Consider the following 62295-nt stretch of genomic DNA (forward strand, 5'->3'; position numbering starts at 1 on the left):
ATGTCATCGACGCTCTTTACAGTAAAGACAGTAGTCACTGTAAGTGATAGGACGCTGGTCTCGGTTGGACCGCCGCGTCCGGTCAGGGGATGTGTGAAGATGCTGGCGTCGGTCCACGACTGGATGCTGGAGGGTTGTGTCCGGTCCTACTGATGTGGTAGGGCACAGAGGAGATGTCGAGTGACTGGACGCTGTGTGAGTCCAATCGGGCATGACCGGACGCGTCCGATCATGAAAATCGTTTCTGGATGCTTATTGGAAACGACTGGACGCTAAGGTCCAGCGTCCGGTCACTTTGCAGCAGCGTGTCCGGTCATCACTTGACCATTGGGAATGGGTGCTCAGTATTTGAAGAGAGGGGACACATGGCATGCATCGCATGACCGGACGCTGGGGTCCTGCGTCCTATCGATATGACTGGAGCGTCCGATCACCCTGTGTTGTGCCCAGTGAAGGGGTACAATGGCTCTATTTTGTGGGGGCTTCTATTTAAGCCCCATGACTAGCTCAAGCTTACTCTCTTGGCCATTTGCATTGACATAGCAACCTTGTGAGCTTAGCCAAAGCCCTCCCACTCATCTCTATCATAGATTCATCATCTTTATGAGATTGGGATTGAATCCAAGTGCATTGCTTGAGTGTTTGCATCTAGAGGCACTTGGTGTTCGTGTTTCGCTGCGGGATTCACTTGTTACTCTTGGTGGTTGCCACCACCTAGATGGCTTGGAGCAGTGAGGATCATTGAGTGGAGGTTGGTGATTGTCTCCGTCTTCGATCATGGTGATTGTGAGGGGTTCTTGACCTTTCCCCAGCAGAGAGCCAAAAGGTACTCTAGTGGATTGATTGTGGCTTATGTGATCCTCATCTTGTGTTGGTTGTGCGGCACCCTATTGAGGGTTTGGCGTGTGATGCCAATTAGCACGTGAACCTCTAAGTGAGTGAATCACCACAACGAGAAGTAGCTTGTCGGCAAGCAAGTGAACCTCGGTAAAAAATCATTGTGTTGATCATTTGATTCTGAGGTGATTGGTCTCCATTGATATTGATTCTTGTGATTGATTGGTTCACTCCTCGACACGGCGGTATAACTATCTTGCTCTCTCTCTTTACATTACCGCAAGCTAGTTATCAAGCTCTTTAGTGTAGCTAGTTGTGAGAGCTTGTTAGTTTGGTTAGTGTGGCTCTTTAGTTAGTCTTTGAGAGCACACTAACTTAGTGTAGTGCCATAGTTGTTGTGTGGTTAGAGACAATAGAAACTAAAATTATGGTAGGTGGCTTGCATTTTTAGTAGGCTAGCGCAACACTTGCTTCGCCTCATAATTGTCTAACCGTTTTGTTAAGTGTTGTTGTAGATTTTTTTAATAGGCTATTCACCCCCTCTAGCCATTAGGACCTTTCATTAGGCCACACTGTCGGTGCAACCACATCCTTCATGGCAGCCATCATCTATGGCTACCTTGCCACGGTGCTCGTCCTGCCCTACATCCTGCCGCTCCCTCCACCGATGCTCCGTGCGGCATCTGCCACCCACAAACGCGGCCCTGCTAGCACTATCTATCACCATGGCCACCTAAAAGGTCCTAATGGCTAGAGGGGGAGGGTGAATAGCCTATTAAAAATTTCTACAACAACACTTAGCAAACCGGTTAGACAATTATGAGGCAAAGCAAGTGTTGCGCTAGCCTACTAAAATTGCAAGCCACCTGCCACAATTCTAGTTTATATAGTTTCTATCCACACAATAGCTATGTCACTACACTAAGTTAGTGCGCTCTCAAATGCTAACTAAAGAGCCACACTAACCAAACTAACAAGCTCTCACAACTAGCTACACTAAAGAGCTTGATAACTAGTTTGCTGTAATGTAAAGAGAGTGATTAAGGTGGTTATACCGTCGTGTCGAGGAAGGAGCCAATCAATCACAAGAATGAATACCAATGAAGACCAATCACCTCAGAATCAAATGATGACACAATGATTTTTTACCGAGGTTCACTTGCTTACCGACAAGCTAGTCCTCGTTGTGGCGATTCACTCACTTGGAGGTTCACGTGCTAATTGGCATCACACGCCAAACCCTCAACAGGGTGCTGCACAACCAACACAAGATGAGCATCACACAAGCCACGAGCAATTCACTAGAGTACCTTTTGGCTCTCCACCGAGGAAAGGTTAAGAACCCCTCACAATCACCACGATCGGAGCCAAAGACTGAAAGGATCAAGATGCCCAAGAGGGGGAGGGTGAATTGGGCTAATTCTAAATTCTCTTGCAATAATCAAATCCTACGGATAGCCCAATTAACCCCTTGTGCCTAGAAAAGTGTTTAAATCAAACTAATGCACAACAACCTCGCAACCTATGTTCCAAACTTACTCTAGCAAGCAATTCTATGGATGTAAAACAAGTATTGAATTGCTCAACGTAAATACTCAAAGTAAGTGCTCAAAGTAAATAGAGAGAGAAAGGAACGCGGCGATGTTTTGCTGAGGTATTGGAGAGTCGCCACTCCCCACTAGTCCTCATTGGAGCACCCGCGCAAGGGTGTAGCTCTCCCTAGATCTGCGCAAGGATCAAGTGCTCTCTACGGGTTGATTCTTCAACACTCCGTCATGGCGAATCACCCAAAGCCGCTCACAACTTGAGTTGGGTCACCCACAAGCTCCGCCGGGTGAACACCAAACTCCCAATCACCACCAAGCCGTCTAGGTGATAGCGATCACCAAGAGTAACAAGCATGAACTCTCACTTGACCACGCGAAGCCTAATGAGACGATGGATGCACACTTTGCTACTCTTGATTTGCTAGTGAGGCTACTCTCTTGGATTCTCAAATCACAAACACCTCACTAGGACCTTGCTCTTCTTGGCACTCACAAACGTGTTTCTCAGCTGTTGGAATGAGCAAAAGTTACTCCACTCACGAGTGGAGCTTCTATTTATAAGGTAGCCTGAAAAACGAACCGTTATGAGCTTCTGCAGGATGACCGGATGCTCCGATCGTTTTGACCGGATGCTCCGGTCAGTTCAACCCATGAACAGTTTTCAAGTGATGATCGGACACTATTAGGGTCCGGTCAGTACCGACTGGACGTGCCCGGTCGCTCTTGGATGCTTACTGTAAACGACCGGACGCTGGATACTCAGGGTCTAGTCACCACTGACCGGACGCGTCCGGTCACTCTTTCCCAAGTCTGGACCCTTACTAGAGTTGACCAGACGCTAGCCCTCAGCGTCCGGTCACATGACCTTCTAGCGTCCGGTCACACCAGACTTGTTCTTCACGGTCAAATGAACTGACCAGACCCTGTGGCCAGCGTCTGGTCGCACCGGAGCCAGCGTCCGGTCAGTGTTTGACCCTCCATTCACTTCCAACTTTCGAACATATGTGAATGAAGTTTGCTCCAAAGGATCTTAGGCATTCATAGGAGCTACCTAGAGCTAGTTTTAACAAGTGTGCACCACACCTAACTCACTAGACTCAACTTGGTCAAGCTACCCGTTCATACCCCCCTTAATAGTACGGCCAAAGGAAAAACAAAGTCCTAAACTACTCTAAGTGTCTCTCCAACTCCAATTGACACTTAGAACTAGTTATCCTTAACCTTGTCATCCATCCTTTAAAATCCGAAATGATTTCCATCGTAGGGGCATGACAACCTTGATTGCCCAATCGATCTCCATTACCATGACCTAACTTAATTGCCTCTGCAAAACACACGTTAGTTATAGTAATCTTGTATTGACATTAATCACCGAAATCCAACTAGGGGCCTAGATACTTTCAATCTCCCCCTTTTTGGTGATTGATGACAATACCACCTCGAGTATGTTATGGAGTGAGGTTTTTAGACGGGCTTGATTCATATAAGCTTTTGTCAATAAGAACACATGAGTTAGGCAAGCTTATATGATCCAAGCCATCATAATGTACTCAAAGGATATGAATAACGCATGAGTACAAGTAACAAAGCTCATTTGCTTCGAAGTGTAAATGCGGAAGCAAAAGCAAATGAGCATTACACAAGTAATATGACATATAGATAATGCAAAGTAGAAATCACACATGTCAAATATCACAATCACGTAGATAGCACTATCACATATATATAATAGTATGCATAAAAGTAAACTCACGAATGCATAAGTAATAGTGTATCACACAAATAAAACTCCAAATGTATATAATAAGCTAATACTAGATAACTAGCTCCCCCTGAAACTCGCTCCCCCTAAGTCTACATACTCAAACCCTCTCCCCCTTTGGCGTCAAACACCAAAACCTAAGGGTCGGACGGCGGGGCAGTAGTGGACGAGTCGGGCGCTGAAGTACGTGGAGCAATATGAAACTGAGCGCCATCATCATCTGACCCTGAGCTCTAAACTGACTGACCCTCTATGGCAGGAAGTGTCACTGAAGCGGTCTGGGTCTGAGCTGAGGCAGGTGCTGCCTGTGAAGTTGCTAGTATGTCTGTCATAGGATCTGACAAGGCGATAGACGAGGGGAGCCTCTGAGTAGTCATGATAGCTAGAGCAGCTATAGATGGACCGGCATCATGCATATGAGGTGGTGTAGGCATGCCGGTCAACTCACTGAAAGATGCTTCAAGACTCCTGGAGACTGACGTTTCAGGTACGAATAGCGAGGAAGACTGCTCTGGTGAGAAACCCGTGTGATAAGGAGTAAACTGCGGGGCTACACCAGGTGAGGCTAACTACTGGGACACCTGTACAGGAGGTGAAGTAAACTAAGCTAGAGGCTGTCCCTGACTCTGGAGTCCGATGGGCTGTACTACTAGAGTCGTCGAAGTGGTAGGAGGCTGTGTAAGCTGGGGCAAAGTCTGTGGCAGTGGGACCCCAATGGCTGTCACTACATGCTGCATGAATCCCATGAGCTGCTGCTGCCGCTGGAACTTGTCCTAACAAGCCTGAAACTGTGCGAAGTTGGCAGCTGTCTCCTGTGCCTGTCGTGTCTGATCCTGCTACATCCGCTTAAGAATAGCTATGAGAGCGGGGTCTGTCTACGGAGCAGGTGGAGCAGAACTGGAGCTACCAGCCTCTGCATCGTGTCTACGTGGAGGCATCTGAGGTATAGGCTGGTAGTCGTCGTCAGAGCTATCACTATACTCGCTCACCTCCTGCTGTGCCTCTAGCTCCTCCTCCGCAGTGGCTGCAATCCCTCTAATGATCTCATCCTGCTGAGCTGCGGACTCTGGCACGTCGAGACGATGGCTAGGCTATCTGGGTGCCTGAGGAGTGGTGTGTCTGATCCTCTATGATAGGTTGTAAGCTGGGAACTCTATGGTACCACCTGTATACTCATCCATCATGCCAGGGGGCTTATCAGCACTACTCTACGGATGAGGAACGTGATCCAGTGAGCATAGGGAAGCTGCCTATGACCCTTGAACCCCTTAGCTATAGTATCCTCCATCTCTGAAAGAAGGAGGTCCCAGATGTCAAATACTATCCTCTGTATGATGGCATTGAGAAGCCAGAGCTATAGGCGAGTCAGGCCCTCCCTATATCCCAACCTGGGAAGCAGTGTCCTCCTAATGATGGCTTCTAGCACTCTTGCTATAGGAGTCAAGTCACTGGGGTTCCTACTCGACCCCTCACCAAAAGGCTCCTTGAAGCAATGTTGCACTAAATCTGTAGGGGGTACCTGCCTTCCATGAGGATGCCTGGGAGGCTCCTGCTGTCCATAGCAAACCTCATGCATCTTAACAGGCTGCTCCTGTAGCCTCAGTATCTCTCTAGCTCTACCACTCGTCACTCTGTAGTCTTTGCCTTTGAAAGCAAAGTGAATGAATCTATGATGAGGATCGATGTAGAGTGAGGCATAAAACTGACGGACCCAAGATGGTACATATATGCCCGTCCATCCAATCAAATCTGTCAGTCCTGACAAATATGACAAGTATGGCCGAATGCTCTCTCCGGTTGCTGCCACAATAGACTCTATCCGACAGACCCTCTGAGATCTGAACACTACCCCACTGTTAAGATATGCATTGTAGAAATCCTCCTGCAGTGGTGTGTAGAACCCCTCAGCTGCTCTCTCATCCCTCCTCGGAGGAAACCAAACCTCAAACTCAACAAACCGCAGCTGCTGAACCTGCCTGGCTGTAGCGGCCCTCAAGTCGAGGTGAACCACTGGAGGCGGACCCTGTGGTCTAGGTGGAGGACATGATCCCCTCCACTGTGTCAGTGGCCTCGGTGAGACTGGTACACGGGTCCATCCAGAGCGGCGAAGCTAGGGTGCCGGCTCGGTCTCCTGACCCTCCTGAGTCTCCTGGGCTGGCTGAGGCTCTGCTGGTGGGGGCTGCTGCTGTACTGACGGACCCTCCTCAATGGCAACCCATCATCCTGCAAACGTGGCAGTCCCAGCTGGACTACCGTGACAACGCTCAACATCCTCAACCGCAGCTCTGACTGTGGGTGAAACTGGTTGATCTGCAATGACAACTCCGCTGTGGGTACCACCTCTCTTGGCACGCTCTGCGGGCTCTACAACAGCTGCTGCTCTCGCTGTCTCTGCATCGGGGTACTTCCACTTCTTGGATGTCACCTGCTTGGTTGACTTGCCCTTAGATCCGACTGGCTGGCGAGGCGGGGGCCTCCGATCATCATCACCTGGGCCACCACCAACATTCTTGGTGCGAGCCATCTGAACTGACAAGATGGTGAACTATCGCTGATGAAGATCAACTATCAAACTGCCGCTTTCGAGGCTTGGCCTTGATCCTTACTCACGAGCTTGGCTCCGAGTTGACTGCCAACTACCAGACAAAACACAACGGAACTGACTCACTGCACGATAGAATAGATGGATATATAAATAAATACCATATGTCTAATAGATGCGAAACCCTAATAGAGAAAGCAATGTAGATGCGAACTTGAATCGAATGGCTTTCTACCTGATGATCAGCGATCCGAGAAGAAATAATATGTCACGCGGGGGATCTCGGAACCGGCTAGGGTTAGGTCAAATGCCCTGAATGCAATAGGGAATCAGTGCATTGAGAATTTGATCTAGGTCACAATTGTGGAGATCAAGATTGAAAAATAAAACTTGCCTTACCAATCAAGGGGATGGTAGGGCTAGGGCACTTCGGTGTGATGACCGGCAGCCTTGGCAACGGTGGAGCAGCGAGCTTGGGCGCGAGGAGGCTGGAGCACGGTGGTGCTGCAGAGGCGCGGGTGAGCAATGGCGGCTAGGGAGGCTCGGTGGCTGCGATAGACTGGCGTTGGCGCGGTGGCATGCGAGCTGCGGTGGTGCGGCGAGGCAGGGGCACAGAGGCACATGGGAAGCAGGAGCACTACGGCGTGGGCGCGAGGTGGCCGGCGTAGGGTCGCGGTGGCGCTGGCTAGGGCAAAACCGGCGCGACTTGGTGGCGACTCGGCGAGGCTGTGGCAGCGCGGCTTGGCGGCTGCTCGGGCTAGGGCACGACAGGATGAGGGTGAACAAAGGTACATCTTGCGGTTAAATAGTTCCCCACACGTGACAGAAAAGGAATCAGAGAAAGGAGTCTAGAAACCACGCGAGATCTACTGACCGGACGCTCCGGTGGTAGCGACCGGACGCTACCACCCAGTGTCCGGTCGATTCCAGAGAGGTCCAAATCCTCTGGAATCGGGACCAGACGCGTCCGGTGGTCCATGACCGGACACAGGCAGGGTCCGGTCAGTACAACTTGGTCTTCCTCCGATCGACCGGATGCTGAACCCTTCCTGACCGGACGCACAGACGCAGCGTCTGGTCACTCCTTCATCAGCAGTTCACCTCTTGTGAACTGACCGGACGCTGGACAGCAGCATCCGGTGTAGCGTTCGGTGCACCTTTTCTAGCAAACCTTCAACCTTCCTTCGCGCTGCCTGTTCCCAATCAAGTCCCAACTTGAATAAGATCCAAATAAACACTGATTGAGACTGATGTGAGTGACCTCTCTCAAACCCTCATATTTTTCAAAATATTTTGCCTTAGGCTATAATTCTTGTTAAGAAAATAGGCAACAAGAGGGCAATTGGAACAAAACGACAAAACAGCATTCATGCATATGTAATACTTGTAAGTAAATCTAGTTGCTTATCAAGTTTGATCCAAGGTTAAGCTTCTTCACACGCTTTTCGGCGGTTATCTTAACCATGTTAGACAAGCCCTATATGCATTGCCACAAATTAAACATGTTGTATATTACAATGAATGCAAGGGACAACACAAGCTCAATTTTTAGTGAAGTTACTAAAATCAAGTACATTGAGCTCATTCCACAATCTACAAAATGTAGCCTCATCTAGCGGTTTAGTGAAGATATCCGCTAATTGATCTTTGGATCTTACACCTTCTAGTGATATATCATTTTTAGCTATATGATCTCTTAGAAAGTGATGGCGAATATCTATATGCTTGGTGCGAGAGTGTTGAACCAGATTATTTGCAAGTTTTATCGTACTTTCATTATCGCACAAAAGAGGTACTTTCTCTAGAACTACTCCATAGTCTAGTAGAGTTTGTTTCATGTATAATATTTGTGCACAACAAGCACCCGCGGCAATGTATTTCGCTTCGGCGGTGGACAAAGCCACACTATTTTGTTTCTTGGAGGACCAAAACATAAGTGATCTACCAAGCAAATGGCACCCTCCGGATATGCTCTTTCTATCAACTTTGCATCTAGCGTAGTTCGAATCGGAATAGCCAATTAATTCAAATAAAGCTCCTTTGGGATACCAAAGGCCAATGCTTGGTGTGTGCTTAAGATACCTAAGGATTCTTTTTATGGCAATTAAATGTGTTTCCTTAGGACTAGCTTGAAATCTAGCACACATACACACACTAAACATGATGTCGGGCCTAGATGCGGTTAAATATAACAAGCTATCAATCATAGAACGGTAGAGAGTTTGATCAACTAAGTTACCTCCCTCATCTAGGTCGAGATGTCCATTGGTAGGCATTGGGGTCTTGATTGGCTTACATTCATCCATCTTGAATCTCTTGAGAAGATCTTTTGTGTATTTCTCTTGAGAGATGAAGATGCCTTCTTTCATTTGCTTGACTTGAAAACCAAGAAAGAATGTAAGCTCACTAATCATTGACATCTCGAACTCCTTAGACATCAATTCACCAAATTCTTTGCATGAGTCTTCATTTGATGATCCAAAGATGATATCATCAATATATACTTGACAAATGAAGATATGCCCATCAAGCTTCTTGGTGAATAGTGTGGTGTCGACCTTCCTAATGGTGAAGCCCTTCTCAATAAGGAAATCCCGAAGGCGCTCATACCAAGCTCTTGGGGCTTGCTTAAGCCCATATAGTGCCTTGGACAACCTATAAACATGATTAGGATATCTAGGGTCTTCAAACCCGGGAGGTTGATCAACATAGACTAGTTCATTAATAAAGCCATTTAAGAATGCACTTTTCACATCCATTTGATATAGTTTCATTTCATGATGTGATGCATATGCAAGAAGGATACAGATGGCTTCTAATCTTGCAACCGGTGCAAAGGTTTCTCCAAAATCTAAACCTTCAACTTGAGAGAACCCCTTTGCAACTAGTCTTGCCTTGTTCCTCACAACAACACCTTGATCATCTTGCTTGTTGCGGAACACCCACTTTGTTCCAATGACTCTTGTACCTTTTGGTCGCTCTTCAAGATTCCAAACTTCATTGCGAGTGAAGTTGTTCAACTCTTCATGCATGGCATTTATCCAATCCGGATCTTTAAGAGCTTCTTCTACCTTGATAGGCTCATAGCAAGAGACAAAAGAGTGATGAGCAATAAATGAAGTAAGTTTTTGAGATCGAGTCATTACACCCTTTGATGGACTCCCTATGATGAGATCTTGTGGATGATCTTGTAGGAGAGGTGTATTTCTTCTATTGACCTCTTGAGGAGGAGATTGTGGAGCATCAACATCTTGTGCTTGTACCACCATTTGCTCATGGGAGATATGAGTATCTTCATTTTCTACTCTCCCATCTTTTTCACCATCTTGTGGTACACTTGATGAAGAAGGTTGGTTAATGATTTGTACATCATCTTCATCATCTTTTGGCTTGATGTCTCCCACCGGAATATTCTTCATAGCCTCCCTCAATGGTTCATCACCTACATCATCAAGATTCTCATGTGCTCCTTGGGAGCCGTTAGATTCATCAAATTCCACATCATATGTTTCTTCAACCAAGCCGGTGGCATGATTAAATACTCTATATGCTTTGGACTTCAATGAGTAACCAACAAGAAAACCTATATCACAACGCCTTTGAAACTTCCCTAGGTGTTGCCGCTTCTTGTAGATATAGCACTTGCAACCAAACACCCTAAAGAAGGAGACGTCCGGCTTCTTTCCATTAAGCAACTCATACGGTGTCTTGACAAGGAACTTTTGAAGAAATAGGCGGTTGGATGCATAACATGCGATATTGATTGCTTCCGCCCATAGAGCTTCAGGGGTGTTGTACTCATCTAGCATTGTCCTTGCAAGAGTGATCAAAGTCCAGTTCTTCCTCTCAACTACACCATTTTGTTGAGGAGTATAGGTTGCGGAGACTTCATGTTTGATTCCAACTTCATCACAATATGATTCAATGTTTGTGTTGTCAAACTCTTTGCCATTGTCACTTCTTATCTTCTTGAGCTTCACTTCAAATTCATTTTGAGCTCTCTTGGCAAACTTCTTGAAACAAGATGCAACTTTAGATTTGTCATGAAGAAAGAACACCCATGTATACCTTGAATAGTCATCCACAATCACAAGACAATAGAGATTTCCTCCTAAACTCTTGTATGTTGTTGGTCCAAATAAATCCATGTGTATGAGTTCTAGCACTCTTGTGGTTGACATGAAAACTTTGGTTGGATGAGTGTTTGCAACTTGCTTGCCGGCTTGACATGCACTACAAAGCTTGTCCTTCTCAAACTTCACATCCTTCAATCCTCTCACCAAATCATTCTTTATAAGCTTCTTGAGTGAGCTCATCCCAACATGAGCAAGTCTTCTATGCCATAGCTACCTAAGTGTTGTTTTGGTGAATAGACAAGTCTTCAAGTTTGCATCTTCGGAGGTAAAGTCAACTAGATATAAGTTGTTGTATCTAAATCCATTGAATATCACTTGATTGTCATCTACCTTAGATACAACCACCTCCTTCTCGGTGAACAAGCATTGGAAGCCAAGATCACACAATTGTCCAATGGATAGCAAGTTAAAACTCAATGAAGCAACATAGAGCACATTGGAGATGGAATGATCATTTGATATTGCCACTTTGCCCAATCCTTTGACCTTGCCCTTTGAATTATCTCCAAATGTTATTTTCTCTTGTCCATCTACCTCTTCATCTAGTGAGGTGAACATACGAGGATCACCGGTCATATGTTGAGTGCAACCACTATCAATAACCCAATGACTTCCACCGGTCTTATAGTTCACCTACACACAAGAGATTCAAGCTTTAGGGATCCAAACTTGTTGAGGGCCTTTCACCTTCTCAACAAGTGACTTAGTCACCCAAATCTTCTTAGGCCTACTCTTGTTAGGGGGTCCTAAGAACATGACTTTCATCTTTCCACTAGAATCTTTTCTAAGCATGTAGTGAGCATTGAAAGCAAAGGGTCTAGCATGCTTGGGTAAGGGTTGTGGTGGTGGAGTTTGACACTCATGAGCAAAATGGCCTTCTTGTCCACACTCAAAACATCTCTTTGGCTTTGGCTTTGGCTTTGATTATTGGTGTTGAGCTTGAGCCTTCTTCTTCTCTATACTTGCCATATATCCAATGCCACTTCTATCCATCTTCATGACGGTATTCATGAGTAGCTCACTTTGGAGATGCTTGCCTCTAGCAAACTTGCTCAATCCTACCTTGAGATGCTCTTTCTCTATTTTGAGCTTCTTGTTCTCTTCCTTGAGAATATCATTGTTTTTCTCTTCCTTGAGTTTCTTGTTTTCTTCTTTGAGCTTCTCATTCTCAAGGATCAACTCTTTGTCATGATCAAGAGTTTCTAGCACAATGGTGTTGTGACTTTTCATCTCTTCAAGATCTTTCATGAGCTTCTCATTGTCACTCTTGAGCTTGACATACTTATCATAGTCATTGCACTCAACCACTTGCTTGCCTTTGCTACTAGATCCATGCTCAATGCTTTCATCGATTAAATCATCACATGAGGTAGCTATATCAATCTTAACAACATGGTTAGTAGCATCATGTGGCTCATTTGGTAAGAATTCTTGTGCAATAATAAGGGTATCATAATTGATCTTTAGAGTTGTATATTCATCTTTTAGCTTGTTGTGACTAGTGACAAGCTCATTGTGCACCCACTCAAGTTTATCATTTTATCTTTAAGCTCTTTCTTAGAAGATTTGAGCTCCTTGAGTTTGGATGATAGAGAATCATTTGTTTCTTTGAGCTCATCATTAGCCTTTTCTAATGTATCACACTTAGCTAAGAGTGAATCATTTTTAGCATCAAGTTTTTCATTTGTAGCTCTACTCTTTCTAATGATCTTAGTATATTTTCTTAGTATTTTGACAAGATCATCATATGTAGGTGAGTCATCATCATCGCTATCACTATCATTATCGCTAGCATGTTCATCATCACTACTATCATCACTCTTAGTTACCTTGCGTTCACCTTTGGCCATAAGGCATAGGTGTGTAGAGGATGATGGCGATGATGGCGGTGAAGATGCAAGATCAATTGCAATGGCGGCCACCTTTTCATCGTCACTATCATCATCGGATGATCCACTTGATGAATCAATGTCCGTGAGCCAATCACCGACAATATAGGCCTTGCCACTCTTCTTCTTCTTGTAGAACTCCCTCTTTTTGCCATCTCTCTTCTTATAGGGCTTATTCTTTTTCTTTTCATCTTCATCGCTTGAATCATCTTTCTTGCCCTTGTTCTTGAACTTGTCTTTCTTGGGCTTTGTGCATTGATGAGCTAGGTGGCCAAGTTCATCACAATTGTAGCAATCCATCTCAGAGATTGGCTTTCTTCTTAAGCTAGTGAAGAACTTCTTCTTCTTGCCATCACACTTGATGCCACTCTTGTTTAGCCTTTTTAGCATCTTGGTGGTCTTCTTCACCATGAGGGCAAGGCTTTCTTCATCATCTTCATCACTTGAGCTCTCATACTCAAGTCTTGCTTTGCCCTTGTCTTGGCTAGCTTTGAATGCTAAGTCCTTCTCTTTCTTCTTTGTAGAGGATGAGCCATCTTGTGGTGTGATGTGCATATACATCTCATGAGCATTGATCTTTCCCAAGATTTGTGTCGGAGTAGCGGCGGAAAGATCACCTTGATGTAGCACGGTCACAATGTGCCCATATTTGTCAATGGGGAGGACACTCAAGATTTTTCTCACAACGTCGGATGGTGACATTTGAGTAAGTCTAAGCCCATTGACTTCCTATACAAGAACATTTAATCGAGAATACATCTCATTAGCACTTTCTTTGGGAAACATCTCAAAAGAATTTAGCTTTTTAATTACAAGATGATAGCGTTCCTCACGCTCACTCTTGGTTCCCTCATGGAGCGCACAAACGTCCGACCATAGTGCATGAGCGTCTTTGTGGTTCCTTACACGATTGAACACATCTTTGCAAAGGCCTCTAAAGATTGTGTTGCGAGCCTTTGCATTCTATTTTTCATAGTTCACTTCATCGTCTTGAAGTTGTGCGGCATTCTTAGGTGTTGGGAACCCTTGAGATGCGGCTCTAAGTATTCCAACGTCTAGAGCTTCTAAGTACGTTTCCATGCGGATTTTCCAATATGGAAAATCATCTCCCTCAAAGATAGGAGGAGGTCCATCCCTGTGAGACATCTTGCTCTAAGCGATTAAGCTTAAAAATGTGAGCACGAGGCTCTGATACCAATTGAAAGGATCAAGATGCCCAAGAGGGGGGGGGGTGAATTGGGCTAATTCTAAATTCTCTTGCAATAATCAAATCCTACGGATAGCCCAATTAACCCCTTATGCCTAGAAAAGTATTTAAATCAAACTAATGCACAATAACCTCGCAACCTATGTTCCAAACTTACTCTAGCAAGCAATTCTATGGATGTAAAACAAGTATTGAATTGCTCAACGTAAATACTCAAAGTAAGTGCTCAAAGTAAATAGAGAGAGAAAGGAACGCGGCGATGTTTTGCCGAGGTATCAGAGAGTCGCCACTCCCCACTAGTCCTCGTTGGAGCACCCGCGCAAGGGTGTAGCTCCCCCTTGATCCGCGCAAGGATCAAGTGCTCTCTACGGGTTGATTCTTCGACACTTCGTCATGGTGAATCACCCAAAGCCGCTCACAACTTGAGTTGGGTCACCCACAAGCTCCACCGGGTGAACACCAAACTCCCAATCACCACCAAGCCATCTAGGTGATGGCGATCACCAAGAGTAACAAGCACGAACTCTCACTTGACCACGCGAAGTCTAATGAGACGATGGATGCACACTTTGCTACTCTTGATTTGCTAGTGAGGCTACTCTCTTAGATTCTCAAATCACAAACACCTCACTAGGACCTTGCTCTTCTTGGCACTCACAAACGTGTTTCTCAGCTGTTGGAATGAGCAAAAGTTACTCCACTCACGAGTGGAGCTTCTATTTATAAGGCAACCTGAAAAACGAACCGTTATGAGCTTCTGCGGGATGACCGGACGCTCCGATCGTTTTGACCGGACGCTCCGGTCAGTTCAACCTACGAACAGTTTTCAAGTGATGACCGGACGCTGTTAGGGTCCAGTCAGTACCGACCGGACGCGTTCAGTTGCTCTTGGATGCTTACTGTAAACGAGCGGACGCTGGATACTTAGGGTCCGGTCACCACTGACCGGACGCGTTCGGTCACTCTTTCCCAAGTCTGGACCCTTACTGGAGTCGACCGGATGCTAGCCCTCAGCGTTCGGTCACATGACCTTCCAGCGTCCGGTCACACCAGACTTGTTCTTCACGGTCAAATGAACTGACCGAACCCTGCGGCCAGCGTCCGGTCGCACTGGAGCCAATGTCCGGTCAGTGTTTGACCCTCCATTCACTTCCAACTTTCGAACATATGTGAATGAAGTTTGCTCCAAAGAATCTTAGGCATTCATAGGAGCTACCTAGAGCTAGTTTTAACAAGTGTGCACCACACCTAACTCACTAGACTCAACTAGGTCAAGCTACCCGTTCATACCCCCCTTAATAGTATGGCTAAAGGAAAAACAAAGTCCTAAACTACTCGAAGTGTCTCTCTAACTCCAATCGACACTTAGAACTAGTTATCCTTAACCTTGTCATCCATCCTTTAAAAACCAAAACGATTTCCATCGTAGGGGCATGACAACCTCGATTGCCCAATCGATCTCCATTACCATGACCTAACTTAATTGCCTCTGCAAAACACATGTTAGTCATAGTAATCTTGTATTGACATTAATCACCAAAATCCAACTAGGGGCCTAGATGCTTTCAAAGACAATCACCAACCTCCGCTCGACGATCCTCGTTGCTCCAAGCCATCTAGGTGGCGGCAACCACCAAGAGTAACAAGCAGATCCCACAGCGAAACACGATCACCAAGTGCCTCTAGATGCAAACACTCAAGCAATATACTTGGATTCTCTCCTAATCTCACAAAGATGATGAATCTATGATGAAGATGAGTGGGAGGGCTTTGGCTAAGCTCACAAAGTTGCTATGTCAATGCAAAATGGCCAAGAGCGTAAGCTAGAGCTAGCAATGGGGCTTAAATAGAAACCCACATGAAATAGAGTAGTTGTACCCCTTCATTGGGCACTGCTCAGGCCAACTGGATGCTCCGGTTAGATCGACTAGACGCACCCTACTAGTGTCCGGTCAACAGATGGCTACCACATCATCCCTCTCTTCAAATATTGAGTGCCCGATCCCAACGGTCAAGTGATGACCGGACGCAGCATAGTGCCACGACCGGACACAGGACCCTAGTGTCCGATCACTTCCAGTAAGGTTCCAGCTGCGACTGGACGCGTTAGTTTGATCATGACCGGACATAGGACCCCAGCATTTGGTCACTTCTAGTAAGCCTCCACTCACGACCGGACGCGTCCGGTCACTCACTGTCTCCTCTATGCGCTGCTACATCAACATGACCAGACGCACCCAGCTAGCATTTGGTCACGAAGTGACCCAGTGTCCGGTCAAAGACTGACGCCATCGTCTTCACTGCTTCCACTGACCGGACGCTCTGGTCTAGTTGAGACTAGCATCTAGTGCACTCTGTGAAACCCTGTCTTTTCTATACAGGGATTAGGGATGATGCTAGGAGAGCATATCTACAAATGGTTTTTTTGGAATCATACCATTACAATTTTGCAAGTTTGGAGATACACCATTACAATTCGTCTATTTGGAGAAGTGCCATTATAATTCTGTCTCTCCCTCATCCATGCCATTTTATATGTATCCCACATACATAGGCCCACTGTCAGGCACATATAAGTATAGAAAATATGTATGGACGTGAAGCCCTGCCTCCTTCATTAGAACAAACCCGCCTACGATGGCCTACGCGTGAGCTAGAGCGGCGGTGCTTGCCCACAGCTGCTGGCAACCGGATGTGTAGAGCCACAACCTCGTTCCACTAGCAGTCAGGCCACATGGTCGGCGCAACTGTGTCCTTTGTGGCAGCCATCATCTACGGCTACCTCATCATGGTGCTCGTCCTACCCCACATCTGGTTGCAGGACGCAGGACCCTAGTGTTCAGTCACTTCTAGTAAGGCTCCACTCGTGACCGGATGCGTCCGGTCAGCCCGACCGGACTCACCTAGCGTCCGGTCACTCACTGTCTCCTCTATGCACTGCTACATCAGTAGGACCAGATGCAACTAGCCAGCATCCAGTCTCAAAGTGACCCAGCGTCCGGTCAAAGACCGACGCCAGCGTCTTCACTGCTTTCACTGACTGAATGCTTCGGTCCAGTTGAGACCAGCATCCGGTGCACTCTGTGAAACCCTATCCTTTTTGTATAGGGCACCGGTGGTACCGTCGGACTGTCCGCCAGTGAAGTTTCGAAGCCTTGCTCAAATGTGCCAACCACCAAGTGTATCACCTTGTGCATATGTGTTAACATACTTTCATAATCATTTTCAAGGGTGTTAGCACTCCACTGGATCCTAAATGCATATGCAATGAATTAGAGCATCTAGTGGCACTTTGATAACCGCATTTCGATACAAGTTTCACCCCTCTTAATAGTACAGCTATTAAACCTAAATGTGATCACACTCTCTAAGTGTCTCGATCACTATACCAAAAAGGCTCCTACCACTTATACATTTACCTTGACCCTTTTGATTTTCTCTTTCTTCTTTTCTAGTCCAAGCACTTGATCATCACCATGGCATCACCATCATCATGTCATGATCTTCATTTGCTTCACCACTTGAAATGTGCTACCTATCTTATGATCACTTTGATAAACTAGGTTAGCACTTAGGGTTTCATCAATTTACCAAAACCAAACTAGAGCTTTCACCGCCGGGTGCGCGCTCTCCACACCGCTGTCTTCTATTCTAGGCACGTGTGTTCTACCTTTCCAAGCTGTACAACCTCAGCGACATGTTGCTTATCCTGCTCACCATGTGCTACCTCTGGCTCGCCATGCGCTAGTCCCTGATGCCCATCGCGCTCCTAACCAACGCCGTGGCGGCGTCCATCGGTGCGTGCTTCTTCCCAGACTCGCACAACCTCTACGATTGCCATGCTTCTTCCCTATCGCACATGCTCGTACACCTTCACATGCTTGTTGTTGCAGTTTGCAGCAGGCTAGGGCAACGCTATGGTGCCTAAACTTAGTAAGCTAGAAAAACAAAGTGACACTAGAAAATGATGTCTAGTCCAAAGCTTAAGCCACCGGAAGTCTGAAACCACAGAAGCAATGAACGGTGAGATCATTGCACTGGTTGTCGGATGTTTCGCCCACTTACCATGAGTAGCAACCGGCCAATCTCATAAGATACGAACATGTCGATGCAGGCGTACTAGACCTGCTCCACGAACAGGCACCGTGCATCCCACTTGTTCATGGTCATCGACTTAGACTTGTTGATGAGCACGCCCATGACCTCATGGGTGAGCGTCTTTAGCAATGCAGTTTAGAGCTCGGGCTGGTCGAGCGCCTTCGCTATGACAGTCCCAGACTGATGCCCATCACAGTCGTCACCAATGCCGCGGCGGCGTCCATCGGCACAAGCTTCTTCCCGGACTCAGTACGACCTCTACGTAGGTCGCCGTGGGCGTTCGTCGCAAACTCTACCTTGCGCACTCGCCGCCATTCCGCTCACGCATAGGCCACCATGCGCTAGTGCTGCTATTCCACCTTGCACGTAGGCCACTACAAGCGAGCGCCGCTGCTCCCCCTTGCGAGCTAACCGCCGCAGGCGGGATTCTTCTAACGAAAAGAAGCCGGGACATGACATTCATACGTGTTTTTTGTATGTATACATGACTGACAGTGGGTCCATGTACGCTGGAGGTGTAGAAAATGGTATGGATGAGGGAGAGACAGAATTATAATGGCACTTCTCCAAATAAATGAATTGTAATGGTATATCTCTAAACTTGCAAAATTGTAATGGTATGGTTCCAAAATAACCATCTACAAATGGGTCCATATCAACCAGTTTGTGTAAAACTCAACCTAGAGGTTTTATTAAATCATGGTTTGATCAGTTTGATTGGTTAGAGTATAGTGTAGCCAAAGATGCAGCCTATTGCTTTTATTGCTACCTCTTTAAGCCACAAAAAACTAGCAATTTTGGTAATGATGCATTCACCAATGTGGGGTTTAGGAATTGGAAGAAGGGAAATGATTCTTTGTTGAAGCATGCTCAATCAATTGATGGCTATCATAATACTGCAAGAAAGCGAGCAATTGATTTCCAAAATCAAAGGCAAAGTGTAGAGCATGTGTGGATAGTAACAAGTGAGTAGAAGAGGAGGCATATAAAGCTTGTTTACAAATAATGTTAGGCATTGCTAGATTTCTCCTTTTGTGAGCTCTAGCATTTCATGGACATGATGAGTCTAGAACATCAAGAAACAAAGGGAACTTTTTGGAGATGCTTGAGTGGTGTAGAAAGAAGGGTCCTAAGGATACACTTATGACCGGTGAAAATGCTCTAGGTAATAATCAAATGAGTTGTCCAACAGTTCAGAAAGATTTGTGAGTTAAACAATCGATTTTCATCATGGGATTTTCAATGTTGTCCTTGATCAGGTTCTTTGTGAGTTAAACAATCAATTTCCAGAAAGATCAACTCAACTCTTGAGATGTATTGCTTGTCTTGATTCGACAAATGGATTTACCAACTTTGAGATACAGAAATTAGTTGAGCTTGCTAAGATTTATAAAGATGACTTCACTAATTATGAGTGTGTGAAGCTAAGAGGTGACCTTCTCGTATTCATTGATGAAGTTAGAAATGATAAAGATTTCGACACTTGTATTGATCTTGGTAGCCTTGCTGAGAAGATGGTTCAAAGTGATAGACATACACATTTCCCTTTGGTGTATCGTCTCATTGAACTTGTATTGATTTTGCCGATGGCAACATCAATAGTTGAACGAGCCTTCTCCGCTATGAATATTATCAAGACTGAGTGGAGGAATAAAATGAATGATGATTGGATGAATAATAGCATGATATGCTATATTGAGCGGGATTTGTTTGCATCCATTGAAGATGAAATTTTTTTGAAGCGCTTTCAAGGCTTAAGAAATCGGAAGATAAATTTGCCACGCGAGGGCTCGAGGCGCATATTGTTTTAGTACATTTTATTTTATAATGCTATCTTGATTTATGAAGAAGTATGACATTTTAAAAATTATGTAGCATTGAGCGTGGTGGTTCAAGTGGTGTGAATATTCGTGAAGACTGAAGACATCAGACATGGATTTTTTATTATGGAAGGCTGAAAACTCTAGTTTGGTTTTGGTTAATTAATGAAACCCTAAGTGCTAACCTAGTTTATCAAGATGATTATGAGATAGGTAGCACTACTCCAAGTGATGAAGCAATGGCGAAGATCATGACAATGGTGATGATCAAATGCTTGAACTTGGAAAAGAAGAAAGAGAAAAACAAAAGGCTCAAGGCAAAGGTATAAAATGTAGGAGCCATTTTATTTTAGTGATCAAGACACTTAGTGAGTGTGATCACATTTAGGATAGATAGCCATACTATTAAGAGGAGTGAAACTCGTATCGAAATGCGGTTATCAAAGTGCCACTAGATGCTCTAACTCATTGCATATGCATTTAGGATCTAGTGGAATGCTAACACCCTTGAAAACATTTGTGAAAATATGCTAACACATGTGCACAAGGTGATACACTTGGTGGTTAGCACATTTGAGCAAGGGTGAAGAAGACAGAGGAGATGCCAGCGTTGATCAAGTGTCCGGACGCTGGATCTGAATGCACCGGACGTTGACTGCCTACGTCCGGTCGCGCTGACTTGGCAGTACAGTAGCTAGGGTATACCACCGGACGCTGGGTTGTGTTCGGTCGAGGTGGACCGAACGTGTCCGGTCGAGGAAAAATTGATTTGGACCCTTACTGTACTCGACAGGACACTGAGGCTCCAGCGTCTGGTCAGTTTAGCTGGCGCGTCCGGTCAGCACTTAGCCGTTGTGATCTGACGGTTTAGTTTTAACTCAGAGTGACACATGGCATAAATTAGTGGACCAGACACTAAGTCCAGGGTCCGGTCAGTATGACCGGAGCGTCCAGTCAGAGCGCGTTTTGCCCAGTGAAGGGGTATAACGGCTCTATTCCATGGGGCTTCTATTTAAGCCCCATGGCCGGTTGTAGCTCTAACTTTTGCACATTTTTCATTGACATAGCAACCGTGTGAGCTTAACCAAAGCCCTCCCACTTATCTTCATCATTGATTTATCATCTTTGTGAGATTGGGAGAGAATCCAAGTGCATTGCTTGAGTGATTGTATCTAGAGGCACTTGGTATTCGTGTTACGCTGCAGATTTCGCTTGTTACTCTTGGTGGTTGCCACCACCTAGATGGCTCGATGCAGCGGTGGAGGATTGACACGAGGTGGTGATTGTTCGTGGTCGCCTTCGATGATTGTAAGGGGAGTTGTACCTTCCCCAGCGGAGTGCCAAAAGGTAACTCTAGTAAATTGCTCATGTCATTGAGTTACCTCACTTGTGGGTTGGTTCTTGCGGTGTCCTATCGTGTGGATGAGGTTTGTGAAACACCTCTTAGCCGCCGAACCACCAAGTGTTGGTCGACACAATGGGGACTAGCGTGTTGGCAAGCACGTGAACCTCAGGAGAAAAATCGGTTGTCTCTTGTCATTTGCATTCTCCCGGTGATTGGCTTAATCTTCATCTTGTGATTGGTTCATCCCCTACACGGCGGTATAATCACCCTACTCACCTATTTACATTCTTACAAACTAGTTGATACAAGCTTTTTAGTGTAATTAGAATTGAGAGCTTGCTTTATTATTTACATTCATCTAGTTGAGCTCTTTAGAGTAGCGAGTTTGAGAGCTCTTAGTGAGTAGTTACATAGCAAGTTTGGGTGCCTAAGTAATCATTGCAACTAGAATTGTTGGATAGGTGGCTTGCAACCCTTGTAGAGCTAGAGCAAGTTTGCATTACGCTATTTGTCATACTAATCAAATTGCTTTAGTTGATTTGTAGATTTTTAAATAGGCTATTCACCCCCCTCTAGCCATATTAGGACCTTTCAAAGGCTCTTTGTATTTGGTACTTTTCTATCCTCATCATACTTCTATGTATCTTTGAGCACTTTCAGTCGATATCAATCTTTGCTATATCTATTAGTGAACTATGTAGTGTGTACAGCGAGCAAAAATTCTTTGCCCTCTGTTATTTAGCCCCCCCTTGGTCCGTTTCTGGATCTGCCACTGCCTGTCGATGTCTTGGTTAAGTTAGGGGAAAATCTTTCTAGTTCTATAGTGCTTTGCATCCAAGCCATCTAGAATCAACTCCTCTCCCAAGATGGACCTCGGGGGCTAATATTTGGGCTAGATTGATCAGCCTAAGCCCATCTAGTGAGTGTGAGCTTAATCTTTCATGTTTGGAGGCTTGAACCAAAACATACACTTTTGGCTAAAATCCTATGAATATTAAAGGTATGTTTAGGACTCCTTCACTCTATGTTTTTCAACCAAACAGATGCAACTCCACAAACTCTACTCCAGAAAAAGATGGAGTTGAGTGAGCATCTAAAAGGGTGCTCCAAAAATTCAAAGTTTTTGTGGAGCTCTCCATGGTGAAGTTTGTGGAGCAGTCCCAAACATGCCATAAACATAGATAAAAAAAGCAAAGCAAAGTGGAAAATTCAGATGTTACCAAGCTTAACTAGTGTTAAAGCCATATATTTCATGCAATTATAAGAAGAAATGTGGGTAAAATGCATATAAAAGTAGTGCCGACATCCCCATGCATGTACAGACACCCGTGACATGTTCACATAGATGTCCAATTGCATGTACAGACAATATGAGCGAACCAAACATAACTACATTCTTTATACACCAAGTCCTAACCTAAGCTAGTGGATGGATCGACCCTTGTGTCGTCGGACAGTCTGTGAGCACACAACTTATATTTGACCGAGTCCTGAGAGATAAAGTCCTTTCTAGATGGTCTGTCAGTCGCATAGCACCTTTGTCCTAGGGCTTAAGCAAACCTTCTAGACCTCACTTAATCATGTAGTATCGACTTAGTTAAAGACCCTTCCTATGATAAAGCACAACAAATCAAGCCTATCTCCTTCCATGTTCTATATTTCACCTACAATCTTTTGTATAATCTCTTATGTAACATCTCTTACATCATATGCATGCATTTAGGTACCGCAAAGTTGGAGAGACGTCAAGTAATGTCCCAAGGACATTGGAGCATTGCTTATTCACCAGAAAGGCCCTAAGCATCTTGACTCTTTTACAACTGAATAACTTGACTTTGTTGTATGATATGCATGTTTACTTATGTACGAATAGCCTTTATTCCTTTTTGTTTGTACCCATGCCTTTAAGTATTGTTCGTTTAATTCTTAGACCATAATACCTTCTTAGCTTGCTTAGCCTAGTAGAAGTCAAGAATGTGACGACTTTCTCATTGGCTGCACGGGTTAGGAGTTGATTGTTTTAGCTTAAAGGACCGAGATGCCTAAGAGGGACGGGGATTCAAATTAGGCAACTTTAAAACTAGGGGCCTCTAAAACCTACTTATCAAAACCTATGCAAGATATCTATCTAGATATGAAACTAAGGTTTTACTAAGTATTTTCTATCTCTACTATGAGTTTTGCACACTAGGTTCCAATCCTATCAAATAACCTAGCAAGCTATACTAGGAAGGTAAAGCACACAACCAAAGGAATGCAAGTAAATGTGAAAGCTTAAATGAGATAGAGAACGCAAAACTTGTGATGGCCTCACCCTTCCCCTAGTCCTCATTGGAACCCCTCACAAGGATGCCCTCATAAGGACCAAGCTCCTGATTGGATAACTCCGTCGATAGCCCTGATCCTTCCCCACATGCAAGTGGGTCTCTGAGATGGCCTTTCCCAAACCACTCCTTGCCATCTCCACTATCAACATTTTGGTTGAATCATCGTGGGCCTCATTCCCTCCAGTAGACCATCAGCAGCCACATCACAAACACGATTGATGTGATCTTGCAAGATTAAAAACCCCTCTGGATACAACAATGGTGTGAACAAGCACTGCAAGTGGTATGCAAACCTCACTAAACATTAAGCCTAAGCATAGAGCAAAGCACCAATTGGGTGGTCTAACTATCCTAAGCACTACACTAATCGCCTAATATTTCCTTAAGCACTTTTGATGACTAGAGCACTTGGAATGGAGCCTCAACTCTCTAGAACTTCAGCACACCCTAACACCGAAAGACTTGGAATAGCCCCAGTAACCAAAACTAGCCGTTGTGCATGAACTATTATTGTTCTGTAGTGAACACCAGAGGAACATCCATTGGGACTAGCTGTTGCCAACTATTGGAGAGCATTTTCTCTGGTGTTTTCCTTTGATTGTTCACCAGAGTTTTCCAGTGGCCTTGAAAACCTTCTGTACAGCTTTTGTTGAGCTCCCTTTGTTTCGGTGCCCTATCATAGAGCTTTCTAGTTCCTTCTGCAGCTCCACCGTACATCCAACATACTCCCTCCATTCTCATTTCTTAGGCATAGGTTGATTTCTCAGTTTTGATGGTTTATTAGTCATGGGAGCACGTAACGAGGTAGTAGTCCAAACGTAGGGGCGACAGTTACTTGTTCACAGCAAATACAGTACGAAGAGTTTTTGGGCTAGGAGCGGATGAGACGCTTTCTTGGTTGGTTTAACCAGGGTACCGACAGTCACCTGCATGCATGCATGGATAAAGCACAACCCTCAACGCTTTGTTAATGCTCCACCTCGATATCCAAAATCTCTTGATACCCATAACACTCTTCTCCACTGCTAAAAAAATGAGAATGAAGGGAGTACTTCTCTAGAATGAAGATCTGGTGACCATCTTTGGTGCAACACGGGAAAGTAAGGTGGTATCTTCCAGTTCTGCCCATTGTTAACTAGTAGCCTAAGTCCCAATTTGGTTTTGTTAATTGAGTGACAACCTTAGGTGGACTAATGTTTTCATGTGAGATGAATAGGTGATGCATTGTCCATAATGAAAAGTTGAGCTACTTGAGGCCATGGAGGAAATTGGCATATTTGTATGTGGTGCAAAGGCTCAACTAGCAAAGAGTTGAAGATGGGATGAGATTATCAAACACTGTTTAAACGGTAAACGGAAGCCATCCGTGTTGTTTAGGCCATAGACGGTGAATCAAACAGTTGGACCATATAAACCGTTAAAACCTATATAAACGGTCTAAACATGATCGGGTTAAACATGATTAAATGAGCTAAAGAACCATTTAATCCATAATTTAGTCAATTGGAGGACTACGACTACCACAATCAGCACGAAACTAATTAAAATTGTAAGTATATGAAGTGTCGTGGGATTTAGATTTCTTTCAAAAAGATTATTTGGTAGAATACTTATCTTTAGATGTGGTTGGAAATAGAGTCGAATTTTTCAAACGACCTTGATAGAGAAACGATCAAAACCAAAGCTATAGATCTCGAAGAGTTATATAACTTTATAGCTGATAACAATTTTCATTTGAAATCATCTATGAAAATTATGTTTGAATTTCTCGAATTTAAAATTCTAAATCTTTTTTAAATGACCTCGGATGGAGAAACGACCAAAACAAACGTTGTAAATCTAAAAAAGTTGAACAACTTAGGTCCCGAAAAGTTAAATAACTTTATAGTTGATAACTTTTTCATTTAAATTTATTTAGGGTCCTAAATACTCATTTTAAAATAGGATAAAGATAAAACGATGAGGACAAATGTCTCATATGGACATAAGTGACTTATAGGTGGAGTGGTTGGTGAGATTCATTTTTTCTTTTGCGCAAAAAATTGTGTGACTTGTAACTTATGGCTGCCCGATGGGTGTGCCCGGATTATTATTATTGGCCCTGTTCGCTGGTTTGAAACTTGGCTGAAACTGGCTGGTTTTGTGTGAGAGAAACACTGTAGCGGCTGGTTGATGAACAATGTTCACTGAGGAGGATCAGCCGGCTGGTCTGGTTTTACCAGACCAGCGAACTCGCCCATTATTTTGCTATTTTGAGAGCCTATATTTTTTTTTGAACAACTATCCGTAGAGGCGGGTCACATCTAAAAATCAATTTTAGAGGCCGCTCTAGTTCCTAGCCGTCTCTAAAAGTAAGATCTTTAAATGTGGCTAGATAACCGCCGCTAATTTTTTTTTGTAAAGAAGGAAAACTAGAGACAGACCAATTCTGCAGTAGTGAGCGGAATTCACGACAATGGCATACAAGCAATGTTCTGTGCCAAATGGAATTCCTGGTCAGCCGCTCCAACAGTAACGTGATAGTCCCGATTCTCTCCAGACAACACAAAGAAACGCGTGACGCTTTATACAACTCAAAATTAATATCTTGATAGTTTTGTTTGCCACATGCAGTACAAACTTGGGGCTCCTTTTGTATTAGTACATACAATACAAAAACAGAAAAAAAAACAGTATTGTATAAGATTGATACGGATCGGAATGACACCTCTGGCCCCAAATATGGATGAAAAACTCCCCAATTTGTCTAATATTAACAGGGTGATAATTTCAATCCCAGTGCTGCTTCAGAAAAACCACAGGCTAGTTTGGAACCGGACAGGGAAATAAAGGACAAAATTTCAAAATTATCACACTCAGAGGCGTAACGATAGCGAGTCTTCCTGCAGTGAAAGAAGTAGAACTTAAACGACGAAGAAACTATAGATCCTACCATTATAAACGAGAATTGTTTTGCAGCATATTCTTAAACTCCAGGGGCAAACGACCACAAGTAACTACGATCTAGGAGCTAGTGGAAGCAGTAGTATGTGGGTCTTGGCACAACAGCTACTGAAGAGCTTTGTCAGGTAGCATACACTACATATTAGGATTTAAGAAGAAGGTTTACATGATACTAATACTAACATGAAACATCCTATTACTATTATTTAAATGTAAGCCAGTGATATTATCCTGCAACGATCAGAATTTTATAGGAATTACTTAACAGTATGCCCTCTAAGGATCAAAGTGTTATATGCACACTGCAATTACTTTTTTGTATTTGCTGTCCTCAAAAGATAGCTCTCCATTCTGTGTCCTCTCAAGACAAATCTCTCTTGTCTATAACCACACGTACGGAGATCTTATGTCAATCCTGTGTTTCCTCACACTTTGGCCATCTTTTACATGTAAATCCAACTGTCGGACCATTTTAACAGTGACAGTGATAACCTATTTGAGGTTAAAATATTGGTTTTATTAACTAGTGCCTACTCATTGATTGTTTTTTACCAGCTATGCTAGAGATGGTTTTACAAGTATACAGGTGGCTAACAGAATACTGTAAGAAAGGAGGCACGATTTATTTGCTAACACTCAAATAAAGTAAGTGCAGAATACTCTCACATAGGAGGCAATCGTTGGTAAACTTTATATTGTGTGCATTCGACGAATTAGTTCAGGATCCAATTGTTCGCTGCTGTAACTGGATAGTACAGCAGAAATTTCTTGCTTTCCTATCTACTCTTCACCTGGCTTTAAAGTAATTGGCTTCTCAATAGCTGCAGCCCCCACGCATAGCATGCTCTTGTACTCCTCATCCCCGAAATCTGGCATTGCTTTGGCCTTCTTGTCCCAAGGGTTCCAAACAACTGCAAAACGAAAAGGCCAACATCCATAATAGTTTAAAACCCAGAATTTCACAAATCAACATTGTAATTGAAGAATAAAAAAAGGTCCTAATAACTCCTAACTCACCAACATCAGGAAGTCCCTCTTTCCTCAAAACAAATGTTCTTTTCTTCTCGTGGTCAATGATCACAATCTTTGGCGGAGCACTCAAATATACCTTGTCCACCTTACTCAAAAACAACATATAAATGTAATTAGAGTTTCATTGGTACAGAAATGGCGTCAAACCATGAAATTTAGCAGAACACAAGCTTACTTCAGACTCAAATACAACTGCATCTCCTTGTTCAGTACAAGGATTCTTGGATTGCAAGTTGTCAAGATAGTCCAAGGTCTCCAAACCTTCAACCCTCACTTCACTGAATGCAAAAACATGTTTCAGGGAATGGGAACTGAAAGTAGTCAATGGTCCATGTAAATCTAATTGATGATCCGCACATTCTATTTGCAGTATTGATATGGCCTATTGATAAAGCACATGGTAAGGTTGTGATGGTGAGGTTCCTATTCAAAGATAGGCAGTTCCTTGTACACAGTCCCTTTTTCTTGAAGATTTGAAGGCGTATTGAGTCTGAAGGTGATAAATTCAACATCATCCAGTATTGAAGCAAGTTTTTATATTGGCTATGCACCTTTGCACTCAGAGTGTAAGAAACACCAAAAATAATTTGGTGCAAACATAAAGCAAACAATTGGCATTTTACAAGGTACCTGATGTCAGACACCGAAAAGTAGGTGTGGTATGCAAATGTAAATTGGAATGGCTTGCTATCTGAGCTGATATTTTTTATTCGAGATGTAAGAATGAGATCTCCCCTTGGACTAAGAGCAACTCTCAGACGAAATTCATAACTGCAAGGCATGGGCAGTGAACATGATTGGATCAGTGGCGACGCCTGATGAATATAGTGACATTTTTTATCAGATATAGATGATTCAATGATTGACTAGATGGTGACCTATGTGGCCAGATCTTCAAATCCTCTTGAGATGACTTGAGTATCAAGTCAACATGACAATTGGAAGTAGCAACTGGAAAAGGAGGTGGACTTTCATCGACACTCCAAAATCGGTTCCTTGCAAATCCATGCTGTTCAAGAACTCCATGGTTACCTAGCTGCAAGATGGCATTGTTAATCTGGGTGTTACAAGACAAATTGCTTCCATGGGAAACAGAACTTGGTTATAATAGCTTAATGACCATACTTGAGGGAAGCAAATTTGGATGCCACCACGAATTGCTTTTGGCGGTTTAAAAGTCGCCTGACAAGAAATATAGAAACGTATAATTACTAGGACAGATGGAACCATACTCAAACTTGTGAAAACTTGCAACACCTTGAATAGGAAAGAAGACTTAGCATATAACTCCCTGCTACCAGTGGATCTTCCGACATTAGTATTACTGTAACATAATGGTGAAGGCTAACGAGTATTAAATGCTAGTCTAATCCTAACATTGTCCAATACCAATATGATAGGAAAACGAAGAATAGCACCTGATGTAATAAAATAAGAATAAACACGAAGCACTTTTTTACTGAAACTAAAAAAATCTGAATACCTTGTTACTGACAAAAAGCAGTTGCTGACCGAAGTTATTTTTCTAAAATGTCACTTGGCCTCCATATAAATATACCTGTTAACAGTTGAACATAGAAACTGAGGACACCATTGCTTGTTGTGTGGGATAATATCACTCGCAGGAACTTCGAAAGTAAAAAAAGGGGCAACTTATTTCTATGACCAAAATGGCATATATATATTCTTGTGCAGATGGCCAAAGAATAAGCAAGCAGTGACCACTGGTAGCATCTCTATTGCTATTTCAGTCTCAAATTGATTTTTTTTTTCCAGAAGCTGATCATAATCAAAAGATAGACATGTATATCTCAGGCCCCAGTCCCAAGTGAATTATAATTGTTGGAAAGATGGGGAATAAGCTGACATTTGGACTTCTAGTTCTTACAACCAGCTGTTGGAGTTGGACAGCTTGCACACTAGTAGATCGCGGTATAATTAAACAGAGAAAAATAATGTAGCGCCAAAAAAGCAAACTAAGGTGTGGAAATAAGTTCAACAAAATGGGACTTATAATCATTACTATTTACTAGCCGTTGAATGTTTCCTTGTAGATTGCATGCATAGAGCAACCTTCCAGGTTAGCAGAGTGTGTGTCACCAGGTCTATGTATGGAAAAATACTGACTATTCAGGAGCAGTATAGTTTACGATAACTCTACACCATTGATGCCGCGTTAGCGCGATTTATATGGCCTGCACTGAGATGATTTGGATAGGAGGAGATATCGACACCAACGTGACATGCCACGAGTGTCACGTCCATGTCCAATATATATGATATGCACCTCATTAATTTATCTAGCTGTCTGCCTGTCTCCAGAAGCTTAACAAAAAAACAGAGGCAAATAAAAACAAGAGATCACAGGCCCATTCTTTTCTCCAGAATATACCAGGCCTGGCCCTTGTGCATATTCTTCAGAAACTAGAATTCTGCTTTTTTAATTAAAAACATTAAGTACTGTTTGGACAATGTCCAACCATGACCAAGTATCTACGACTACAAACAAAAGACTAAATAAACAAATAAAAAATGCCACAAGAAAAAAAAAAGTTAAATGCATGGGTGGTCTATCAATTCAACTCTGAAATTGGATTTTTTAGTCTATAATCTTTGTTAGCGGTGCATTCCTAACTCATACTCCTTTGTTTCAATTTTTTAATCGACGTGGCACCTCCGGGTCCAGGTGGACGCCGCACACACGCATGCACGTCGGCGTCTTGGCGAAAGACAGCGGACTGGGCTGCCGCTGCGCCGGCTGGTGCTGCTGGCCGTCGCTGTCGCCGTCCCCGGCGCCGCTGCCCCTGCTGCTCCCGTCGCTCTTCATCAGGACGTTGTCGTTCCGCAGGCTGTCGGCGCACGTGCCCCAGGCGGACGTCGCGCTCGACCTGCTCACCGGCTCCGACACCTTCGCGTTCGCGGCGTCGCTGCTGCACCCAGAGTCGACGTCCGCCACCTCGGCCGCGGTTGCCGCGCTCCTCGCCGACCTCGGCTCGCCCACGTCGTACACACGCGGGTCTCCCCCGCACGGCTGTACGGCAGCGAGTGCCGGTGCGTGTCCATCGGCCTCGTCGTCCTGCGCTCCTCGGCGCATGTGGTCGTCAGCTGCCTCCGCGCCGTCGCGGCCGCCCGGGGCACGACGGTGGTGCTTTCCATCCACCGGCCAAGCGCACGCCTCCTCTCCGCCGTGGACTGCCTGCTACTCCTCTCCCGTGGCACCGTCCTCCACCACGGTTCGCTCGCATCCCTCGACGCTGCCCTCCTCTCCGGCTCCCCCACGGCCCCTCTTCGCGTCCTACCTCGCCCCGCCGTGAACCCGATGCGAGCGGCGGCTTCAAACGTGAGAGATCCGACTCGCAGCTAGGCGCAGTCCGCCGGCTCCGAGGAAGAAAGAGTGGAGCCCTTGCCGTGCAGAGCTTGCTCCGGCAGGCAGCCACTGCCGACGCTCCTCTGCCCTTGGAAAGCCTCAGTGAGCATTCCCTGCACCCCTACGACCTCCCCATCTCCCAGAAATCCGGCCATACGCTGCAATTCGCACCGCTGCCGCCAACTCCGGCGAACACGAGGTCCCGGGCATGGCCGAGCCAAGCGCGCGAAGCGCGTCCTCCCGCATGCACGTGCACTCGCAGAGCGCTGCGCGGCATCGACGCAAGCAGCCGGCCGGCCGTGTGCGGTGTGCCGTGCTTCGTGCGTGCTCTGTTTTGCTCTGTCCATGGTAATGTCACCGTGTCGTCATGCGTTCGCAATATATGTCTGTTTTCCTTTAGAAAAATATAGATCGAAATACAACATAAATACACATGTACCCTGAAGAAGCGTCGAGTTTCTCAGTTCTCAGCATAGGACACGAGCACTTGCAGGAGCACGAAGCACCCCTCCCGCCTCCAAGCGTCGCGACAAGGAGAAGGGGCACCGCAGCTGGCTCACTGGCAGACGGCACACAGCCGCACGGAGCCAGAGCGACGGGCTCACGGGCAGACGGCAGGACGAGGCGAGTGGGGCGGAGGCCGAGAGTGCGACGACAGAGCCACAGAGGCCGCATGGGATGCTGGATGTGGGCTTCGACTGCGCCGTCGCGAGTCGGATCTCTGACGTTTGAAGCCGCCGCTCGCATCGGGTTCATGGCGGGGCGAGGTAGGACGCGGAGAGGGGCCGTGGGAGAGCCGGAGAGGAGGGCAGCGTCGAGGGATGCGAGCGAACCGTGGTGGAGGACGGTGCCACGGGAGAGGAGTAGCAAGCAGTCCACGGCGGAGAGGAGGCGTGCGCTTGGCCGGTGGATGGAAAGCACCACCGTCGTGCCCCGGGCGGCCGCGACGGCGCGGAGGCAGCTGACGACCACATGCGCCGAGGAGTGCAGGACGACGAGGCCGATGGACACGCGCCGGCACTCGCTGCCGTACAGCCACGCGGGGGAGACCCGCGTGTGTGCGACGTGGGCGAGCCGAGGTCGGCGAGGAGCGCGGCAACCGTGGCCGAGGTGGCGGACGTCGACTCCAGGTGCAGCAGCGACGCCGCGAACGTGAAGGTCTTGGAGCCGGTGAGAAGGTCGAGCGCGGAGTCCGCCTGGGACACATGCGCCGAGAGCCCGCGGAACGACAACGTCCTGATGAAGAGCAACGGGAGCAGCAGGGGCGGCGGCGCCGGGCGACGGCCAGCAGCAGCAGCGGCAGCCCAGTCCGCTGTCTTTCGCCAAGACGCCGACGTGCATGCATCATACATGCACATGCATGCGGCCTTCACCTGGACCGAAGGTGCCACGTCTGTTAAAAAATTGAAATAAAGAGGTATGTGTTAGAAATACGTCACTATCAAAGATTATGAACCAAAAAACTCACTTTTAGAGTGGATGGATCTAAGTGAAACTAGAGCGCAAGTTGATGGACCACCCAAACATTTAACTCAAAAGAAAATACATACATACATTAACGCAATTCCAGGCAAAACCGCAGCTGAGCAAAAAGCAACACGGAAGCCCGCGCAAGGCCAACCACATTGCTGAACGATCAAATCAACGGATAATACTTCATGAAGCGCGAAATGATCCATCGATAAACGAAGGGTCAAACACTAGGTTGGCATCTGATGACCAACCTAAACGAAGGGTCACAACTCACAACACTGTTCCTTGACCAAACCAGACATTACCAACCCCAGTAATAAGTAATAAATCTCTGTTAAACCACAAGTTAAATTACACCCTACCACGATCGAGCCTAGCTAGCACTGCTCTCAAATAAGTAGTACAACGAAACGAAATTAATTTGCGGGTGGCCGAAACAATTGAGGGTAAACTGCATATGGTTTTAGGGTGTGTTTAGTTTGTGAAATTTGGGAATTTGGCTACCGTAGTACTTTCGTTTTATTTGGCAATTAGTGTTTAATCATGGACTAATTAGGTTTAAAACGTTCATCTCGCGATTTCCAACCAAACTGTGCAATTAGTTTTTTTCGTCTACATTTAATGCTCCATGCACGTATCGCAAGATTCGATGTGATGGATATTGTATCACTTTTTGGGAAACTTTTTGGGAACTAAACACAACCTTATTTTCTGAAGAGCAATCGAGGAACAACAGAGAATTTGCCTGACCTCGACGGAGCTGCCCGGGCCTCGCGGAGCACGAACTTGTCAAGGCCGGTGGCACGGTCCTTCACGCGCTCCACGGATGCCGCCCCTGACATTCCTCAGTCGCCGACGGCGAGGAAGCGTCGGATCGTGCGTCCGTTAGCCGGGAAGGGTGGGTTGAGGGAGGGAACTAGGGAATTTGTTTGCGTTTGTGGGAGGGCTCATTTATAGGCGGCGGCGGCAGAGCGGGCACCGGACAACCTTGTTGTGTCTATAGGATCATAGATCTAGCCGGTAGAGTAATTTTATTCGGTATAAAAGACACAGTACATCCTAATACATGTAGAACTAGAGAGACAGAGAGGGGAGGGAGAAGGTGTTGAACCTGACACTGTAGAGGGGGAGGGTTCAGAGGACGCCATCACGTTCATCGGTGTAGTCTACGCACGGGCAGCGACGGTCGGTGAAGAGGACGGTGAAGACGTCGACGTCGATGGAGCGGGCGGCGCGGCTAGTGGCTTCCCGTCACTGGCTGTGCCCCTCTCTAGATCGGGTTAGGGTTTGGGTGTCGGTGGGGAGCTCGGCTCAGGCGAACCTCGTGATAAGAGCCGTCGGCCCCACCTCTTTTTATAGCGTAGTGTGACAGAGGCCCTCCAGCCATGGTGGGCTGGGTGCTCCCGATCAAAACGTGAATCAAAGGCCCAACTGGGCCGTTGGATCTAGTTAGGATTAGAGATCAATCTAACAATCTCTCCCTTGATCTCCTTTCATCTTTCATTTTCATATCATTTACTTTTGTTCATTTCATTATAGATTAGCGCATAGAGCATGTTTCATCGTCACGGTCACTGTCGACGAAATATGGTCGGTAGTCTACCTAGGGGTATGCCTAAGGTAGTAGATTATCGGCAGACAGGTGCGCAAGCTACGAACGAGATGGTGACGCAAGACAGACATGAGGTTTTATCCAGGTTCGGCCGCCGTGAAGGCGTAATACCTACGTCCTGCGTCTGATTGTATTGTTGTATGTCAACGAGATGATAGATGGATCATGATCGATCCTCCCCGCTAGGGACCCCTACCTCTCCTTATATACTCTGGAGGAGGTAGGGTTACAAGGTAAGTATCCTATTTGGTACTATACAATGTCTTGCGGTGCACGTCGAGCAGCGCCATGCACGCCTTGATCTTGTGGGCGGGGCCACCTCCGATGGTGCAGCCCATGTCTTGTCTTGAGGATACCGGGGACCATACCCCCACAGCTAGTCCTCGAGCCTGACAGTAGGTGATGTAGTCGCGTGATGCCAGGGTCAGAAAGTAGAAGACCAGCCGAGCAGGCAGCCAGTCCCCGGGCGTAGCCTCGAGATGAGAACAAGCACATTCACCACAAGGTGAAGTGTGCCCACTTAGTTCCCGAGCCTGCTGAAAGATGAAGGATGGATCTTATAGCAGGGTCAAAAAAAAAGAAGTCTGAAAGCTTTGCCGACGTCGTCCGACATGCGCGTATCAAGACCCTAGACGTGCTGCCCAAGATCAGCATCCTGATCTGAATAGCATGGAGCAGCTTGATAGCACACCGATGAGACGTAGCAAGATCCGAGTAGTAAGGGAGTCCCCGGTGTAGGCGACGATGACCGAGCACCAAGGAGCGAGGAACGAGAAGTTCCCAGTGTCGCTGGTGATGACCGAGCACCGAGGAGTCCTCGGCGTAGGCGACGAGGTCTAAGCACCGAGGAGTCCCTGGCGTCGCTGGCGATGTCCGAGCACCAAGGAGCGTGGAGTCCCCGACAGCTAGTCCCTGAGCACCATGTATTATGTTACGACACGCTGTTTGATCTTCTTCGGCTAATGCGGTCTGTCTTCATGTCATCTCCAACTGGTTAAAACATTGACTAAGCAGATGTGCTAGTATTCTAGTTAGCACAAGGAGCAGTAGACCACGATTATAGCTGAAGATTCTGGTTGTCTGAAGAATGCACGGTGCTCTGAAGAAAAGAGAAAAAGATTTCTTTCCTGATCAAGTGTGCCCACTTGTATTTCTGATAAGAAATGTAAGTGACCCTTGTACAGTAGTAGTTATGGCCAACAGTCAGAGCGTAGGGGTCGATAAAATAAGCACATTCACCATAAGGTGAAATATGCCCACTTAGTCCCCGAGCCTAGTAGTAGGTGATGTAGGCACGTGGTGCCAGAGTCTAAAAAGAATTTCCAGTTAAGTTGAGAATCCAATCGTCGTACAAACGATATGAGTTGCACCGGCAGGTGCATCGTACCGATGTAGTCCCCGAGCTTGCTGAAAGGCGAGGTATCAGCCTTGTAGCAAGGTATAAGTGTGAAAAAAATATCCCAACTGTATGCGAGTCGCTAGTCGCATGTAGTCGAGACGCGAAGGCCCCGAGCTGTGGTCGGAGAGTGGTCGAGGCAGTCCTCGAGCATAGGTCGAGGAGCGAGCAACGAAGTCCCCGTGCATAGCTCGAAATTCCTGCAATATAAATATGTAGAATGGTAGTACATGATGTATAAAATAATAAATTATGGAGAAAAAATCAGCGGTGAAGAAAATAGCATATGACGCTCAGCAGTCATTTGCAAATGAGCATGATGTGATAAAGCAGTTGGTGCTTTGTAAACATCAGTGTTAATGTGAAGTTTGTGTTTATACTTAATATAAACTGTCCGACCAATTAGTATGTAGCTGAGTCTCCAACCCTAGCTAGCCCGTTAACCATAACGCGGGGCGCGGAGCCCGTGCACATGTAGGAAGAAAAAGTGTCGCTAAGGAGCCACTGCCGGCCACCCATAACGCAGAGGGCAGATGCTCGTGCATGTATAGGGAGGAGCCAGAGACAGGACCATCTCTGGAGACATCGAGCGTCAACATGACTGGTCGAGGATTTGCATTAAGTATAGCTATATGTTATATTTAAGATTGTATACATGGACAAACGTTATTTGAAGAATAATCATGACGAGAATGCTATGGAGAAACATCGTAATGAAAATTATATTAAATATAAATATTAGAAGTGTACTTATCTTTGGATAGAAATCTGGTCGATGGTGATAAAGTTGTCTGGTCCTCGTGCTTTTCGGCCTGTCGTGATGGTGGTCACGGTTGTCATAGTGCCGTTCTTCATGGCGATCATCATTACGACGTGGTCTGGTGGTCGAGGTGGTCGGAGCTCGATGGAGCCGCTCGGGACGTGGTCCGTGGTTGAAGCTCAGCGGAGCTGCTCGAGACGTGGTCGACGTGGTCCATGATCGACATGGTTGGAGCTCGGTGGAGCCGCTTGGGATGTGATCGACATGGTCCGTGGTCGACATGGTTGCTCGATCAGTTCAGTGGTCGGAGGGCATGTACCTAGTTCCATCGCATGGGGAGGCAAAAGCCCTCGGGCATGTCCAGCCGAGGTCGGGCGCAGTCGGAGATCTTTCTTGCTTGTGTGAAGGTTATAGAGTAGCCTGATGGCGGTTTAGTAGATTGTATGTGGTCTTCATATTTGGAGTCGGAGAAGCACATGGATCCCTTCCAGGTTGTTGCTGTACATTGTGTATGAATACATACATAACACGAACACCCATAGTTGGCCCACTTGCTTGTACTCCATCTTCTTGCATGGCTGCTTGATGTCATCTTCATCGTGCATGTAATGGCAAGCCATCATGCAAATCTCTTGATACTCCTCAATCCGAACCATGTTGACAAAGTTGCATGGCTTTGGCCGAGGTCGATGTATAAAACACAGATCCGAGCAGCGTTGTATATTGTACGCGTAGTTGGAAGTAGTGTTTCGTAGGCCGTAGGGCTGAGCCTGGTAATTCTCCATCAAGGCTTCGCACTTGGAGAGCCGGAGACCCATTACGGGGGCTAGTCGACGATGAACGGAGCGCCCTTCAGGAGTAGATGTGACCACGAGATCTGTACCGAGTTGTGCAGGATGACTGGCCCGAGCTAGCTAGGTAGATCTATTGTGGGTTGTGGTTACCTACTCAGTATGTTGATTTTGAATCGAATCTACCAGAGCTAGGGTTTTAGCAAGCTTGGTGCTGACCCGATCGATGGAGTTGAGTAGGTCGGTGTTGTCGATTTGCCTCCCTTTGTAGCAAGGAAGCGAACAATGGGTTGTCGGCGTGGCTGAAGACGATGCTGGTGTGGCCAGAGCTAGGTCCAACATGGTCGGAGCCGTAGCTGATGCCGGTGAAGCAGTGGTCGATGCAGATTGGATCCGTGCCTCCTCCGTGGTCATGGCGATGAAGTTGTCAGAGCCAGTGGTCCAGGTGATCTGGCCGATGGTGAACATGAGGCCATTCGGCATAGCCATGGAACTGGAGATGATGACCATCTTGTTCATTTGGGGAGCAGTACGCACACCCCCTACCTGGCGCGCCACTGTCAATGAAATATGGTCGGTAGTCTACCTAGGGGTATGCCCAAGGTAGTAGATCATCGGCAGATAGGTGCGCAAGCTACGAACGAGATGGTGACGCAAGACAGACACGAGGTTTTATCTAGGTTCGGCCACCATGAAGGCGTAATACCTACGTCCTACGTCTGATTGTATTGCTGTATGTCAATGAGATGATAGATGGATCATGTCAATGAGATGATAGATGGATCGTGATCGATCCTCCCCGCTCGGGGACCCCTACCTCTCCTTATATACTCTGGAGGAGGTAGGGTTACAAGGTAAGTATCCTATTTGGTACTATACAATATCTTGTGGTGCACGCCGAGCAGTGCCGTGCACACCTTGATCTTGTGGGCCGGGCCACCTCCGATGGTGCGGCCCATGTCTTGTCTTGAGGATACCGGGGGCCATAGCCCCACAATTACCGATAGATTTAACAACTATAACACACCACTCTGTTATGAAATAGATACTTAACTTTTGGGCCTTCTTTTGTCCAGGAATTATAGGCTTTCCCTTAAACCCATGCCGGCTACATGTTCTCTAAACACGTTGGGTGGTAAGTCTTTTGTAAGCAGATCTGCGAGCATCTTTTCGGTACTTATGTGCTCAAGACTTATGACATGATCCCAAACTTTATCTTTTACAACATAATACTTTTATGTCAATGTGTTTGGCAGCACCACTTGACTTATTGTTGTGAGCATACTGTACTGCTGGATTATTATCGCAGTATAACTTAAGTGGTCTATAGATGTCGTCAACCACCTTCAAACCGGGTATGAACTTCTTTAGCCAATTCACCTGCCTCATTGCCTCATAACATGCTACAAACTCAGCATATATTATGGATGATGTAGTGACAGTTTGCTTTGAGCTTTTCCATGAAATAGCTCCCCTGCGAGAGTGAATATATATCCAGACGTGGATTTTCTATCATCTCCCGCATTATCAGGATCGGAATATCCCACTATATGGAGTGAATCAGATCTTCTATACGTCATCATGAGGCCTTTCGTTCCTTGCAAATTACATAAGACTTTCTTTACTAATTTCCAGTGTTCTGTTCCAGGATTGCTCTGGAATCTACCAAGTAACCCGGTAACAAATGCTAAGTCAAGGCGCGTACATACTTGAGCATATTGCAAGCTTTCGACATCTGAAGCATATGGAACCGCTTTTATTTGATCGATCTCATATTGGTTCTCAGGGCATTAAAAATCCCCATATTTGTCGCCCTTGACTATAGGAGCAGGTAAGTGACTACATTTGTGCATACTGAATTTCTTTAAGATTCTTTCTATGCATGCCTTTGGTGATAGTCCTAATACCCCTTTACTTCTATCTCGGTGAATCTCGATCCCTAGAACGAACGAGGCTTCACCAAGATCTTTCATATCAAATTTTGAGGACAAAAACTTCTTTGTCTCTAGTAGTAGACTGACATCACTACTAGCAAGTAAGATGTCATCCACATACAGGACAAGGAAGATACACTTTTCATTCTTAAACTTTGCATAGACACAATTGTCCTCAACATTCTCTTTAAATCTAAAATTCCTTATTGTCTGATTAAACTTCAAGTACCACTGTCTTGAAGCTTGTTTTAATCCATAAATGAATTTCTTTAGATGGCATCCCATTCGTTCTTTTCCTTCCATGATAAAACCTGTTGGTTGTGCCATATAAATATTTTCCTCCAAGTCCCTGTTGAGAAATGCCATCTTTACATCCATCTGATGTAATTCTAAATCGTAATGTGCCACTAATGCCATTATGATTATGAAGGAATCCTTACATGAGACTGGAGAATAGATCTCATTGCAATCAATCCTTTCTCTTTGCGTACAGCCTTTTGCCACAAGTCATGCTTTATATCTCTCTATATTCCCTTGAGAGTCAAGTTTTATTTTGTAGACCCATTTGTAGCCTACTATTTTGGCTCCTTTAGGAATTATTTTCAAGTCCCAAACTTTATTGGCACTCATTGATTTCATTTCATCGTCTATGGCCTCAAGCCACTTTGATGAATGATCACTTCTCATGGCTTCTTCAAATGAGGTGAGATCATCCTCCATTTAAAATTCCTCAGTGTAGTATACTTCATAGTCAGCAGGAATAGCTGATTTTCTAACTCTTTGAGACCTTCTAGAGGCCTCCAAATTTGGCACATCTTCTATTTGAGGCTGTTGTTGCTCCCCCTCATGTGTGGCAATAGGTTCGATAGGATCCTGAAGAACAGGTTCCTCATCGTCATTCATTGTTGCCACAGGCGGAATAACAATAGGTGCTAGCACCATAGTGTCTTGCACTGTCGGTGCAACGACAATAGGTAGTGAGAAAAATGGCTCTTGAATCATTGGAGTGGGCGCATACACCCGCTTCTCTTTAAGGTCAATTTCTCAAGCTACCATGCTCCCCCTCATCATTTCATCCTCTAGGAAGACAGCGTGTCTCATTTCTACAAACTTTATATGTCTGTCTAGACAGTAGAAACGAAAACCTTTTGACTTTTCTGGGTAGCCAATGAAATGGCAACTTACTATTTTGGGATCTAGTTTCCTAATGTTTGGGTTAAATACTTTAGCCTTAGTAGGACTCCCCCACACAAGTAAGTGGTTTAGTGAGGGTACTCTTCCTGTCCATAACTCATACGGTGTTTTGGGCACCGACTTACTTGGTACTCTATTGAGAATATGAATGGTGGTTTTTAACGCCTCCATCCACAGGCTCAACGGTAAGGTGGAGTAACTTATCATACTACGCACCATATTCATCAGGGTACGATTGCGCCTTTTAGCTACTCTATTATGCTGAGGTTCTCCTGGTGTAGAATACTGGGCTACTATGCCATTCTCCTATAAGAACCTTGCAAAAGGTCTAGGAACTTGGCCATATGGGGTATGCTGACCATAGTACTCCCCCATGATCGGACCTGACTATCTTAATCTTTAAATTGTGTTAGTTTTCAACTTCTACCTTAAATATCTTAAATTTATCCAATGCTTCTATTCTCTCTTTGATTGGATAAATGTAGCCATAATGGGAGTAATCATCTATGAATGTTATGAACGAATCATAACCATCCACACTTTTTACAGGAAATAGACCACAGATGTCTGTGTGAATAATCTATTGAATTCCTACGCTTCGTTTAACATCTTTCTTAATTTTCTTTACATACTTTCCTTTTATGCATTCTCTGCATTGTTCTAAATCTGAGAGCTCTAATGGAGGAAGAATATTATTCTTAACTAGTCTTTCTATTCCCCTTCTCGAAATATGGTCTAAACGACAGTGCCATAATTTTGATAATGCATCATGAGCTCTCTTTCATTTTCTATTTACATCCACAGACGAGGATACATTCTCATTGTCGCATGCAACGTTCCCATCATCGCATACAACATTCACTTCATCACGTAGTGATAACAAATAAAGCTCATTTTGTAAGATAGCAAGACCAACACATGCATTATTAAATGTTATCTTACATTTGCCATTTTCAAAATGACAATCATATCCATCATTGTCCAAATATGAAACACTAATCAAGTTTCTCTGTATTGAGGGAACATAAAGAATATCTCTAAGTATAAGTGTGAAGCCATCAGCAAGCTCTAGAGAAAGATCACCAACATCTTCAACATCTGCTCGGACTCTATTTGCAATGTTAACGTGTCTTTCACTTCTTTGCGTAGTCCTCGTCGAACGGAATCCCTGTAAAGAATTAGCAACATGAACAGTTGCACCTGAGTCAATCCACCAAGTAGATTTTGAATACTATACAATAAGGGATTCATTTATGAATATAATAATGTTCTCACCTTTCTTTGCCATGATCATCTTTAAGTAATCGAGACAATCTTTCCTATAATGTCCCATCTTCTTGCAATAGAGACATTGATCTTTCTCTACTGTGAACTTATTTTGCTGAGGCTGATGCAGCATGGGACCATTTCCCTTTGACTTTGAGGAGGAGTTAGTATTATTATTCTTTTTCTTATTGTCTTTCAGATAATTGATAGTGCCACCTGTTGATGCAAAAGTGGATCTGCAAACACAAAGGGCTAATACCCGAATCGATATCCAAAGCGTGCCAGTCGATTTGACCTGTTAATCGATAAGGATGAAGATACGAGCACTTTGGTCCTGACAACAGCGATACGCCCGGAAGTCACGGCCAAGAGGTACTCACACGGAACTCGAGAATCGCCGAAGGACGCACTAAAGCTATGCAACTCACCGAATCAATGAGAACTCGTAAAAAGGAAAAATATGCAAATTGACGAAGTCGCCGAAAAGTAAGTAGATGCAAACAGGAGTAAAAATTGGTTTTGATATTGATTGATTCTTTATTACATTGCCCCTCAATCTATATTTATACCCTGATCTAAAGAGACATAACCAAATACAACTAGGACACCAAGTCCATATCTAAGGAAACACGTGACTCTTACATGAATCATACTCTAACAAATATAGAAAAGGAAATCAACTCCTATCTATTTCCCTGTCTGCCTTAATTACGATGGAAATCTCACCGACCTCCTTTCCATCGGCATACTTCCTGTTTCATCGGCAGTAGTCTTCAAGCCTTCCTTCATCAGCATCAACAATAACATCTCCAACCTTATCAGCAACGCCCGAGTCTAAATCAACCTTTCCATCGATCACCACCATTCATCGGCAACCATCTTTACAAGCTGATTTTCATTGGCTGTCAGCGTATACAGTAACTTTCCTCCTGCCGATTAGCCCACTCTGATCATTTTGACACGTGCAAAAAACGGTGTCAACACATGCCCCCCAATTTCGGAGTATAAAACCATTAATGCTCCGAAATTTACTCCAGATAACGTTTGCCTTCGCCCAATTACCGTAACTCATCCTTCAAGCCAAAACTTGATCTGTTATCAAATCTAATCAAATCTAATCCTGATTCACGTACCTCAGTAAATATCGCACAATTGTCAACCACTCTTGCCCTGATTATGGTTAAGATACTGAAACAATAATCCATCGGCAAGATCCTAACATAATAATGCCACCATTTTCAGAATTAAAATATCCTATACCGAGATCTCTTCCAAGTCATGATTACTTACCATCAAATCATCTGTACAATCCCTTGATTATTGTGTGAATAGTTACCATATCCATCTGAACCACCTCGACCTACATGCGCGCGGCATAGAGATAAGTCCAGAATACCCCTACTCCAAGCGGCTTATAAATAGATTTCTCTGGAACGCTCGTCTTCTACCCTCAGACTCCAATCTTTGACATTCTCTCTTTCCGGCGGTGACTCCGACGAACAACTGCGCGACCTCAACCAACAAGAACTTTTCTCCAGCGTCAACCTCGAGTCTCCGGCTCGTGCCCCCATCTACCTCAAGATAATGGCAATCAACTTCGACGTCCCTGCGGTTTGTTCCACTTCCGTTACCTTTTACCTCGATTCCTCTGGTCTTTGCGAGTTCATACAGTTGGTAATTTTTTCTCTTTTCTTTTATTCTTCAGATCCTCTAAACTTAGGAACTACGCAACAAATTAGTTATTCCAATCGATCAGCCGCATGTCCAATGCCTAGGACCAATGGGCAACCCAGATCCAACTGATCTGATTAATGCAGAGGTTAACAGAATCCCTTTTAGAGCCCAAAATTTCTCTCTGAATTTATGGAAAGATACATTCCGATCTTGGCCCAAAACCACCAAAGGGTGGAAAGATTGGTACTTGAGGGTCAATAGGTCGATGCAAGTACACTGGGCAGAACGGAAGCTAGACCAATGCATTAGGCTATCCATTGCCGATATGCAAAAGAACGAGTCAATGATGATTGCAGCTGCTTACTTCTGGTCAGACACAACAAACACTTTTATGTTTGGACATGGCCTAGCTACTCCCACACTTGCCAATGTCTACATGCTCACTGGCTTGGATATTTCAACTACCGATGAAGGCTCCATCTATGGCAGAAAATCTGAATATAGGGTGAATACCCGCAACATCGGCGGTTGGATGGGATATATTCAAGAATGCCAGAGAACCGGGATAGTTAACCAGAGGGAACATGCCACATTCTTGAATATGTGGCTAGAAAAATTTATCTTCTGTGGTCGATCAGTAGGACCAACCAACGCCTTCCTCCCCGTGGCTGAACTCTTGGCTAATGGTGTAAGGTTCCCTCTTGGTCGATACCTTCTGAGCTCCACTTATCATCTTCTTCATCAAGTGTCCCAGAAACTTTTGCTTGGCGAACCCATCAGCACCTTAGGAGGCCCGTGGTGGTTTATCAATATGTGGCTAAATACCCATATGCACAAACGTTTGCAATGGGACTTCTTTGCCTAACAATTCCCACGAGAAATTGCTGAAGACCATGTGCTTGGGGACAAGAAATTGGCAACACGCTCACCCCTCAATTTTGGTGAAGCCATAATTGTCCTCCCTGGAACAGAGGCCAATGAAGACCAGATCGGCAAATTCTTCCAAAGCTTCTACAATGGTCTTTCTCGTGATCATAGGGCCTGGGTACCTTATATTGACGAAGAAAACAGATTCCCCCTTCTTTTCAACTTTGCCGATGACACTCTGAATCAGGATAATGAACTCATGATGGCCATCATTACTCCCAGGGCAATCCCAGTAAACACATTCGGCAGCGGGAAAAACACCAATATTATGTATGAATTTTACAACCCATCGGCAGTATCCCATCAATTGGCTTTTGGGCAACTACCAATCAAACTTTGTTTTGCCGATGTGATCAAACCCAGAGAAACAATCACCTGCGGAACAGATTGGAGCAGGGTAGTGCGACTCTCCCCCGATGCCGATACTACAGATGTCGATATATCCGTCTAGACGCCAGTATCTTTCATCACCGAATCATATAAGCAATGGTGGCGAGAGTGGAGGGAACAACTGTTTGCAACATCTGCTCACACATATCGGCACATGATCGACCCTGAATACGCCATTCCCAATGACGCAGTAACTTTCTTTTAACTCCCTTCTGCTTTTTCCTTTCATATATCAGTAACTAACTTTCTCGTGACAGGTTAACAACCCAGCACCATCTATGAGCAAAAGTGGAAAACCCTTCGATCTTCGGCCTGTTTCCCCGATATCACCGATCGGCTACAACGCCCCCACCTTAGCTGCTTTGACTCACCAGAAGACCCGTGCCAAGACCATCACCTCCAAGTCCAAATTGGCTACAGCTAGGGCCACTCCATTGGCTGCTGCTACAACCCTGATCAAGGCATTCAAGGTAACAACCCTGTTTATTTCTACTCATGCCTATCACAAACTGTATTAACATTAATCATCAGGGTGTAAGAGCCGCTGCTGGATCATCATCGGCAATTCCTCCAACATCAAGCACCACTACTTCTGACAAACCTTCAGAGGTATTCCTTTGATTTTACATTTTATCTATTAAATATCATACCTTACACTTATTTTGTAGCAACAAATGGGTACATCGGTAAGCGTACCAGATGTCCAAGCTCCACAACCAACAAGTGCCGATGCCCCCCAGCCAACCGTTGCTGAGGCCCAAGCAAAGCGCAAAGCCTTAACAGATGCCGAGGCATAGCCAAAACGACAGAAGTCCATGCCGATCCCCACATCTGCCCCAATGTCTGTAATCCGGCCAGAATCAGTCGATGCAACTGAGCAAGCAGTTAATCCTCTTGTATAGGACATACCATCGGTCATCATACCCCAAGAGCCAACCACCGATGAGGCCACAGAGGATATCCCATCGGCAAGCTCAGCCGATCCTCCACATGGCATACTCTAGGCTGCTTCCTCCAGCCAAGTACAGGAAATTGCCTTGAAACAGGTAAGCCGATTGACCTAGTCGATTTATAATATTCATACTTATCCTTAACTGACCTCTTTTTCTTTTTCTCAGGAACAAGACTCCCCAAACAGCCTATTTTCCTTTGCCATTGACGTTTCTGACGATGATGGAGAGGAAACAAGTTCTTCCCTTGCACTGGGAACAATATCGGCAGAAATTAAGTCCAAGTTGGAAGCTCTCCTAAACTTGTTACAGCAGGATACCGCCCAACTGGTAGATGACTCGGACCCCGCAAAGGCAATTTTCAAAACAATCCGTGGCTAGGTCCCTGCCGATGTTGAAGAAGTACTTTTCCCAGCAACCCATTTAGAAAGCCGTCAACTGCAATATCAACGGGCTGCTCAACGCGTTGCCGATAGAGCAACTCAGGCTCAACTCAAAGAAGAGATGCTACAATTGAAACAGATTGCCGATGAGAAGCACAAGGGCATCGGCAACTTGCAAACTTCGGGCGCTGAACTTAAGTAGAAAATCTTAGACTTATCGGGAAAGAAGATGGCTCTATTGGCTGAATTGAAAGGAGTCGAGACAGCCTTAACTCATGCCCAACAAGAAGAAAGCCGGCTACCCAATGCCATCAAGGCCCTTCAGCAAGAAAGAGACATCTAGGCTCACAAAGCCTTGGCCATGAAGAAAAAACTCAAGCCTGTGGAGGGTGCTGCCGATGAAGACATCAAAGAAATGAAGGAAGCCGACCAGATTCACCTGCGTGCGATATTGGCTATCCAATCCTTGTTAAACTTGTAAATCTTGTCTATTGCATCGACACTTTATGAGACATTGACATCCTTGTATAATTCTAGCCGATAGGACTGTTATCGACACTTATACTTTTATGCATCCATCCAGATACTAGGGTAATATTTCTTTAAATATTTTCCATTTAATGCTCTGGGAAACACAACCCCTTCGAGGGTTTCTAGAATATATGCGTTACCAGGAACATATTGATTTATCCGATATGGACCTTCCCAATTAGGAGACCACTTTCCAAACTTTGAACTTTTAGTTCTAATCGGTAAAATCAATTTCCAAACCAGATCTCCATCGGCAAACTCCTTTACCTTCACCTTCTTGTCATACCATCTAGCTACTCTTTTCTTATTTTCTTCGATGCTAACTAAAGCCCTTAACCGATGACCCGCCACATCTTCCAACTCATCCTTCATAAGAGTATCATAATCATCGGCCGTCAGCTGATTTTGAGAACGTATTCGCCTAGAGCCAATTTTAATTTCCCAAGGTAATACTGCATCGTGTCCATATACTAACTGATAAGGCGTTACTTTGGTTGCACCATGACATGACATCCGATATGACCATAAGGCTTCATTTAATACTGTATGCCACCTCTTAGGATTTTCTTTAATTTTGCGCTTAATGAGTTTAATGATCCCTTTGTTAGAAGCCTCAGCCTGACCATTAGCTTGAGCATAATATGGAGAGGAATTTAAAACTTTAATTCCCATACCTATAGCAAACTCACCAAATTCTCCCGATGTAAACATAGTACCCTGATCGGTAGTGATAGTTTGAGGAATACCAAATCGGTAAACAATATGCTCTTTCACAAAATCGATCATATTAGCCGATGTCACCTTTTTTAAAGAAATTGCCTCAACCCATTTTGTGAAATAATCGGTAGCAACCAGAATAAATTTATGTCCTTTGCTCGATGGTGAATAAATCTGACCGATGAGATTGATAGCCCATCCCCGGAACGGCCAAGGTTTAATTATAGGGTTCATAGCCGATGCAAGCACTCTTTGAAGATTACCAAACTTTTGACACCCCTGACATCCTTTAAAATACTTAAAACAATCTTCAAGAATAGTCGGCCAATAGTATCCATTCCTTCTGATCATCCACTTCATCTTGAAAGCCGATTGATGCGCTCCACACACTCCTTCATGAATTTCACCCATCAAGCTTTTTGATTCATCACTGCTAACACATCTGAGTAAAACTCCATCTATAGTTCAATAATATAATTCATCATCGAGGAGCACATACTTGGTAGCTTGGAACCTTATACGTCTTTCAACCTTTTTATATGGATCCTTTAAATAATCGACAATCTCCTTTCTCCAGTCATCGGTATCGACCGCCGATGTTAGCACTTCCTGAATAGGTTGATACCCTGAAGCATGCTAAGCTAGTCGATTAGCCTCTTCATTATGCAGTCGAGAAATATGTTCAAGACGAAAATCTCTAAACCCTTTCAACAATTGCAAACATCTTTCATAATACGAAATTAAAACTTCACTTCGGCATTCATAAATCCTAGCTAATTGATTTATAACTAGCATAGAATCACCAAAGATTTCAACAGCATCGGCACGTATCTCCTTCAGCAATTCTAACCCTTTTATCAAGGCTTGGTATTCAGCCTGATTGTTTGTCGATGTAGCAACAATCGGCAATGAAAACTCATACTTCCTTCCTTGAGGTGAAATCAACACAATGCCGATACCTGCTCCTTCACCACATGTGGACCCATCGAAAAAAAGTATCCAAGGAGCAACCTCTAGAGAGTTCACTGTATTACAATGCTGAGTGACAAAATCAGCCATAACCTGCCCCTTAACTGCCTTAGTCGATTCGTAACGTAGTTCAAATTCTGATAATGCTAAAATCCACTTGCCGATTCTACCACTTAATATCGGCATCGACAACATATACTTGACTACGTCGTCTTTGCATATGACCGTACATTCGGCAAATAACAAATAATGTCTTAATTTGACACAAGAAAAGTATAAACACAGATATAATTTTTCGATGGCCGAATACCTTGTCTCAGCATCCACTAATCTTCTGCTCAAATAATAAATAACACGTTCTTTCCCTTCAAATTCTTGAATAAGAGCTGAACCGATAACGGTATCATCAGTTGACAAATACAACCTGAAAGGTTTCCCGTGTTGAGGTGGAACTAGCACTGGAGGATTTGTTAAATATTTCTTAATTTCATCTAGGGCTAACTGCTGCTCAGCTCCCCATATAAATTCCTAATTGGCTTTCAACTTAAGTAATGGACTGAAAGCCTTGATCTTACCCGACAGATTAGATATGAATCTTCTAATGAAATTAATCTTACCGATCAAAGATTGCAATTCGGTTTTATTGGCAGGAGGAACCACCTTATTAATTGCATCAATAGACTTCCTACTGATTTCGATGCCCCGCTGATGCACCATAAAACCCAAGAATTGACCTGCCGATACACCAAATGCACATTTATTAGGATTCATCTTCAATCTATGCTTCCTTGTGCACTCCAGTATCTTTTGTAGATCGGCTAGATATTTTGTGATATCTCTAGACTTAATCACTACATCATCAATATAGATCTCCACTAATGTGCCGATGTATTCATGAAAAATAAAGTTCATAGCTCTTTGATAAGTAGCGCCGGCATTTTTCAAACCAAACGTCATGACTATCCACTCAAACAACCCTACATGACCTGGACATCTGAAAGCAGTCTTGGGAATATCTTCTTCAGCCATGAATATTTGATTATAACCTGCATTAGCATCCATGAAGCTGATAATTTGATGTCCGGTTGTAGCATCAATCAACAAATCAGCAATCGGTATTGGATAGCCATCCATCGGTGTGGCTTTGTTAAGATTCCTGAAATCAATACAAACACGAAGTTTTCCATTTTTCTTATAAACAGGAACCACATTAGAGATCCACTCTGCATATCGACACTGTTGAATAAACTTTGCCTCAATTAATTTAGTTATTTCGGCCTTAATGTCAGGAAGTATATTAGGGTTGCATCGGCGCGCTGGCTGCTGATGTGGTCAAAATCCAGATTTGATAGGTAACCGATGTTCAACTATCGATCGGTCTAATCCAGGCATCTCAGTATAATCCCAAGCAAAACAATCTTTATACTCTTTCAACAAATTAGTTATTTGCTGCTTACACTTGGAATCTAACTTAGCACTAATAAAAGTAGGTCTTGGCCTATCGCCATCACTAATATCTACTTCTACTAAATCATCTGCCGATGTGAACCCTTGACCTAATTTTCCATCATCGGCAAACCTATCCATTAAAACTCTTCTTCAGAACCGACTGCTTGGATCGGTGGAATTTCATAATCAGCCACTCTAAGGAATTCTTTTTCCCAAACTTCTCCTGATATGCATTTAGTTCGCTCATAAGTATCTGATTCTGCCGATGCGATGATATAAGAAGAATCACCAGGGACAAACTCAATCTTATCCCCAATCCACTGTATGAGGCATTGATGCATTGTAGAAGGAACACAACAATTAGCATGAATCCAATCCCTCCCTAGAAGCAGATTATATGCACCCCTACCATTAATAACAAAGAATGTCGTCGGCAAGGTTTTGCTGCCGATAGTCAATTCAACACATACTGCCCCTTTAGCCGGTGACACATTGCCTTCAAAATCCTTCAGCATCATATCGGTTTTGGCCAAATCTTGATCTCCCTTACCAAGTTTCCGATACATCACATAAGGCATAATATTAATCGTAGCCCCTCCATCGATAAGTATCTTATATACAGGCTGCCCATCAACTCTACCTTTCATAAACAAAGCCTTAAGATGCTGTCTCTCGTCATCAGTAGGTTTCTTAAAAACAGCCATTATTGGATTTAGTGTCAACTGAGCTACTTGATCAGAGAGAACAACTTCTTCCTTATTATCAGATAGTGCCAAAACTCCATCGGCAACATGAATACCATATTAACATCTGCCGATGGACCTTTATTTTTGTGTTTTACCTGCCACTGCTGATGACCGGACCTCTCATTGGAGGAATTTTCCTCTCGGTATAAATCCTCTTGATGCTCATGTTGCATCCTTCTTTTCTATGTCTTTGTCAGACCCTCCGGGCACCATCGAGGAAACTTGGTCTTCCAAACCGGCTGATAACAGGTCCCAGTTGATTCTACATGGCGTATATTAGGGTCCCTGTAGAATATTTCTTCATCGGGAACTCTTGCGTTTGCCATCTCCTCAAGCTCCTCTTGATTCCTTAGAAAATATCTAGCGCGTTTACCAAGCCTTTCATGTACACTAAGTCTACCCCCAGCCGATCATGCACTAATGCTCTACCTCTGATCGGCTCATTGATAAATAAACCCTGATTGCCAGGTTGAAACCTCCTTTCTGACCGATTGACCCCATAATAACCATTGCACTCAGGGCAATTTTCAACAGTTGGCAATTTAATACCTTCTTCTCAGCAATGGATGAAAAACGGGCACCTCTAATGATTTTTATGCCGATACCATTCTTCCCGACGTCTCTCTTCTTGCTGTTGTCGATATCGGTCCTTACGCTGACGCCAACCCTCCTGCTGCCTTCGGTGGGTAATCACAATGCCAGGTCGAGGAGGGTTTTTGGAACTACTGCTTTCTTCCAGCAAACCCTTACTTTTTGCATCATCGGTAGTTATCCGATGTTGGGGATCCACTGATGCGTTTTTCTCAGCAGCCTCTGACATCAATACCTTGGTCTTCCCTTTGGCCTCCAACATATTTGCTGGAAAAGGGTGTTGATCAATTTTCATCGGCTTCTGGGCCTTGGAAGTACCAAACTTAATTCTCCCAGATTCAATAGCTGATTGTAACTGTTGCCTGAACACCTTGCACTCATTTGTACTGTGTGAAGTTGCATTGTGCCATTTGCAGTACAAGATATTCTTCAACTCTTCTGCCGATGGGATCACATGATTAGGTGACAGCTTAATTTGGCCCTCTTGAAGCAGAAGATCGAATATCTTGTCGGCCTTGGTGATATCAAAGGTAAACTTTTCTGGTTCTTTCTGACCAAAGGGACAAGATATCGGCTTTTTATTCTTAACCCACTCAGCTAAGCCGATAACTGGTTCTTCATCAGAATCAGAATCTCCTACTTCTTCAACAAATGATACTTTTTTACTCTAATTCTTTTTAGATTCAAAAACCCTAGTATCTTGATCAGAGATCCTGAGAAGCATATCTGTCTTTAAGATGTGGCAATAACCCTTGGAAAGCCAGATCGGCAAGCCACCGATCATCCAGCACCAGACTGTAGCACTTATTTTTTACATCTCGTAGCCTTTGCACAAAGCTTTCTATCGATTCATCATTATGCTGTCTCAATTTTACTAAATCGGTAAGCTTCTTTTCATGGATTCCAGCAAAGAAATACTTATGAAATTGTTTTTCTAGATCAACCCAAGTAATAATAGAATTTGGTGGTAATGAAATGAACCATGTAAATGCCGATCCAGACAAAGATGATGAAAATAATCGAACTCTTAATTCATCTCTGCTAGCTGCCTCTCCACATTGACTAATGAAGCGATTGACGTGTTCCATTGTTGATGTATCATCTTGCCCAGAGAATTTAGTGAAATCTGGTACCTTGTACCGATTTGAAAGAGGAATTAAATCATATGCAGGAGGGTATGGAGTCCGATAAGAATAAGTATTGACCTTAGGCCCAAAAAGCATCAGCCTCTTGCTGACGAACTGGCTGAATTTCTATGGGAGGTGCCTGCTGATATCCCTCCACATATCTTTGTGGCCCACGATCTCCAGCAATCGGCATATTTGCCGTTACTTGTGGTCCATTAACCTATTGGAAAGGATTCATCGGCTGAGCTGCCGATGCTTGATTCTGGAAACCAACTTGCATATGACCTTGTTGAATCCCTACAACCTGCTGATTTTGCTGAACTGTATATTGAACAGGTAACTGTCCTGACCAACTATTATTAGAACTCATCGGTACAAAACTTACCGATGGCTGGTAATTTGCTGACATTGTTGGATAATTATAACCAGCTTGAGGCATGAACTGAACCCCAGTTTGACTCATAGCAGGAGCTTTCTGCTGCATCGACAGTAAGCTTACCGATGGACTTGAATTGGGTGTTTGAACCAAAGGCATCTGGAAACCTCCTGGAGTTGGTTGCACAGTAGTTGCTGTGGCATATTGAGGCACTTGAGCCATCGGCGAAATAGCCGATGGTATAGGAGCTTTTCCTACTGCATCAAACACTTGAGGTAACCCAGGATTGAAAGCAGATGACTCCGGAGGCATACCATATCCCCAGCAATTAGCAGGAATTTGGCTATTCTGAGACACAGGGCCTGACATAGCTGATGCCAATAGATCTGTATTAAGCTGAACTCGTCCTCCTGATAGTACCGGATCTGATCATATCGGTGTAGATTGAATATTAGGTAAGCCTGCCGATACTGGAGGAGAAGTAACTTCTGTACCCACAACGGCCGAGGGAGCCGATGGAGTTTTGACAGATGCTGGCTCTGGTTGGTGATAGGCAGGCCCAACATAATGCGGTGACGCTTGTCCTTCTTTGAGAGTTCGAACCACAGCATTATGAATAGTATTGGACAGCACATTGGAATGATTAATCAAAGCATGATTTACTGCAGAATTAACCATCTCTTGAAGTTTACCAGGATTGGAGTCAAAGGTAATCTACCGAGGCAATGGCAAATCTTGCTTCTGGATGACTTGTCCACTCTTGTTCAGGCTAAACGATTTCAGACAAAGCTGCCTGTATTCTTCTACAGCCTTTTCCATAGCCTGCCTCTGCTCTTCCTTAAGATCTTCTTCTGATACCGCGATAATGTTCCCTGAATCGTTCTTGGAATTGAACATATTGATCGGATTGATTGGTCCCACCGAGCGTGCCAAAAGATGTGTTGATGCAAAAGTGGATCTGCAAACACAAAGGGCTAATACCTAAATCGATATCCAAAGCGTGCCAGTCGATTTGACCTGTTAATCGACAAGGATGAAGATACGAGCACTTTGGTCCTAACAACAGCGATACGCCCAGAAGTCACGGCCAAGAGGTACTCACACGGAACTCGAGAATCGCCGAAGGTCGCGCTGAAGCTATGCAACTCACCGGATCAATGAGAACTCATAAAAAGGAAAAATATGCAAATTAACGAAGTCGCCGAAAAGTAAGTAGATGCAAATAGGAGTAAAAATTGGTTTTGATATTGATTGATTCTTTATTACATTGCCCCTCAATCTATATTTATACCCTGATCTAAAGAGACATAACCAAATACAACTAGGACACCAAGTCCATATCTAAGGAAACACGTGACTCTTATATGAATCATACTCTAACAAATATAGAAAAGAAAATCAACTCCTATCTATTTCCCTGTCCGCCTCAATTATGATGGAAATCTCACCGACCTTCTTTCCATCGGCATACTTCCTGTTTCATCGGCAGTAGTCTTCAAGCCTTCCTTCATTGGCATCGACAATAACATCTCCAACCTTATCGGCAACGCCCGAGTCTAAATCAACCTTTCCATTGATCACCACCATTCATCGGCAACCATCTTTACAAGCTGATTTTCATCGGCTGTCAGCGTATATAGTAACTTTCCTCCTGCCGATTAGCCCACTCTGATCATTTTGACACATGCAAAAAACGGTGTCAACACCACCATTGGCAGCTTTCATTCTCTCATCCTCTTTTACACACATAGCCATGAGCCTCTCCATGTCCCATTTCTCGGGCTGTATGTTGTAGTTGACAACAAAAGTGTCAAACTCTTTTGGTAAGGAAGTAAAAATCAGATGGATAAGGAACTCTTCCTTGAGAGCCAGATCCATTGGTTTTAGCTTGGATGTCAAATTGCTCATCCTAAGTATGTGCTCTCTTATGCCACCATTACCTGTGTACCTCTCTGTCACTAGCTGCTTTATCAGCTGTGTAGCATATGTCTTTAAAGAGCCTGTGATCTGACTCTTTATTCTTTTGAGGTACTCGGGGACAGTGTCATACTCTAGAATTGAGCCCACAATTATAGACTCAATCGTGTTCTTTATTATAGCCAAATATTTTTTGTTGATAGTGACCCACTTCCTATGTTCAAGGTCATAGGACATTCTTTGGGATGCAAAATCTCTCTCTTTGGTTGTCCAAGCGGCACCAACCTCGTTTGTCTCTCTCACCGGTGCCACAGGTTCAGTGGGACACGATGAGATGACTATCCAGTCCACCTCAGCCAAGATGAAGGCCAGATCAATCTTTTTCTTCCACTCCGTATAGTTATCACCTTTGAGAGTGGAGATCTCTTTGATACAACCCATCAAGTTGTATCCACCTAAAAACACAATTCATATAGAGTGAGAACATAAACATAATAATAACAATTGCATGCCTTAGTTCTAACGTTGGTCAAAATTAAAACATACAATTGTCCTCTACACTAATTCTATATCACCGTTGGGCAGAAATAGAATTAATGCATGACAAAAACTCATCATAATATTGCCATTAATCAACGTTGGTCAGAATAACAACAATATTATAATAAGCTACAAATATATCCATTTTTTAAAATTAAATTCTCCCGTTGGTTCGAATTTAATAATGAAAATAATAACTTTAAAATACGCAGCGGAAAATAAATCTCAATTTAGTGAATTTTACCCATAGGAAAATTCTCTTTTCTATTTACTTTAAGCCATTTATTCGTTTTCCAGGAAATAAATATTTACTGAAAAAAGAAAAAACAAAAACTGAATCATTTCAGCACTGTTCATTCGGCCCAGCCGGCAAAACGGCCTGGCTCAACTCCCTTGACGCGTGCGCTGTGCCTCCCAGGCCACAACCTGGGCCTGGGCTGACAAAGCCGCTCGTCCGTGCGCTCCCGCCTAGGCCGATCGCTGGCCCGATCACGCTCGTCCATTCATCCAGCATCGAACGGTCACGCGTCTACTTTGGGATATCAAAAACCCTCGTCGGCCGTCGTTCCCAAACCTGTGGGGGTATGGCCCCCAAGACATGGGCCGCACCATCGGAGATGGCCCAGCCCACAAGATCAAGGCGTGCACGGCGCTGCTCGGCGTGCACCGCAAAACATTATATAGTACCAAATAGAATACTTACCTTATAACCCTACCTCCTCCAGAGTATATAAGGAGAGATAGGGGTCCCCTAGCGGATAGGCTACATCAAGCTACTTGGTCGTCCAGATCAATACAATACACCAAAGACACAGGACGTAAGGTATTACGTCGATCAGATGGACCGAACCTGTCTAAATCGCTGTCTCTGCACCTTGTGTCACCATCTGGTTCCTGATTACACGCACCCCCACCGACAAATCTATCATCGTGGGATACCCCTCGGTGGACTGCTGAGCATATTCTGTCGACAGTTGGCGCGCCAGGTAGGGGTCTGCGCTTGATCCCATGGTGAGCCCGATGGACCTCAAATCAACAACGCGTTCTTATCGTCAATCTCGTGGAGACCCAAGTCAGCCCACGACGATGATTCATCGCTGCTACACCAGCCCCTACGACAGCAGATCCAATCTCGGAACCACCTCTGAGGTCGTCTTCACCAACAACTCATCGCCCGCCAGGTGTTCGCCGTCAATGCCGACCAGATAACGCCATACGTCACCGATCAGACGCTCCATCCAAAGCTAAGTCACGCTTTAATATTTTTCTAAATATTCTCTAATCTTTGTATATCGCCATAATATTTCTCCGAACTGTTTTCTCCATATTTGCTCTCCAATCATCATTTTCTTCTTTGCTCTCTCTCTCTTCGCCACTCTCGTCCCCGCAGCACAACCGTAGTCTGAGCGAGTCGAGCGGGCGAAATGGTGGAGCGATGGCGCCGTCGCCGGCCCCTCACCGGTATGCACGCTCCCCAGCGGGTGAGCGTGCCACCGTCGAGCGGCCTGACCACGGCGCCCCTTTGGCTGGAGCCTAGCGAGCAATGCCCCCGGGTTGGCCTTGTTCTCCCCGCGCTTCGGTGAGGTAGCAGCGCTACGCAGTGGCGAGGTAGGCCTCCCCTTCCCCAACACCCCCCTCTGATTTGCTTCTTTCTTTTGTTCTTCTCGGATTCAACCGATTGAGGATCTAGGGTAAGGGTTTCTTTTCTTGATAGGGTTTCACTGTTTATCTTCCCCATGAAGTCTTCACGAGTTTAGGGTTCGACTCTCACCTTCTTAAGGCCAAAACCCTCTTCATCTTTTCCTTTCCTTAACCCAGTTAGGGTTGGGGTTCAACCGAACCCTTTGTCTTCTTAGATCCGAACCGGATCTGACCTTTCTATCTTTTCTAACACCTCAGCCGAGATCTACACCTAGTGGACGGCTCCGATACCATTGTTGTGTCTATAGGATCACTAGGATCATAAATCTAGCCAGTAGAGTGATTCTATTCGGTATAAAAGACGCAGTACATCCTAATACATGTAGAACTAGAGAGAATGAGAGGGAAGGGAGAAGGTGTTGAACCTGACACTGCAGAGGGGGAGGGTTCAGAGGACGCCGTCATGTTCGTCGGTGTAGTCTGCGCACGGGCAGCGATGGTCGGTGAAGAGGGCGGTGAAGACGTCGACGTCGATGGAACGGGCGGCGCGGCTGGTGGCTTCTCGTCACTGGCTACGCCCCTCTCTAGATCGGGTTAGGGTTTGTGTGTCGGTGGGGAGCTCGGCTCAGGCGAACCTCGTGATAAGAGCCGCCGGCTCCCACCTCTTTTTATAGCGTAGTGTGACAGGGGTCCTCCAGTCATGGTGGGCTGGGCGCCCCGATCAGGACGCGAATCAAAGGCCCAACTGGACCGTTGGGTCCAGTTAGGATTAGAGATCAATCTAACAAGCCTGAACCTTGATGTGCTAGCATGGGCAAAGTGGTGATGTGCATTCTGACTTCAGAGACGTATTTTCATGAGTGCGTGTTCTAGTGTTTTTTTTTGGATGAAAACGTGTTCTAGTGTTTATTCAAAATTCATTTTTTTGGGTGAGATTTTGCTACCAAATCCAGAGTACTTCCGGGGACGTCAGCTGTGAGGTTTCAGGCACAGCCAGACAGATAATTGAACACTCCATGGGCTAATTCCTTCAAGAATTAAACAAATGAAGGTATTTCATTGACTAGAGTTAACATAAAATATTTCCAAATAAATAAATAAAAGATGAAAGGGCCGTGGAATTTTAAGTGATTGCATGTATGTGTACATATAAATACTGTAGGATTGTTTCCAAGTTATTTTGGTTCGGGAGTGATGAGAATTAAAAAATAGAAAAATCGTATCTACGGAGGCGAAACGAAGATTGTACTGTTGCAGCGTTGCATGTCATGTTATGTTTGCAGTCCATTGAACCGGCTCCAGCCTCTCGAGCAGGCGGCGGGTGTCTGACCAGTGACCAATTCTACTCCCTTTGTCCTAAAATATTGTAATTCCACATTTCAAATCTTATCTCAAAAGAATGTAAATGTAGACATGGAATCAACTTTTCTAATGAAACCTACCTATTAAAATACCACTACTTTATCTATCTATGAAAAGAATATTCTGGTTATTTTTTTAGTTTCTACCTGTGGAGAGAATGATGAAGGAGGGGTAAATACATAATTTTACATCTACACTAATCTTACCTTGAAAAACAAGATTTACATTCTTCAGAGGTAGCAGGTCGCAGATGGTTTTGTGTGTATGAGCAGAAAAGGCAATTAATAAAGCGAGCAAATGTGTTACATGCTAGGCCCAGCTGAACAAAGATCTACCATAAGGAGTACTACTACAATTTGTTTTGGGAAAAAAGTCCATATTACCTCTCTTAATTATCACGAAAGTTCGTTTTTTCTCCCTGAACTTCAAAACTGGGCAAAACACATTCCTCAATTTTTAAAATCGTTCATCTTACCTCCCTGGCCCGGTTATAAGCGGTTTTAAAGGCGGTTTTGTCTTTTTCTTTTTTATTTATTTCGGTTGAATCTTTGAAAAATCATAGTAAATCACAAAAAAATTATAAAATGGAAAATCTAATTTTGTTGGACTCCACATGAGTAGATCTACACAATAAGCATATAATATGGTATGCTTTATTATAAAGTTTTTGTTGTAGCTTTAGATCTATGCTTTTATGTAATTAAATGGAATAATTCATAGCTACAGTTTCTATGGTCCAATTATGGTGAATTTTTTATGGTGGCCTAATTATATATGCTTAAATTATAGTAAAAATTTCATACTCATTGAATCATTTATAACTTAGTTATAGATTTTATTTAGGTTTATGCTTGTTAAATATAAATAAATTTATAACTAAGCTATACATGATCCAATGAGTATGAAATTTTTACTACAGTTCAATCAGACAATAGTTAGTCCACCATAAAAATTTCATCACAATTGGACCATAGAACTGTATCTATGAATTATTCTAATTAATTATAGAAAAGCATAGATCTAAAGTCACAATAAAAACTTTGTACTAAAGCATACCATATTATATGTTCACTGTGTAGATCTACTCATGTGGAGTTCAACAAAATTAGATTTTCCATTTTATAATTTTTCTGTGATTTACTAAGATTTTTCAAAAATTCATTCAAAATAAATAAATAAATAAAAAGACAAAACCGACTTCAAAACTGCTTATAACAGGCTAGGGAGGTAAGATGAACGGTTTTAAAAGTTAAGGGGGTGTTTTGCCCGGTTTTGGAGTTCAGCGAGAAAAAGCGGACTTTCGCGAAAGTTAAGGGAGGTAATGTGAACTTTTTCCTTTGTTTTGCAGTTTCCTGGAGGCCGAAATTGTTACGCGCTACTGTACTTGTCTGAATGGCTGGCCCGCCTCTGATCTTTCCTTCTGTTTTTGAGCACCTGGCCCGCCTCTGCTACCAACACAACACCCTCGGCCGAAAAGCGACCAGACAGGCCCAATAACGTTTCGAGCTGCCCAAGCCCATCCACCGGTGGTACAGTGCCAAGCAGTGAATGTTCCAACCGCTGCACGAGCAGAGGGTTGCAGCAGAGAAGCTAGAAGCATGAACCAAATCTACCAATGGCCATCGATTTTTTCAGTCCATAGTGCGGCCGGGTGAACGAACTATGTTAGTAACTGTAGCACATCGATTTGCTTTCGTAGGAACGCCAGTACGGTGCTCGGTTCGTGCTTTTTTCATTGAAGCAAGCTAGACGGATCCCATTTGCTGAGGTTTATGGTCGGACCGTCCAACTCGAACCCATCCATCTCGATCGGTTCTGGTCACTTAGCATCGCTCTCCGTCTTGGCAAGCTTAGCTTTGCTCAACAAATTAAAGCAAGGAGAGGCGAGAGACAACCATTGCCGCATTGCGGAAATCCCTGGTAGAAAGTTTGCGGTCACTCTTGCACTGAATTTCTTGCCGTTCCGCTGCGAGATCCACCCTATGAAAACCTGACTGCCATTCTGCCAACCTGATGATGGAGAAACTAGCCTATCTCCAATATGAGTATCTGACCAGTGACCAAAGCTAGGTCAATGTAGCTCTCGCTGCCTCGCTGGCTGGCTAGGCCTGTGGGCCACGACCACGAGACCACGCTAGAAGCTGATCAGCTCTTTTTTTTTTTGGAGAGAGAGAGAGAGAGAGACGTAGAAGCTGATCTCAGCTCGATCTATCAGTTCGCCGCGCTGGGACGACGCATTTTCGGTCCAGGAGCTCTCACTCTCAGTCTCAGCTGCCAACGACGCAATGGACTCTGCTTCGGCATGCATACAGGTATCTCACCAACGGTAGTTTTACACTAATATAGGCCTCGTTCGGCTGGTCGAGTATGTGGCTAAACCGGCTGGAGCTGGTTTGAGTACTGTGACCCAGGCGCGGAGCAGCCGTTCGGCTGGTCTAGAGAATTCAGCTGCCGCCATCCTAGTCTCTCCCCTGTCTCATTCGGTCGCGCGCTTAGGTTTCCAGAGCTCCCAGCTGCTGCGCTCCTCACTCACTCGCCCTTCTCGCCTTCGCCCGCGCCGCTGGTCCCTCGTCGCCGCCGGACGCCGTCCGTCGTACACCCCTCCCATCCCTGTTCCCAGAGAACGAAGGCGACATCCACACGGCCCGTGTTGCTGGTTTTGGTTCAGCGGCGCCTTCTCCGAGCCGTAGCCGTCTGGCGAACCAGATCCAGCCGATTCGTCGCCGCCGACGGGAGATCCGCCTTCCACGGCACCGGATCCGCCTCCTTCTGCTTCCGCCGTCCCTACAATATTCAGGTTCCGCCATCCCACTCTCTCTCCCGTCTCATTCGGTGGCGCGCTTAGGTTTCCACCGCTCCCAGCTGCCGCCATCCTAACTCGCTCTCCCTTGTCGCCTTCGCCCGCGCCGCTGGTCCCGCATCGCCACCGGACGCCGTCCGTCGCAAACCCCTCCCATCCCTTTTCCCAGCGAACGAAGGCGAGATTCACCTTCCACGGCACCGGATCCGTCGCCTTCTCCGAGCCGTAGCCGTCTCGTGAACCAGATCCGGGCGATTCGTCGCCGCCGGCGGGAGATCCGCCTGCCACGCCACCGGATCCATCACCTCCTCCAGCTTCCGCCGCCTCAACAATGGTATTTTCAGTTTGCTTCCCTCTACTGCTATCCCATTTTTGCATGCCGCTATCAGATCCGCTGGGTTAGGGTTGCAAGCTTTCTGTTCCGAGGTGTGAATGCCTAAGTAGAGAGAGATTATGCACTCAGTCATTATGCAATATGCGGATGTGCCTTTGACTCAGTTTCACTACGAAATCAATGCACTGTTTGAGCGTATAGTTTACCAATACATGTTGGCTCGATGATTCAAATGCACAGAGTTGTATACATCCAAGCATCCGTTGCATTCAGTAGGTTTCACCAGTGGAAATGGTAGCCTGTATGCATCATTTGAGCTATTCAGCAGCTGATGTCCTTACTTCTTTTGGTATAGTAACATTAATTCCCTTACTTCTTTTGTTACTTGAATAATTTGATGTTAGTACATAATACATAGAGTTCCAATTCGGAAAAGATACATTTGCATGGGAGTACTTTGGTAACCATTTAGCTCTGACATGGGAACATGTTTATCATGTAGGTGTGTTCTTTCGAAATATATATACTGGCACCATCCTCAACAGCTTCCTGCTCCCCGCCGGAATCCCCCCGGTACAACTTGCGTTCCAAGCGCCTGAAGCGAGAAATCAAGGCAAGTACACAATTGTGACCATTGCATCGTGTTTTTGTTATTTCGTTTCAATCCTTTAGGTTTTTTCGGTACCATTAGTATGTCCAGCCACAAACGACATTAGCCCTTCCACGTTCCAACAGATGCCTCCAAAGCGTGCAACTTGGACCGTGGATGAAACCAAGCTGCTGTTGGACCTTTGCCTTCAAGAGAAGGAAAAGTGTAACTTCACTCAGCAAGGTCTCACCACTGCTGGCTGGCACAACATTTACACTTATTCCCCCCAGTTTGATAAGAGACAATGCAACAATAGGCTAGGATACCTAAAAAAAGCCTACCAGACATGGAAAGATGGGCTGACAGCCACTAGGCTTGGGAGGAACCCACGTACGGGCACCATTGATGCTGACACTCAGTACTAGGAAACTCAAGATGGTTCCTAGCCCATGAACTTGATATGTGATCTTGATAACAGTTCCGATTACATATGGTGCATTGTTTAACATTATGTGCTTCTCTTGTTTTTTAGGATGGTAGTCATTCTGAGGTCCTCCGTGGTAGGTAACCTCTCTTTCTGGACCAGTTGGAGGCACTGTTTGGTGACCGCAACCGGAACACGACCTGCTTCGTGTCCGCTAGTGGTATTTGGGAGGCAACGCCTTCTGATGCCGTGCGTCGGCTAGACTTAGGCGGCCCATCCAGCTACCAGTCTGGTTCGAAGAGGGACAACAGGGATCATGTTGTCAACAACCCAGAAAAGAAGAAGACTTACTATGGGGGGACTACATTGCCCGATTGTCTGAGAGCATTGCTGCAAGGAGCGCATCAAGGATAGAGAGCGGACCCGTGAACAGGTGGAGGTAGACGAAGCAATGCAAATTTTACGAGATGATGGTGTGCCAGCCACTTCAGACATTTTCTTCTTGGCAACTGATTTGTTCAATGACTCAGTGCCCCGGTGGGTGTTCAAGAATCTGCTGACAACCGAAGAACGTATGGCG

At 44.8% G+C, this 62295-nt stretch overlaps 1 protein-coding gene and 1 pseudogene across 1 annotated transcript; both read right to left on the reverse strand.

Moving 5' to 3' along the window:
- Positions 1 to 27143: 27143 nt before the first annotated feature.
- LOC136471206 (putative glucose-6-phosphate 1-epimerase) lies at positions 27144 to 33167 on the reverse strand (annotated as a pseudogene).
- A 26877-nt stretch (positions 33168 to 60044) lies between these two features.
- Positions 60045 to 60746, reverse strand: LOC136468620 (putative glycine-rich cell wall structural protein 1). Its single transcript, XM_066467122.1, has one exon. It carries the CDS (start codon positions 60744 to 60746, stop codon positions 60045 to 60047), a length of 702 nt encoding a protein of 233 aa, XP_066323219.1.
- Between the last annotated feature and the right edge of the window lie 1549 nt (positions 60747 to 62295).

Source organism: Miscanthus floridulus, chromosome 8, assembly GCF_019320115.1.
Source record: "Miscanthus floridulus cultivar M001 chromosome 8, ASM1932011v1, whole genome shotgun sequence".
NCBI classification, from domain to species: Eukaryota; Viridiplantae; Streptophyta; class Magnoliopsida; order Poales; family Poaceae; genus Miscanthus; species Miscanthus floridulus.

Bases quoted from the DNA above. Each gene is read 5' to 3' on its own strand.
- LOC136468620 (XM_066467122.1), bottom strand. From the start codon at position 60,746: ATGCAAAAATGGGATAGCAGTAGAGGGAAGCAAACTGAAAATACCATT.